This window comes from Pavona decussata, unplaced genomic scaffold, assembly GCF_977016875.1.
Source record: "Pavona decussata unplaced genomic scaffold, jaPavDecu1.1 SCAFFOLD_1383, whole genome shotgun sequence".
Classification (NCBI taxonomy): Eukaryota; Metazoa; Cnidaria; class Anthozoa; order Scleractinia; family Agariciidae; genus Pavona; species Pavona decussata.
Genome location: NW_028146029.1, coordinates 1 through 70,281, shown reverse-complemented (window position 1 = coordinate 70,281; position 70,281 = coordinate 1). Strand labels below are relative to the sequence as shown.

Below are 70,281 nucleotides of genomic sequence, written 5' to 3'. Positions count from 1 at the left end.
CTTCTTTTTGTGGTCTCTAAAGAACATGTCGGTTTCTTTTAGGGTGAAAGATCAATGTCAGGCAGCCTTTCACTGTCCAGTGTATTCTGGGGTAGCTCAAGCAGAAGTCCAGCCAGCGGTGGGTGTTAGGGGAGGGGTAACTGCTAGAAGTGGCCCTTTGAGTTTGTGGCCACCTTTTGGAAAATCAGCTCAGATAGCAAAGGGTAATATTTTTCCAGTAGCTACCCCTTGCTGCAGCTGACTGCTTTCCCTGTGAATTGACACCAGCCAGAGGCCATTTGCATCAAGCCGGCTAATTTGGGCTTGCAATCTGAGCTGATTTTCCAAAAGGTGGCTGTAGTTTTCAGCTCACAGGCAGACGAAGTCTGCCTGTGAGCTGAAAACAGCCAAGAAACTTCGACGCCTTGCGCTGGAATAAATTTGAGGGGGGGCCGCGTCACCTGCTATGCCATCAAACAGGCCAGGGTCTGGCCTTGAAAACCAATGGCATTAGAGGGGTCAGGAGTGCAAAGCTGGAGGGGGGGAGGGGTGGGTATGAATTGGCTTGCTGTGTTGACTTTACCGAATTTTGTTGATTTGCCATTCTCCAGTCAAGGAGACTTCTTTTTGTGGTCTCTAAAGAACATGTCGGTTTCTTTTAGGGTGAAAGATCAATGTCAGGCAGCCTTTCACTGTCCAGTGTATTCTGGGGTAGCTCAAGCAGAAGTCCAGCCAGCGGTGGGTGTTAGGGGAGGGGTAACTGCTAGAAGTGGCCCTTTGAGTTTGTGGCCACCTTTTGGAAAATCAGCTCAGATAGCAAAGGGTAATATTTTTCCAGTAGCTACCCCTTGCTGCAGCTGACTGCTTTCCCTGTGAATTGACACCAGCCAGAGGCCATTTGCATCAAGCCGGCTAATTTGGGCTTGCTATCTGAGCTGATTTTCCAAAAGGTGGCTGTAGTTTTCAGCTCACAGGCAGACGAAGTCTGCCTGTGAGCTGAAAACAGCCAAGAAACTTCGACGCCTTGCGCTGGAATAAATTTGAGGGGGGGCCGCGTCACCTGCTATGCCATCAAACAGGCCAGGGTCTGGCCTTGAAAACCAATGGCATTAGAGGGGTCAGGAGTGCAAAGCTGGAGGGGGGGAGGGGTGGGTATGAATTGGCTTGCTGTGTTGACTTTACCGAATTTTGTTGATTTGCCATTCTCCAGTCAAGGAGACTTCTTTTTGTGGTCTCTAAAGAACATGTCGGTTTCTTTTAGGGTGAAAGATCAATGTCAGGCAGCCTTTCACTGTCCAGTGTATTCTGGGGTAGCTCAAGCAGAAGTCCAGCCAGCGGTGGGTGTTAGGGGAGGGGTAACTGCTAGAAGTGGCCCTTTGAGTTTGTGGCCACCTTTTGGAAAATCAGCTCAGATAGCAAAGGGTAATATTTTTCCAGTAGCTACCCCTTGCTGCAGCTGACTGCTTTCCCTGTGAATTGACACCAGCCAGAGGCCATTTGCATCAAGCCGGCTAATTTGGGCTTGCAATCTGAGCTGATTTTCCAAAAGGTGGCTGTAGTTTTCAGCTCACAGGCAGACGAAGTCTGCCTGTGAGCTGAAAACAGCCAAGAAACTTCGACGCCTTGCGCTGGAATAAATTTGAGGGGGGGGCCGCGTCACCTGCTATGCCATCAAACAGGCCAGGGTCTGGCCTTGAAAACCAATGGCATTAGAGGGGTCAGGAGTGCAAAGCTGGAGGGGGGGAGGGGTGGGTATGAATTGGCTTGCTGTGTTGACTTTACCGAATTTTGTTGATTTGCCATTCTCCAGTCAAGGAGACTTCTTTTTGTGGTCTCTAAAGAACATGTCGGTTTCTTTTAGGGTGAAAGATCAATGTCAGGCAGCCTTTCACTGTCCAGTGTATTCTGGGGTAGCTCAAGCAGAAGTCCAGCCAGCGGTGGGTGTTAGGGGAGGGGTAACTGCTAGAAGTGGCCCTTTGAGTTTGTGGCCACCTTTTGGAAAATCAGCTCAGATAGCAAAGGGTAATATTTTTCCAGTAGCTACCCCTTGCTGCAGCTGACTGCTTTCCCTGTGAATTGACACCAGCCAGAGGCCATTTGCATCAAGCCGGCTAATTTGGGCTTGCTATCTGAGCTGATTTTCCAAAAGGTGGCTGTAGTTTTCAGCTCACAGGCAGACGAAGTCTGCCTGTGAGCTGAAAACAGCCAAGAAACTTCGACGCCTTGCGCTGGAATAAATTTGAGGGGGGGCCGCGTCACCTGCTATGCCATCAAACAGGCCAGGGTCTGGCCTTGAAAACCAATGGCATTAGAGGGGTCAGGAGTGCAAAGCTGGAGGGGGGGAGGGGTGGGTATGAATTGGCTTGCTGTGTTGACTTTACCGAATTTTGTTGATTTGCCATTCTCCAGTCAAGGAGACTTCTTTTTGTGGTCTCTAAAGAACATGTCGGTTTCTTTTAGGGTGAAAGATCAATGTCAGGCAGCCTTTCACTGTCCAGTGTATTCTGGGGTAGCTCAAGCAGAAGTCCAGCCAGCGGTGGGTGTTAGGGGAGGGGTAACTGCTAGAAGTGGCCCTTTGAGTTTGTGGCCACCTTTTGGAAAATCAGCTCAGATAGCAAAGGGTAATATTTTTCCAGTAGCTACCCCTTGCTGCAGCTGACTGCTTTCCCTGTGAATTGACACCAGCCAGAGGCCATTTGCATCAAGCCGGCTAATTTGGGCTTGCTATCTGAGCTGATTTTCCAAAAGGTGGCTGTAGTTTTCAGCTCACAGGCAGACGAAGTCTGCCTGTGAGCTGAAAACAGCCAAGAAACTTCGACGCCTTGCGCTGGAATAAATTTGAGGGGGGGCCGCGTCACCTGCTATGCCATCAAACAGGCCAGGGTCTGGCCTTGAAAACCAATGGCATTAGAGGGGTCAGGAGTGCAAAGCTGGAGGGGGGGAGGGGTGGGTATGAATTGGCTTGCTGTGTTGACTTTACCGAATTTTGTTGATTTGCCATTCTCCAGTCAAGGAGACTTCTTTTTGTGGTCTCTAAAGAACATGTCGGTTTCTTTTAGGGTGAAAGATCAATGTCAGGCAGCCTTTCACTTTCCAGTGTATTCTGGGGTAGCTCAAGCAGAAGTCCAGCCAGCGGTGGGTGTTAGGGGAGGGGTAACTGCTAGAAGTGGCCCTTTGAGTTTGTGGCCACCTTTTGGAAAATCAGCTCAGATAGCAAAGGGTAATATTTTTCCAGTAGCTACCCCTTGCTGCAGCTGACTGCTTTCCCTGTGAATTGACACCAGCCAGAGGCCATTTGCATCAAGCCGGCTAATTTGGGCTTGCAATCTGAGCTGATTTTCCAAAAGGTGGCTGTAGTTTTCAGCTCACAGGCAGACGAAGTCTGCCTGTGAGCTGAAAACAGCCAAGAAACTTCGACGCCTTGCGCTGGAATAAATTTGAGGGGGGGCCGCGTCACCTGCTATGCCATCAAACAGGCCAGGGTCTGGCCTTGAAAACCAATGGCATTAGAGGGGTCAGGAGTGCAAAGCTGGAGGGGGGGAGGGGTGGGTATGAATTGGCTTGCTGTGTTGACTTTACCGAATTTTGTTGATTTGCCATTCTCCAGTCAAGGAGACTTCTTTTTGTGGTCTCTAAAGAACATGTCGGTTTCTTTTAGGGTGAAAGATCAATGTCAGGCAGCCTTTCACTGTCCAGTGTATTCTGGGGTAGCTCAAGCAGAAGTCCAGCCAGCGGTGGGTGTTAGGGGAGGGGTAACTGCTAGAAGTGGCCCTTTGAGTTTGTGGCCACCTTTTGGAAAATCAGCTCAGATAGCAAAGGGTAATATTTTTCCAGTAGCTACCCCTTGCTGCAGCTGACTGCTTTCCCTGTGAATTGACACCAGCCAGAGGCCATTTGCATCAAGCCGGCTAATTTGGGCTTGCTATCTGAGCTGATTTTCCAAAAGGTGGCTGTAGTTTTCAGCTCACAGGCAGACGAAGTCTGCCTGTGAGCTGAAAACAGCCAAGAAACTTCGACGCCTTGCGCTGGAATAAATTTGAGGGGGGGCCGCGTCACCTGCTATGCCATCAAACAGGCCAGGGTCTGGCCTTGAAAACCAATGGCATTAGAGGGGTCAGGAGTGCAAAGCTGGAGGGGGGGAGGGGTGGGTATGAATTGGCTTGCTGTGTTGACTTTACCGAATTTTGTTGATTTGCCATTCTCCAGTCAAGGAGACTTCTTTTTGTGGTCTCTAAAGAACATGTCGGTTTCTTTTAGGGTGAAAGATCAATGTCAGGCAGCCTTTCACTGTCCAGTGTATTCTGGGGTAGCTCAAGCAGAAGTCCAGCCAGCGGTGGGTGTTAGGGGAGGGGTAACTGCTAGAAGTGGCCCTTTGAGTTTGTGGCCACCTTTTGGAAAATCAGCTCAGATAGCAAAGGGTAATATTTTTCCAGTAGCTACCCCTTGCTGCAGCTGACTGCTTTCCCTGTGAATTGACACCAGCCAGAGGCCATTTGCATCAAGCCGGCTAATTTGGGCTTGCTATCTGAGCTGATTTTCCAAAAGGTGGCTGTAGTTTTCAGCTCACAGGCAGACGAAGTCTGCCTGTGAGCTGAAAACAGCCAAGAAACTTCGACGCCTTGCGCTGGAATAAATTTGAGGGGGGGCCGCGTCACCTGCTATGCCATCAAACAGGCCAGGGTCTGGCCTTGAAAACCAATGGCATTAGAGGGGTCAGGAGTGCAAAGCTGGAGGGGGGGAGGGGTGGGTATGAATTGGCTTGCTGTGTTGACTTTACCGAATTTTGTTGATTTGCCATTCTCCAGTCAAGGAGACTTCTTTTTGTGGTCTCTAAAGAACATGTCGGTTTCTTTTAGGGTGAAAGATCAATGTCAGGCAGCCTTTCACTGTCCAGTGTATTCTGGGGTAGCTCAAGCAGAAGTCCAGCCAGCGGTGGGTGTTAGGGGAGGGGTAACTGCTAGAAGTGGCCCTTTGAGTTTGTGGCCACCTTTTGGAAAATCAGCTCAGATAGCAAAGGGTAATATTTTTCCAGTAGCTACCCCTTGCTGCAGCTGACTGCTTTCCCTGTGAATTGACACCAGCCAGAGGCCATTTGCATCAAGCCGGCTAATTTGGGCTTGCAATCTGAGCTGATTTTCCAAAAGGTGGCTGTAGTTTTCAGCTCACAGGCAGACGAAGTCTGCCTGTGAGCTGAAAACAGCCAAGAAACTTCGACGCCTTGCGCTGGAATAAATTTGAGGGGGGGCCGCGTCACCTGCTATGCCATCAAACAGGCCAGGGTCTGGCCTTGAAAACCAATGGCATTAGAGGGGTCAGGAGTGCAAAGCTGGAGGGGGGGAGGGGTGGGTATGAATTGGCTTGCTGTGTTGACTTTACCGAATTTTGTTGATTTGCCATTCTCCAGTCAAGGAGACTTCTTTTTGTGGTCTCTAAAGAACATGTCGGTTTCTTTTAGGGTGAAAGATCAATGTCAGGCAGCCTTTCACTGTCCAGTGTATTCTGGGGTAGCTCAAGCAGAAGTCCAGCCAGCGGTGGGTGTTAGGGGAGGGGTAACTGCTAGAAGTGGCCCTTTGAGTTTGTGGCCACCTTTTGGAAAATCAGCTCAGATAGCAAAGGGTAATATTTTTCCAGTAGCTACCCCTTGCTGCAGCTGACTGCTTTCCCTGTGAATTGACACCAGCCAGAGGCCATTTGCATCAAGCCGGCTAATTTGGGCTTGCAATCTGAGCTGATTTTCCAAAAGGTGGCTGTAGTTTTCAGCTCACAGGCAGACGAAGTCTGCCTGTGAGCTGAAAACAGCCAAGAAACTTCGACGCCTTGCGCTGGAATAAATTTGAGGGGGGGGCCGCGTCACCTGCTATGCCATCAAACAGGCCAGGGTCTGGCCTTGAAAACCAATGGCATTAGAGGGGTCAGGAGTGCAAAGCTGGAGGGGGGGAGGGGTGGGTATGAATTGGCTTGCTGTGTTGACTTTACCGAATTTTGTTGATTTGCCATTCTCCAGTCAAGGAGACTTCTTTTTGTGGTCTCTAAAGAACATGTCGGTTTCTTTTAGGGTGAAAGATCAATGTCAGGCAGCCTTTCACTGTCCAGTGTATTCTGGGGTAGCTCAAGCAGAAGTCCAGCCAGCGGTGGGTGTTAGGGGAGGGGTAACTGCTAGAAGTGGCCCTTTGAGTTTGTGGCCACCTTTTGGAAAATCAGCTCAGATAGCAAAGGGTAATATTTTTCCAGTAGCTACCCCTTGCTGCAGCTGACTGCTTTCCCTGTGAATTGACACCAGCCAGAGGCCATTTGCATCAAGCCGGCTAATTTGGGCTTGCTATCTGAGCTGATTTTCCAAAAGGTGGCTGTAGTTTTCAGCTCACAGGCAGACGAAGTCTGCCTGTGAGCTGAAAACAGCCAAGAAACTTCGACGCCTTGCGCTGGAATAAATTTGAGGGGGGGGCCGCGTCACCTGCTATGCCATCAAACAGGCCAGGGTCTGGCCTTGAAAACCAATGGCATTAGAGGGGTCAGGAGTGCAAAGCTGGAGGGGGGGAGGGGTGGGTATGAATTGGCTTGCTGTGTTGACTTTACCGAATTTTGTTGATTTGCCATTCTCCAGTCAAGGAGACTTCTTTTTGTGGTCTCTAAAGAACATGTCGGTTTCTTTTAGGGTGAAAGATCAATGTCAGGCAGCCTTTCACTGTCCAGTGTATTCTGGGGTAGCTCAAGCAGAAGTCCAGCCAGCGGTGGGTGTTAGGGGAGGGGTAACTGCTAGAAGTGGCCCTTTGAGTTTGTGGCCACCTTTTGGAAAATCAGCTCAGATAGCAAAGGGTAATATTTTTCCAGTAGCTACCCCTTGCTGCAGCTGACTGCTTTCCCTGTGAATTGACACCAGCCAGAGGCCATTTGCATCAAGCCGGCTAATTTGGGCTTGCTATCTGAGCTGATTTTCCAAAAGGTGGCTGTAGTTTTCAGCTCACAGGCAGACGAAGTCTGCCTGTGAGCTGAAAACAGCCAAGAAACTTCGACGCCTTGCGCTGGAATAAATTTGAGGGGGGGCCGCGTCACCTGCTATGCCATCAAACAGGCCAGGGTCTGGCCTTGAAAACCAATGGCATTAGAGGGGTCAGGAGTGCAAAGCTGGAGGGGGGGAGGGGTGGGTATGAATTGGCTTGCTGTGTTGACTTTACCGAATTTTGTTGATTTGCCATTCTCCAGTCAAGGAGACTTCTTTTTGTGGTCTCTAAAGAACATGTCGGTTTCTTTTAGGGTGAAAGATCAATGTCAGGCAGCCTTTCACTGTCCAGTGTATTCTGGGGTAGCTCAAGCAGAAGTCCAGCCAGCGGTGGGTGTTAGGGGAGGGGTAACTGCTAGAAGTGGCCCTTTGAGTTTGTGGCCACCTTTTGGAAAATCAGCTCAGATAGCAAAGGGTAATATTTTTCCAGTAGCTACCCCTTGCTGCAGCTGACTGCTTTCCCTGTGAATTGACACCAGCCAGAGGCCATTTGCATCAAGCCGGCTAATTTGGGCTTGCTATCTGAGCTGATTTTCCAAAAGGTGGCTGTAGTTTTCAGCTCACAGGCAGACGAAGTCTGCCTGTGAGCTGAAAACAGCCAAGAAACTTCGACGCCTTGCGCTGGAATAAATTTGAGGGGGGGCCGCGTCACCTGCTATGCCATCAAACAGGCCAGGGTCTGGCCTTGAAAACCAATGGCATTAGAGGGGTCAGGAGTGCAAAGCTGGAGGGGGGGAGGGGTGGGTATGAATTGGCTTGCTGTGTTGACTTTACCGAATTTTGTTGATTTGCCATTCTCCAGTCAAGGAGACTTCTTTTTGTGGTCTCTAAAGAACATGTCGGTTTCTTTTAGGGTGAAAGATCAATGTCAGGCAGCCTTTCACTGTCCAGTGTATTCTGGGGTAGCTCAAGCAGAAGTCCAGCCAGCGGTGGGTGTTAGGGGAGGGGTAACTGCTAGAAGTGGCCCTTTGAGTTTGTGGCCACCTTTTGGAAAATCAGCTCAGATAGCAAAGGGTAATATTTTTCCAGTAGCTACCCCTTGCTGCAGCTGACTGCTTTCCCTGTGAATTGACACCAGCCAGAGGCCATTTGCATCAAGCCGGCTAATTTGGGCTTGCTATCTGAGCTGATTTTCCAAAAGGTGGCTGTAGTTTTCAGCTCACAGGCAGACGAAGTCTGCCTGTGAGCTGAAAACAGCCAAGAAACTTCGACGCCTTGCGCTGGAATAAATTTGAGGGGGGGCCGCGTCACCTGCTATGCCATCAAACAGGCCAGGGTCTGGCCTTGAAAACCAATGGCATTAGAGGGGTCAGGAGTGCAAAGCTGGAGGGGGGGAGGGGTGGGTATGAATTGGCTTGCTGTGTTGACTTTACCGAATTTTGTTGATTTGCCATTCTCCAGTCAAGGAGACTTCTTTTTGTGGTCTCTAAAGAACATGTCGGTTTCTTTTAGGGTGAAAGATCAATGTCAGGCAGCCTTTCACTGTCCAGTGTATTCTGGGGTAGCTCAAGCAGAAGTCCAGCCAGCGGTGGGTGTTAGGGGAGGGGTAACTGCTAGAAGTGGCCCTTTGAGTTTGTGGCCACCTTTTGGAAAATCAGCTCAGATAGCAAAGGGTAATATTTTTCCAGTAGCTACCCCTTGCTGCAGCTGACTGCTTTCCCTGTGAATTGACACCAGCCAGAGGCCATTTGCATCAAGCCGGCTAATTTGGGCTTGCTATCTGAGCTGATTTTCCAAAAGGTGGCTGTAGTTTTCAGCTCACAGGCAGACGAAGTCTGCCTGTGAGCTGAAAACAGCCAAGAAACTTCGACGCCTTGCGCTGGAATAAATTTGAGGGGGGGCCGCGTCACCTGCTATGCCATCAAACAGGCCAGGGTCTGGCCTTGAAAACCAATGGCATTAGAGGGGTCAGGAGTGCAAAGCTGGAGGGGGGGAGGGGTGGGTATGAATTGGCTTGCTGTGTTGACTTTACCGAATTTTGTTGATTTGCCATTCTCCAGTCAAGGAGACTTCTTTTTGTGGTCTCTAAAGAACATGTCGGTTTCTTTTAGGGTGAAAGATCAATGTCAGGCAGCCTTTCACTGTCCAGTGTATTCTGGGGTAGCTCAAGCAGAAGTCCAGCCAGCGGTGGGTGTTAGGGGAGGGGTAACTGCTAGAAGTGGCCCTTTGAGTTTGTGGCCACCTTTTGGAAAATCAGCTCAGATAGCAAAGGGTAATATTTTTCCAGTAGCTACCCCTTGCTGCAGCTGACTGCTTTCCCTGTGAATTGACACCAGCCAGAGGCCATTTGCATCAAGCCGGCTAATTTGGGCTTGCTATCTGAGCTGATTTTCCAAAAGGTGGCTGTAGTTTTCAGCTCACAGGCAGACGAAGTCTGCCTGTGAGCTGAAAACAGCCAAGAAACTTCGACGCCTTGCGCTGGAATAAATTTGAGGGGGGGCCGCGTCACCTGCTATGCCATCAAACAGGCCAGGGTCTGGCCTTGAAAACCAATGGCATTAGAGGGGTCAGGAGTGCAAAGCTGGAGGGGGGGAGGGGTGGGTATGAATTGGCTTGCTGTGTTGACTTTACCGAATTTTGTTGATTTGCCATTCTCCAGTCAAGGAGACTTCTTTTTGTGGTCTCTAAAGAACATGTCGGTTTCTTTTAGGGTGAAAGATCAATGTCAGGCAGCCTTTCACTGTCCAGTGTATTCTGGGGTAGCTCAAGCAGAAGTCCAGCCAGCGGTGGGTGTTAGGGGAGGGGTAACTGCTAGAAGTGGCCCTTTGAGTTTGTGGCCACCTTTTGGAAAATCAGCTCAGATAGCAAAGGGTAATATTTTTCCAGTAGCTACCCCTTGCTGCAGCTGACTGCTTTCCCTGTGAATTGACACCAGCCAGAGGCCATTTGCATCAAGCCGGCTAATTTGGGCTTGCAATCTGAGCTGATTTTCCAAAAGGTGGCTGTAGTTTTCAGCTCACAGGCAGACGAAGTCTGCCTGTGAGCTGAAAACAGCCAAGAAACTTCGACGCCTTGCGCTGGAATAAATTTGAGGGGGGGCCGCGTCACCTGCTATGCCATCAAACAGGCCAGGGTCTGGCCTTGAAAACCAATGGCATTAGAGGGGTCAGGAGTGCAAAGCTGGAGGGGGGGAGGGGTGGGTATGAATTGGCTTGCTGTGTTGACTTTACCGAATTTTGTTGATTTGCCATTCTCCAGTCAAGGAGACTTCTTTTTGTGGTCTCTAAAGAACATGTCGGTTTCTTTTAGGGTGAAAGATCAATGTCAGGCAGCCTTTCACTGTCCAGTGTATTCTGGGGTAGCTCAAGCAGAAGTCCAGCCAGCGGTGGGTGTTAGGGGAGGGGTAACTGCTAGAAGTGGCCCTTTGAGTTTGTGGCCACCTTTTGGAAAATCAGCTCAGATAGCAAAGGGTAATATTTTTCCAGTAGCTACCCCTTGCTGCAGCTGACTGCTTTCCCTGTGAATTGACACCAGCCAGAGGCCATTTGCATCAAGCCGGCTAATTTGGGCTTGCTATCTGAGCTGATTTTCCAAAAGGTGGCTGTAGTTTTCAGCTCACAGGCAGACGAAGTCTGCCTGTGAGCTGAAAACAGCCAAGAAACTTCGACGCCTTGCGCTGGAATAAATTTGAGGGGGGGCCGCGTCACCTGCTATGCCATCAAACAGGCCAGGGTCTGGCCTTGAAAACCAATGGCATTAGAGGGGTCAGGAGTGCAAAGCTGGAGGGGGGGAGGGGTGGGTATGAATTGGCTTGCTGTGTTGACTTTACCGAATTTTGTTGATTTGCCATTCTCCAGTCAAGGAGACTTCTTTTTGTGGTCTCTAAAGAACATGTCGGTTTCTTTTAGGGTGAAAGATCAATGTCAGGCAGCCTTTCACTGTCCAGTGTATTCTGGGGTAGCTCAAGCAGAAGTCCAGCCAGCGGTGGGTGTTAGGGGAGGGGTAACTGCTAGAAGTGGCCCTTTGAGTTTGTGGCCACCTTTTGGAAAATCAGCTCAGATAGCAAAGGGTAATATTTTTCCAGTAGCTACCCCTTGCTGCAGCTGACTGCTTTCCCTGTGAATTGACACCAGCCAGAGGCCATTTGCATCAAGCCGGCTAATTTGGGCTTGCAATCTGAGCTGATTTTCCAAAAGGTGGCTGTAGTTTTCAGCTCACAGGCAGACGAAGTCTGCCTGTGAGCTGAAAACAGCCAAGAAACTTCGACGCCTTGCGCTGGAATAAATTTGAGGGGGGGCCGCGTCACCTGCTATGCCATCAAACAGGCCAGGGTCTGGCCTTGAAAACCAATGGCATTAGAGGGGTCAGGAGTGCAAAGCTGGAGGGGGGGAGGGGTGGGTATGAATTGGCTTGCTGTGTTGACTTTACCGAATTTTGTTGATTTGCCATTCTCCAGTCAAGGAGACTTCTTTTTGTGGTCTCTAAAGAACATGTCGGTTTCTTTTAGGGTGAAAGATCAATGTCAGGCAGCCTTTCACTGTCCAGTGTATTCTGGGGTAGCTCAAGCAGAAGTCCAGCCAGCGGTGGGTGTTAGGGGAGGGGTAACTGCTAGAAGTGGCCCTTTGAGTTTGTGGCCACCTTTTGGAAAATCAGCTCAGATAGCAAAGGGTAATATTTTTCCAGTAGCTACCCCTTGCTGCAGCTGACTGCTTTCCCTGTGAATTGACACCAGCCAGAGGCCATTTGCATCAAGCCGGCTAATTTGGGCTTGCTATCTGAGCTGATTTTCCAAAAGGTGGCTGTAGTTTTCAGCTCACAGGCAGACGAAGTCTGCCTGTGAGCTGAAAACAGCCAAGAAACTTCGACGCCTTGCGCTGGAATAAATTTGAGGGGGGGCCGCGTCACCTGCTATGCCATCAAACAGGCCAGGGTCTGGCCTTGAAAACCAATGGCATTAGAGGGGTCAGGAGTGCAAAGCTGGAGGGGGGGAGGGGTGGGTATGAATTGGCTTGCTGTGTTGACTTTACCGAATTTTGTTGATTTGCCATTCTCCAGTCAAGGAGACTTCTTTTTGTGGTCTCTAAAGAACATGTCGGTTTCTTTTAGGGTGAAAGATCAATGTCAGGCAGCCTTTCACTGTCCAGTGTATTCTGGGGTAGCTCAAGCAGAAGTCCAGCCAGCGGTGGGTGTTAGGGGAGGGGTAACTGCTAGAAGTGGCCCTTTGAGTTTGTGGCCACCTTTTGGAAAATCAGCTCAGATAGCAAAGGGTAATATTTTTCCAGTAGCTACCCCTTGCTGCAGCTGACTGCTTTCCCTGTGAATTGACACCAGCCAGAGGCCATTTGCATCAAGCCGGCTAATTTGGGCTTGCAATCTGAGCTGATTTTCCAAAAGGTGGCTGTAGTTTTCAGCTCACAGGCAGACGAAGTCTGCCTGTGAGCTGAAAACAGCCAAGAAACTTCGACGCCTTGCGCTGGAATAAATTTGAGGGGGGGCCGCGTCACCTGCTATGCCATCAAACAGGCCAGGGTCTGGCCTTGAAAACCAATGGCATTAGAGGGGTCAGGAGTGCAAAGCTGGAGGGGGGGAGGGGTGGGTATGAATTGGCTTGCTGTGTTGACTTTACCGAATTTTGTTGATTTGCCATTCTCCAGTCAAGGAGACTTCTTTTTGTGGTCTCTAAAGAACATGTCGGTTTCTTTTAGGGTGAAAGATCAATGTCAGGCAGCCTTTCACTGTCCAGTGTATTCTGGGGTAGCTCAAGCAGAAGTCCAGCCAGCGGTGGGTGTTAGGGGAGGGGTAACTGCTAGAAGTGGCCCTTTGAGTTTGTGGCCACCTTTTGGAAAATCAGCTCAGATAGCAAAGGGTAATATTTTTCCAGTAGCTACCCCTTGCTGCAGCTGACTGCTTTCCCTGTGAATTGACACCAGCCAGAGGCCATTTGCATCAAGCCGGCTAATTTGGGCTTGCAATCTGAGCTGATTTTCCAAAAGGTGGCTGTAGTTTTCAGCTCACAGGCAGACGAAGTCTGCCTGTGAGCTGAAAACAGCCAAGAAACTTCGACGCCTTGCGCTGGAATAAATTTGAGGGGGGGCCGCGTCACCTGCTATGCCATCAAACAGGCCAGGGTCTGGCCTTGAAAACCAATGGCATTAGAGGGGTCAGGAGTGCAAAGCTGGAGGGGGGGAGGGGTGGGTATGAATTGGCTTGCTGTGTTGACTTTACCGAATTTTGTTGATTTGCCATTCTCCAGTCAAGGAGACTTCTTTTTGTGGTCTCTAAAGAACATGTCGGTTTCTTTTAGGGTGAAAGATCAATGTCAGGCAGCCTTTCACTGTCCAGTGTATTCTGGGGTAGCTCAAGCAGAAGTCCAGCCAGCGGTGGGTGTTAGGGGAGGGGTAACTGCTAGAAGTGGCCCTTTGAGTTTGTGGCCACCTTTTGGAAAATCAGCTCAGATAGCAAAGGGTAATATTTTTCCAGTAGCTACCCCTTGCTGCAGCTGACTGCTTTCCCTGTGAATTGACACCAGCCAGAGGCCATTTGCATCAAGCCGGCTAATTTGGGCTTGCTATCTGAGCTGATTTTCCAAAAGGTGGCTGTAGTTTTCAGCTCACAGGCAGACGAAGTCTGCCTGTGAGCTGAAAACAGCCAAGAAACTTCGACGCCTTGCGCTGGAATAAATTTGAGGGGGGGCCGCGTCACCTGCTATGCCATCAAACAGGCCAGGGTCTGGCCTTGAAAACCAATGGCATTAGAGGGGTCAGGAGTGCAAATCTGGAGGGGGGGGAGGGGTGGGTATGAATTGGCTTGCTGTGTTGACTTTACCGAATTTTGTTGATTTGCCATTCTCCAGTCAAGGAGACTTCTTTTTGTGGTCTCTAAAGAACATGTCGGTTTCTTTTAGGGTGAAAGATCAATGTCAGGCAGCCTTTCACTGTCCAGTGTATTCTGGGGTAGCTCAAGCAGAAGTCCAGCCAGCGGTGGGTGTTAGGGGAGGGGTAACTGCTAGAAGTGGCCCTTTGAGTTTGTGGCCACCTTTTGGAAAATCAGCTCAGATAGCAAAGGGTAATATTTTTCCAGTAGCTACCCCTTGCTGCAGCTGACTGCTTTCCCTGTGAATTGACACCAGCCAGAGGCCATTTGCATCAAGCCGGCTAATTTGGGCTTGCTATCTGAGCTGATTTTCCAAAAGGTGGCTGTAGTTTTCAGCTCACAGGCAGACGAAGTCTGCCTGTGAGCTGAAAACAGCCAAGAAACTTCGACGCCTTGCGCTGGAATAAATTTGAGGGGGGGGCCGCGTCACCTGCTATGCCATCAAACAGGCCAGGGTCTGGCCTTGAAAACCAATGGCATTAGAGGGGTCAGGAGTGCAAAGCTGGAGGGGGGGAGGGGTGGGTATGAATTGGCTTGCTGTGTTGACTTTACCGAATTTTGTTGATTTGCCATTCTCCAGTCAAGGAGACTTCTTTTTGTGGTCTCTAAAGAACATGTCGGTTTCTTTTAGGGTGAAAGATCAATGTCAGGCAGCCTTTCACTGTCCAGTGTATTCTGGGGTAGCTCAAGCAGAAGTCCAGCCAGCGGTGGGTGTTAGGGGAGGGGTAACTGCTAGAAGTGGCCCTTTGAGTTTGTGGCCACCTTTTGGAAAATCAGCTCAGATAGCAAAGGGTAATATTTTTCCAGTAGCTACCCCTTGCTGCAGCTGACTGCTTTCCCTGTGAATTGACACCAGCCAGAGGCCATTTGCATCAAGCCGGCTAATTTGGGCTTGCTATCTGAGCTGATTTTCCAAAAGGTGGCTGTAGTTTTCAGCTCACAGGCAGACGAAGTCTGCCTGTGAGCTGAAAACAGCCAAGAAACTTCGACGCCTTGCGCTGGAATAAATTTGAGGGGGGGGCCGCGTCACCTGCTATGCCATCAAACAGGCCAGGGTCTGGCCTTGAAAACCAATGGCATTAGAGGGGTCAGGAGTGCAAAGCTGGAGGGGGGGAGGGGTGGGTATGAATTGGCTTGCTGTGTTGACTTTACCGAATTTTGTTGATTTGCCATTCTCCAGTCAAGGAGACTTCTTTTTGTGGTCTCTAAAGAACATGTCGGTTTCTTTTAGGGTGAAAGATCAATGTCAGGCAGCCTTTCACTGTCCAGTGTATTCTGGGGTAGCTCAAGCAGAAGTCCAGCCAGCGGTGGGTGTTAGGGGAGGGGTAACTGCTAGAAGTGGCCCTTTGAGTTTGTGGCCACCTTTTGGAAAATCAGCTCAGATAGCAAAGGGTAATATTTTTCCAGTAGCTACCCCTTGCTGCAGCTGACTGCTTTCCCTGTGAATTGACACCAGCCAGAGGCCATTTGCATCAAGCCGGCTAATTTGGGCTTGCTATCTGAGCTGATTTTCCAAAAGGTGGCTGTAGTTTTCAGCTCACAGGCAGACGAAGTCTGCCTGTGAGCTGAAAACAGCCAAGAAACTTCGACGCCTTGCGCTGGAATAAATTTGAGGGGGGGCCGCGTCACCTGCTATGCCATCAAACAGGCCAGGGTCTGGCCTTGAAAACCAATGGCATTAGAGGGGTCAGGAGTGCAAAGCTGGAGGGGGGGAGGGGTGGGTATGAATTGGCTTGCTGTGTTGACTTTACCGAATTTTGTTGATTTGCCATTCTCCAGTCAAGGAGACTTCTTTTTGTGGTCTCTAAAGAACATGTCGGTTTCTTTTAGGGTGAAAGATCAATGTCAGGCAGCCTTTCACTGTCCAGTGTATTCTGGGGTAGCTCAAGCAGAAGTCCAGCCAGCGGTGGGTGTTAGGGGAGGGGTAACTGCTAGAAGTGGCCCTTTGAGTTTGTGGCCACCTTTTGGAAAATCAGCTCAGATAGCAAAGGGTAATATTTTTCCAGTAGCTACCCCTTGCTGCAGCTGACTGCTTTCCCTGTGAATTGACACCAGCCAGAGGCCATTTGCATCAAGCCGGCTAATTTGGGCTTGCTATCTGAGCTGATTTTCCAAAAGGTGGCTGTAGTTTTCAGCTCACAGGCAGACGAAGTCTGCCTGTGAGCTGAAAACAGCCAAGAAACTTCGACGCCTTGCGCTGGAATAAATTTGAGGGGGGGCCGCGTCACCTGCTATGCCATCAAACAGGCCAGGGTCTGGCCTTGAAAACCAATGGCATTAGAGGGGTCAGGAGTGCAAAGCTGGAGGGGGGGAGGGGTGGGTATGAATTGGCTTGCTGTGTTGACTTTACCGAATTTTGTTGATTTGCCATTCTCCAGTCAAGGAGACTTCTTTTTGTGGTCTCTAAAGAACATGTCGGTTTCTTTTAGGGTGAAAGATCAATGTCAGGCAGCCTTTCACTGTCCAGTGTATTCTGGGGTAGCTCAAGCAGAAGTCCAGCCAGCGGTGGGTGTTAGGGGAGGGGTAACTGCTAGAAGTGGCCCTTTGAGTTTGTGGCCACCTTTTGGAAAATCAGCTCAGATAGCAAAGGGTAATATTTTTCCAGTAGCTACCCCTTGCTGCAGCTGACTGCTTTCCCTGTGAATTGACACCAGCCAGAGGCCATTTGCATCAAGCCGGCTAATTTGGGCTTGCTATCTGAGCTGATTTTCCAAAAGGTGGCTGTAGTTTTCAGCTCACAGGCAGACGAAGTCTGCCTGTGAGCTGAAAACAGCCAAGAAACTTCGACGCCTTGCGCTGGAATAAATTTGAGGGGGGGCCGCGTCACCTGCTATGCCATCAAACAGGCCAGGGTCTGGCCTTGAAAACCAATGGCATTAGAGGGGTCAGGAGTGCAAAGCTGGAGGGGGGGAGGGGTGGGTATGAATTGGCTTGCTGTGTTGACTTTACCGAATTTTGTTGATTTGCCATTCTCCAGTCAAGGAGACTTCTTTTTGTGGTCTCTAAAGAACATGTCGGTTTCTTTTAGGGTGAAAGATCAATGTCAGGCAGCCTTTCACTGTCCAGTGTATTCTGGGGTAGCTCAAGCAGAAGTCCAGCCAGCGGTGGGTGTTAGGGGAGGGGTAACTGCTAGAAGTGGCCCTTTGAGTTTGTGGCCACCTTTTGGAAAATCAGCTCAGATAGCAAAGGGTAATATTTTTCCAGTAGCTACCCCTTGCTGCAGCTGACTGCTTTCCCTGTGAATTGACACCAGCCAGAGGCCATTTGCATCAAGCCGGCTAATTTGGGCTTGCTATCTGAGCTGATTTTCCAAAAGGTGGCTGTAGTTTTCAGCTCACAGGCAGACGAAGTCTGCCTGTGAGCTGAAAACAGCCAAGAAACTTCGACGCCTTGCGCTGGAATAAATTTGAGGGGGGGCCGCGTCACCTGCTATGCCATCAAACAGGCCAGGGTCTGGCCTTGAAAACCAATGGCATTAGAGGGGTCAGGAGTGCAAAGCTGGAGGGGGGGAGGGGTGGGTATGAATTGGCTTGCTGTGTTGACTTTACCGAATTTTGTTGATTTGCCATTCTCCAGTCAAGGAGACTTCTTTTTGTGGTCTCTAAAGAACATGTCGGTTTCTTTTAGGGTGAAAGATCAATGTCAGGCAGCCTTTCACTGTCCAGTGTATTCTGGGGTAGCTCAAGCAGAAGTCCAGCCAGCGGTGGGTGTTAGGGGAGGGGTAACTGCTAGAAGTGGCCCTTTGAGTTTGTGGCCACCTTTTGGAAAATCAGCTCAGATAGCAAAGGGTAATATTTTTCCAGTAGCTACCCCTTGCTGCAGCTGACTGCTTTCCCTGTGAATTGACACCAGCCAGAGGCCATTTGCATCAAGCCGGCTAATTTGGGCTTGCTATCTGAGCTGATTTTCCAAAAGGTGGCTGTAGTTTTCAGCTCACAGGCAGACGAAGTCTGCCTGTGAGCTGAAAACAGCCAAGAAACTTCGACGCCTTGCGCTGGAATAAATTTGAGGGGGGGGCCGCGTCACCTGCTATGCCATCAAACAGGCCAGGGTCTGGCCTTGAAAACCAATGGCATTAGAGGGGTCAGGAGTGCAAAGCTGGAGGGGGGGAGGGGTGGGTATGAATTGGCTTGCTGTGTTGACTTTACCGAATTTTGTTGATTTGCCATTCTCCAGTCAAGGAGACTTCTTTTTGTGGTCTCTAAAGAACATGTCGGTTTCTTTTAGGGTGAAAGATCAATGTCAGGCAGCCTTTCACTGTCCAGTGTATTCTGGGGTAGCTCAAGCAGAAGTCCAGCCAGCGGTGGGTGTTAGGGGAGGGGTAACTGCTAGAAGTGGCCCTTTGAGTTTGTGGCCACCTTTTGGAAAATCAGCTCAGATAGCAAAGGGTAATATTTTTCCAGTAGCTACCCCTTGCTGCAGCTGACTGCTTTCCCTGTGAATTGACACCAGCCAGAGGCCATTTGCATCAAGCCGGCTAATTTGGGCTTGCTATCTGAGCTGATTTTCCAAAAGGTGGCTGTAGTTTTCAGCTCACAGGCAGACGAAGTCTGCCTGTGAGCTGAAAACAGCCAAGAAACTTCGACGCCTTGCGCTGGAATAAATTTGAGGGGGGGGCCGCGTCACCTGCTATGCCATCAAACAGGCCAGGGTCTGGCCTTGAAAACCAATGGCATTAGAGGGGTCAGGAGTGCAAAGCTGGAGGGGGGGAGGGGTGGGTATGAATTGGCTTGCTGTGTTGACTTTACCGAATTTTGTTGATTTGCCATTCTCCAGTCAAGGAGACTTCTTTTTGTGGTCTCTAAAGAACATGTCGGTTTCTTTTAGGGTGAAAGATCAATGTCAGGCAGCCTTTCACTGTCCAGTGTATTCTGGGGTAGCTCAAGCAGAAGTCCAGCCAGCGGTGGGTGTTAGGGGAGGGGTAACTGCTAGAAGTGGCCCTTTGAGTTTGTGGCCACCTTTTGGAAAATCAGCTCAGATAGCAAAGGGTAATATTTTTCCAGTAGCTACCCCTTGCTGCAGCTGACTGCTTTCCCTGTGAATTGACACCAGCCAGAGGCCATTTGCATCAAGCCGGCTAATTTGGGCTTGCTATCTGAGCTGATTTTCCAAAAGGTGGCTGTAGTTTTCAGCTCACAGGCAGACGAAGTCTGCCTGTGAGCTGAAAACAGCCAAGAAACTTCGACGCCTTGCGCTGGAATAAATTTGAGGGGGGGCCGCGTCACCTGCTATGCCATCAAACAGGCCAGGGTCTGGCCTTGAAAACCAATGGCATTAGAGGGGTCAGGAGTGCAAAGCTGGAGGGGGGGAGGGGTGGGTATGAATTGGCTTGCTGTGTTGACTTTACCGAATTTTGTTGATTTGCCATTCTCCAGTCAAGGAGACTTCTTTTTGTGGTCTCTAAAGAACATGTCGGTTTCTTTTAGGGTGAAAGATCAATGTCAGGCAGCCTTTCACTGTCCAGTGTATTCTGGGGTAGCTCAAGCAGAAGTCCAGCCAGCGGTGGGTGTTAGGGGAGGGGTAACTGCTAGAAGTGGCCCTTTGAGTTTGTGGCCACCTTTTGGAAAATCAGCTCAGATATATATATATATAATTTAGGCGTTGATCACCGGTGAAGCCAATAGAGTGCTCTACAAGAAAGGAGCGGTTAAAGAAGTAGCTGGACTACTCAATTTGAGCACATGTGGATCATAATACAAATTTGTTTCGTAGATCAACGCAAGGTTGATCCACTCCTCAGTTAATCTCCATACACACTGAAGTATCGTTAAAGGCTACATCAGCAATATGAACGCGTGACATTTGACCGTTAAAACGAATGCTTACAGAATTTTAAAAGATGCACGAGCGCGCGCGTTTACTTAACTATTGTATCTAAGAATGTATTTTCTTCGGTGCCTGCAGGTAGACAAGAGTTCATTACGCTTGTTTAAGGTTGCCATTTCGGGCCTACATATTATAAAGAATTTCTCTGCGATGCAGAGATTGCATCGCTTTGAAATGTTAGTGTAGGCTCTGGCTTTGTCAATAATTTTCCATGTGATGGTAAACTCCTTCTTCTTTTCTTTTAACTGCCACAGGTATTTACTGAGCTCGGTGTCGTTCTTTTTTTTCTCGCGATGAAAGCTTTCGAGCAAGGTATGATAACTATTACCCACAACATCAAATTCAAGGATATTAACTGCCAGTTCCAAAGAGACCTAGACGAAGACATTAGATCAGTTAAAAACGACAACCGCGTATTTGTCAAGGCCGATAAATCTACTAACTTTTACAAACTAGAAACCGCAAAGTACACTGAGCTGCTAGACGCAAACATAACTAAAACTTACAAGAAAGCCGACAAAGGACAACTACGCATAATTGACGCCGAAGCGAAAGTAATCACCAAGAAACTTAACATAGATGACAGGGTCGAGGCAACAGCTACGAAAGAAGCATTTGTTACACTAAAAGACCATAAGGATAATTTTGTCAACAAACCTACTTGCCGATTGATCAACCCATCGAAGCAGGAGATAGGTAGAATTAGCAAGCAAATCCTTGAGAAAATCAACAAGAAACTTGTAAATGCCACAAACGTAAACCAGTGGAAGAACACGTCCTCCGTGTTAGCATGGTACAAGAACTTACCGAATAAGCGTACCTCGGCATTTATCAGTTTCGATGTTGTTGAATTCTACCCCTCGATATCTGAATTACTGCTCAAGCGCGCACTAGACTTCGCATCCAATTACGTGTCCATCTCACCCGACGACCGCCATACAATTGTACAGGCAAAACAATCACTCCTTTTCAGCAAAGGAAACCCATGGCAAAAGAGAAATTCAAACACACTCTTCGACGTCACCATGGGAAGCTACGATGGAGCGGAGACGTGCGAATTAGTCGGTTGTTACCTCCTCTCCCAACTCAAGCAAATCCCTGGCACTGATATCGGCCTTTACCGCGACGATGGACTCGCTATACTCAAACAGACCCCACGGGAAATAGAGAATGTGAAGAAAGAAATATGCAAAATATTCGCCAAAAACGAACTAAGAATTACTATCGAAGCGAACAAGAAAATCGTCAACTTCCTCGACGTGACCCTCGATTTGAACACTGAAAAGTTTAAGCCATATTCAAAACCAGCAAACACCCCTCTCTATGTACACAGCAAGTCTAACCACCCGCCGAACATAATCAGAAATATCCCGGAATCAATAAATAGAAGGCTGTCCGAAATCTCGTATGATGAAGATGTATTCAAAGAAGCAGCACCCCCATATCAGGAAGCATTACTAAAGAGCGGTTATTCCTACAACCTTAAGTACCAACAGGCATCGGAAAGAACACCAGATCGAAGGAGTAGACGTCGAAATATCATATGGTTTAACCCACCGTACAACAAGAATGTGAAAACCAACATAGGAAGAGCGTTTATTAGCCTGATCGACAGGTGCTTTCCAGCCAATCACAAATTAAGGAAAATATTTAATAGAAACACCATCAAATTAAGCTACAGCTGCATGCCAAACTTAAAACAAATAATAGACGGACACAACAAAAATATCTTGAAGAAAGCCGACCAGCCTCAACAAACCCAAGTACCCAAATCGTGCAACTGTAGGGACAAAGCTAACTGCCCATTAAAAGGCGAATGCTTGGTAAAAGAAATCGTATATCAAGCAAAGGTTGCCACCAGTGACAACATCGAAACGTACGTAGGGCTAACTGCCACAGAATTTAAAACCCGATGGAGAAACCACCAGCAGTCTTTTACAAACGAGAAAAAAAAGAACGACACCGAGCTCAGTAAATACCTGTGGCAGTTAAAAGAAAAGAAGAAGGAGTTTACCATCACATGGAAAATTATTGACAAAGCCAGAGCCTACACTAACATTTCAAAGCGATGCAATCTCTGCATCGCAGAGAAATTCTTTATAATATGTAGGCCCGAAATGGCAACCTTAAACAAGCGTAATGAACTCTTGTCTACCTGCAGGCACCGAAGAAAATACATTCTTAGATACAATAGTTAAGTAAACGCGCGCGCTCGTGCATCTTTTAAAATTCTGTAAGCATTCGTTTTAACGGTCAAATGTCACGCGTTCATATTGCTGATGTAGCCTTTAACGATACTTCAGTGTGTATGGAGATTAACTGAGGAGTGGATCAACCTTGCGTTGATCTACGAAACAAATTTGTATTATGATCCACATGTGCTCAAATTGAGTAGTCCAGCTACTTCTTTATATATATATATATATATATATGCCTGGAGTTTTGAAAACGAGTGCAAAATTTAAGGCTGGGAGCCAGGCAGGAACACAGCCGCAGGCTGTGTTTCTGCCTTGAGTGGAGCTCTTATTTGTAGGGGGCTTGCCGTCAAGGATAGTCTGGCTAGACAGTACAGGAGCAGGGCTAACTGGCCACATGACTCGGGGGTGCCTTACTTAAATCCAGGGGGGGTAGGGTGGGTCAGAATTTGACACTTAATGCATTTTCTCGCTTGAGTGAGTATAGGTATGGCTGCATTAGTTTGCTCTGATTTCAATTGCAGACTACATGAAGCTGTCAGATTGCCTTGAAGACATGGAACATAAACACAAGACTCTAGTTGGCTGTTGGATGGCAACAGTTTGCGGTGTCACGGTAAGTTTCCAGCAAACAGGGGGATTCTAGTGGACAAGGCATTTTAAGTTGTGCGCCCGGTTTTCATAAAATCAGGTATATATCTCTGGTGAATGATGGGTTAGCTGGTAAATTAATTCTGCAGCTGACTGGAATGATGTCATGTAGTGCCAGAGGCCACCTTAAAGTGAACAAAAGTTGGATTTTCTAGAAATATATGCCTGGAGTTTTGAAAACGAGTGCAAAATTTAAGGCTGGGAGCCAGGCAGGAACACAGCCGCAGGCTGTGTTTCTGCCTTGAGTGGAGCTCTTATTTGTAGGGGGCTTGCCGTCTAGGATAGTCTGGCTAGACAGTACAGGAGCAGGGCTAACAGGCCACATGACTCGGGGGTGCCTTACTTAAATCCAGGGGGGGTAGGGTGGGTCAGAATTTGACACTTAATGCATTTTCTCGCTTGAGTGAGTATAGGTATGGCTGCATTAGTTTGCTCTGATTTCAATTGCAGACTACATGAAGCTGTCAGATTGCCTTGAAGACATGGAACATAAACACAAGACTCTAGTTGGCTGTTGGATGGCAACAGTTTGCGGTGTCACGGTAAGTTTCCAGCAAACAGGGGGATTCTAGTGGACAAGGCATTTTAAGTTGTGCGCCCGGTTTTCATAAAATCAGGTATATATCTCTGGTGAATGATGGGTTAGCTGGTAAATTAATTCTGCAGCTGACTGGAATGATGTCATGTAGTGCCAGAGGCCACCTTAAAGTGAACAAAAGTTGGATTTTCTTGAAATATATGCCTGGAGTTTTGAAAACGAGTGCAAAATTTAAGGCTGGGAGCCAGGCAGGAACACAGCCGCAGGCTGTGTTTCTGCCTTGAGTGGAGCTCTTATTTGTACGGGGCTTGCCGTCTAGGATAGTCTGGCTAGACAGTACAGGAGCAGGGCTAACTGGCCACATGACTCGGGGGTGCCTTACTTAAATCCAGGGGGGGTAGGGTGGGTCAGAATTTGACACTTAATGCATTTTCTCGCTTGAGTGAGTATAGGTATGGCTGCATTAGTTTGCTCTGATTTCAATTGCAGACTACATGAAGCTGTCAGATTGCCTTGAAGACATGGAACATAAACACAAGACTCTAGTTGGCTGTTGGATGGCAACAGTTTGCGGTGTCACGGTAAGTTTCCAGCAAACAGGGGGATTCTAGTGGACAAGGCATTTTAAGTTGTGCGCCCGGTTTTCATAAAATCAGGTATATATCTCTGGTGAATGATGGGTTAGCTGGTAAATTAATTCTGCAGCTGACTGGAATGATGTCATGTAGTGCCAGAGGCCACCTTAAAGTGAACAAAAGTTGGATTTTCTTGAAATATATGCCTGGAGTTTTGAAAACGAGTGCAAAATTTAAGGCTGGGAGCCAGGCAGGAACACAGCCGCAGGCTGTGTTTCTGCCTTGAGTGGAGCTCTTATTTGTAGGGGGCTTGCCGTCAAGGATAGTCTGGCTAGACAGTACAGGAGCAGGGCTAACTGGCCACATGACTCGGGGGTGCCTTACTTAAATCCAGGGGGGGTAGGGTGGGTCAGAATTTGACACTTAATGCATTTTCTCGCTTGAGTGAGTATAGGTATGGCTGCATTAGTTTGCTCTGATTTCAATTGCAGACTACATGAAGCTGTCAGATTGCCTTGAAGACATGGAACATAAACACAAGACTCTAGTTGGCTGTTGGATGGCAACAGTTTGCGGTGTCACGGTAAGTTTCCAGCAAACAGGGGGATTCTAGTGGACAAGGCATTTTAAGTTGTGCGCCCGGTTTTCATAAAATCAGGTATATATCTCTGGTGAATGATGGGTTAGCTGGTAAATTAATTCTGCAGCTGACTGGAATGATGTCATGTAGTGCCAGAGGCCACCTTAAAGTGAACAAAAGTTGGATTTTCTTGAAATATATGCCTGGAGTTTTGAAAACGAGTGCAAAATTTAAGGCTGGGAGCCAGGCAGGAACACAGCCGCAGGCTGTGTTTCTGCCTTGAGTGGAGCTCTTATTTGTAGGGGGCTTGCCGTCAAGGATAGTCTGGCTAGACAGTACAGGAGCAGGGCTAACTGGCCACATGACTCGGGGGTGCCTTACTTAAATCCAGGGGGGGTAGGGTGGGTCAGAATTTGACACTTAATGCATTTTCTCGCTTGAGTGAGTATAGGTATGGCTACATTAGTTTGCTCTGATTTCAATTGCAGACTACATGAAGCTGTCAGCTTGCCTTGAAGACATGGAACATAAACACAAGACTCAAGTTGGCTGTTGGATGGCAACAGTTTGCGGTGTCACGGTAAGTTTCCAGCAAACAGGGGGATTCTAGTGGACAAGGCATTTTAAGTTGTGCGCCCGGTTTTCATAAAATCAGGTATATATCTCTGGTGAATGATGGGTTAGCTGGTAAATTAATTCTGCAGCTGACTGGAATGATGTCATGTAGTGCCAGAGGCCACCTTAAAGTGAACAAAAGTTGGATTTTCTTGAAATATATGCCTGGAGTTTTGAAAACGAGTGCAAAATTTAAGGCTGGGAGCCAGGCAGGAACACAGCCGCAGGCTGTGTTTCTGCCTTGAGTGGAGCTCTTATTTGTAGGGGGCTTGCCGTCAAGGATAGTCTGGCTAGACAGTACAGGAGCAGGGCTAACAGGCCACATGACTCGGGGGTGCCTTACTTAAATCCAGGGGGGGTAGGGTGGGTCAGAATTTGACACTTAATGCATTTTCTCGCTTGAGTGAGTATAGGTATGGCTGCATTAGTTTGCTCTGATTTCAATTGCAGACTACATGAAGCTGTCAGATTGCCTTGAAGACATGGAACATAAACACAAGACTCTAGTTGGCTGTTGGATGGCAACAGTTTGCGGTGTCACGGTAAGTTTCCAGCAAACAGGGGGATTCTAGTGGACAAGGCATTTTAAGTTGTGCGCCCGGTTTTCATAAAATCAGGTATATATCTCTGGTGAATGATGGGTTAGCTGGTAAATTAATTCTGCAGCTGACTGGAATGATGTCATGTAGTGCCAGAGGCCACCTTAAAGGGAACAAAAGTTGGATTTTCTTGAAATATATGCCTGGAGTTTTGAAAACGAGTGCAAAATTTAAGGCTGGGAGCCAGGCAGGAACACAGCCGCAGGCTGTGTTTCTGCCTTGAGTGGAGCTCTTATTTGTAGGGGGCTTGCCGTCTAGGATAGTCTGGCTAGACAGTACAGGAGCAGGGCTAACAGGCCACATGACTCGGGGGTGCCTTACTTAAATCCAGGGGGGGTAGGGTGGGTCAGAATTTGACACTTAATGCATTTTCTCGCTTGAGTGAGTATAGGTATGGCTGCATTAGTTTGCTCTGATTTCAATTGCAGACTACATGAAGCTGTCAGATTGCCTTGAAGACATGGAACATAAACACAAGACTCTAGTTGGCTGTTGGATGGCAACAGTTTGCGGTGTCACGGTAAGTTTCCAGCAAACAGGGGGATTCTAGTGGACAAGGCATTTTAAGTTGTGCGCCCGGTTTTCATAAAATCAGGTATATATCTCTGGTGAATGATGGGTTAGCTGGTAAATTAATTCTGCAGCTGACTGGAATGATGTCATGTAGTGCCAGAGGCCACCTTAAAGTGAACAAAAGTTGGATTTTCTTGAAATATATGCCTGGAGTTTTGAAAACGAGTGCAAAATTTAAGGCTGGGAGCCAGGCAGGAACACAGCCGCAGGCTGTGTTTCTGCCTTGAGTGGAGCTCTTATTTGTACGGGGCTTGCCGTCTAGGATAGTCTGGCTAGACAGTACAGGAGCAGGGCTAACTGGCCACATGACTCGGGGGTGCCTTACTTAAATCCAGGGGGGGTAGGGTGGGTCAGAATTTGACACTTAATGCATTTTCTCGCTTGAGTGAGTATAGGTATGGCTGCATTAGTTTGCTCTGATTTCAATTGCAGACTACATGAAGCTGTCAGATTGCCTTGAAGACATGGAACATAAACACAAGACTCTAGTTGGCTGTTGGATGGCAACAGTTTGCGGTGTCACGGTAAGTTTCCAGCAAACAGGGGGATTCTAGTGGACAAGGCATTTTAAGTTGTGCGCCCGGTTTTCATAAAATCAGGTATATATCTCTGGTGAATGATGGGTTAGCTGGTAAATTAATTCTGCAGCTGACTGGAATGATGTCATGTAGTGCCAGAGGCCACCTTAAAGTGAACAAAAGTTGGATTTTCTAGAAATATATGCCTGGAGTTTTGAAAACGAGTGCAAAATTTAAGGCTGGGAGCCAGGCAGGAACACATCCGCAGGCTGTGTTTCTGCCTTGAGTGGAGCTCTTATTTGTAGGGGGCTTGTCGTCAAGGATAGTCTAGCTAGAAACTACAGGAGCAGGGCTAACAGGCCACTTGTACTCGGGGGTACCTGCCCTTAACTTCAGGGGGGAGGGGTGGGTCAGAATTTGACACTTAATGGATTTTCTTGGTTGAGTAAGTAGGTATTGTTGCATTAGTCATCTCTGATTTCAATTGCAGACTACAAGAAGCTTTCCGATGACCTTGAAGACATGGATTATAAACACAAGGCTCAAGTTTTGGGAGGAAGTAGCTTGCTCTGCTTGGATTACTAGTGGAATTGCCTCAACCGTGGTTTATGTTACGTTGTTAGGATAGTGAAAACTCGTTAACGGTTACCTTTACCTCATCTCATTGTTACTGTGTTTATTAGATGCTGTATTTACACATAGCGCTTGTTTTTAACTTAAAATAAGTAACTGTCATTACTGTTTTTGTTCTTAGAACGTTATTTGGTATAATTATGTTCAAAACTGTATAGCATTAGTTGGTTAGATAAACAAAGTCAATAAGGAAAACGTTCATTTAAAGTTTTAACAGTTTCCACTTTAAAGGAAGCTGGTTTGAATCCATTGTAATTCACCTTTGCTCTATGTCAGAGCGAAATTTTTCTTGGTTTTGGTAACCAAAGCAGAGTCTGTTCACTGTTACAACAGACAATCGTTAGGTAAAGTTTCTCAGAAGTTCCTTTTTAGGTACTATTGTTGAGCGTTTTTAAATCATGTGATCTTCCGTCATCTATTAGTAATATACCTCCTTATTTAAGCTAACCAGTTATTTCGTCAAGAAATGAGAGGGAATTTATGATTTAGGCGTACAAACCACGATACATTAAGCCACGTTATTAAAACGTTCGAGAAACAGGCCTCTGGTTTGGAGAATGTGGTTGAGCTGCATGGAAACTGTATTAACAAGTGTTTAGCGTTCTATCTCTACGTTCTTCATTTTTCCTCACAAAAACTTAACGAATTGCTGATCAGTAGCGATGTAAACTTGTTAGCGTCGCTATGAATGGCAAAAAACATGTTTTTTTTTTCAAGGGAATTGTTAGAATAATGGTTCAGTTTAGTTAACAATAATCCTACTAGAGCGCAGAAGCTACTATCAGTTATGTTTGCCTGCGGATGGCTAGGATGGGAGTGGATTGCAACTTTTTTCAAGCTGACCTTGTGTATCTTTGTGTATTTTAGATAAGTGGCTAAAAATTAATTGCGGCTTGTTCTTCCCAGGAGAAAACGCGTTAATGTTTTATTTCCGGTGTTATAAGAGCAATTTCATGTTATAAAACAGGTTCTTAGTCAAATATTTGAGCAAAATACAGCAAAATCGTGGTGGCAGTTGGGTACAAGTCAATCCACCATTGTAACGCCGGCAGTATTGACATCTCAAAATTAGAAATTAGCTCTTGAATTCTTTAATGGAATACTGGATTCACACGATTGAAATAAGTAGGAAGTTGAGTTGTTGAACAAAAACGTTTTATTACCTGTATGTCAATGATTTACTAACTTTACAATTAATATCAGCAAAAGCTCCCTTGACGATTGTGTTATTAGGTTTCGTCAAAACTTTGTGATTACTGTTCGTGATGAGCAAAGTGAAGAAGTAAGCGAGAAAGCTTGATTCTTCTTTTTACAAAATATGAATTAGGTAGACTGAGAATTCAGCTCTCGTTAGCTAGTATTTGTTTTCTTGTTTTATTCTTTTTGTTTTTCGTTTTTCGAGACATGTTTTCAGTATTATTAAATCTACTGAAGTTTAATATTATGTTAAGTCCTAACTAAAAACTATGAAATAAATGTGATGGTATATTTTCAGACTGGTGAATGAATAACAATGATGTATTATTCTAGAAAGTGACAAAGGCATACTCGGAAAAAAATCCGAGTGCTCCTATCAGGAGCCAAACCTAAGACCTTTCGTGTACTATTTTGGTCGTCTACCACTGAACTACAGTAGAGTCGTGGGAGCTAAGGCCATTAAACTAGGTTCGTGGGACAAATGTCTTGCATACTGCTAGGATTTGAATGTCGAACGTATGGTATATGAAATAAATGTGATTCCCGAATAGGAGCACTCGGATTTTTTTCCCGAGTATGCCTGTGTCACTTTCTAGGATAACACATCATTCTTAAAAACTAATGTTTTAGAAGGAACAATAACCCAGGCCCAGAAATCCCCCAAAGAGTTGGTTGTCGTTTTTGGGGTTTGCAATCTTTATAAAAGACAGGATCTTTAAGGTATTCGTAATAGAACAGAGGTAGATTAGAGGATTGTAGATACTTATAATTGAGCGTCAATTCTGGTTTGTTATAGGGCGTGTATATTTACTTGGCAGGAATTTCGTAAAAAAAATTGACTATGAATTCAGTGTGCCCCATCGCTTTTTTGGATGTGTAATTAAACCTGAAATGTTAAGCCTTAAGAGTTAACTTTTATTTTGGGGCGTACAAGCCTGATGCAAGGTAGAGAGAAGCGTAATTTGCACCGTAGTTAATCGAGGGACTGGTTAAGAAACCTCGCCATGAAAACAATGGTGCTGCAATTTACATTGGAAAGGCCGCGACTCTGCACAATCCTTTGTTTTAAGGTTCACACCACAGTTGAATAGGGACCTTAAGCAGAGACGACGACGACGCCAATGGAAACAGAACTTAAAAAATTACCTTAGCGTCTTCTGAATAAATTCGCGACGATTTATACTCTCTCAGTTTGTGCAATGTGGCCGAACTATCGAGGAGCTAACGTCGTAGGGGCGCCTTTAAAGTTCAGAAAGAGAAAGGAAAATTAATCATCATGCGTTCACGTTCTCCATAAAACCTTAAATTTGGTCATTCCACGTTGTTGTTTTGCAGAGGGCGGCAAGAAATGTACTAATGTGTATAATGCACGTGCAGAGCCAGTGTTTTGTTAATTAAAACTATTGTTTTCTGACGTTCTCGTTGACGCCGTCGTCGTCGCTGCTTAAGGTCCCTAATATCTTAACAAAAACGTGTCGATCGGTCGGTTGCTCGAACACATTCCAGATCCTATTGTTGTTCTCACAAGGCCAGGGCCAAAAAGGCAAACAAAATATATAACAAAGACGTTTTTCAGGTTTCATAACCATTCCTTTTAATTAACTATGTTTGCACGCACGTACATGTCTTGCTATGTTCAACAACACTGATAGAGTTCTTATGTAATTAATACAAATTCAATGCAACAGCCTTGAAGTGACCTCTTAAGTATAGTACCGTATTAAGTATTGAGTATATAAGTAAACTGAGGCACGCCAACAAAACGTCATTTTCATTTTATTCTTAGACTGGACTTTATTGTGGTAGACACAATGACAAGAACTTCATAAGGAAACCAATTTACTCTAGAGCCTCTAAAAGTATGCTGAATTTGATCGCAAAGCTCTGATCCGTCGACTGACGAGGAGCTAAGTCCGCCCTTGCGGGCCATACGCTCTCGAAGAAACCGTTTAGGCAGAGAGGAACTAGGCCTCTTTGCTAGCTTTTACTTCTCTGTTCTATGACACTATGGAGAAACACTTATACATAGCCCTTAGATATGGCAGCCCTTGTCGAGGTTACTAACGTTACGTCGCGCTAAACAGCAACCAACCTTTGGACACAAAATAATACGCCCAAAATGCGTACCCCCGAAAGCCAACAGTTAAAGACATCAACTGAAAGCAAGAGGACAAACTGGTCGTTTGAATATATTTCTAAGAGGCATTAGATTTCCAGCGCTCTAGCATACGTACCTTTTTGTCAAAACTGAAAACCCTCGATCTGTAGCATGAGAGGCAGCGCGATTCGAAAGCTATGGTCCTCGTATACAGAAGGATCCAACCCGGGAGAAGAAAAAAAGAGTCTCTCATAAGCACCAGACGGCATTCCTAAAGAGGTCTCCACTACAACATAAACCCCGACCATCCACTACACTTGAAAAATGGCAAGCTGTGAAGATCGAGTGCACAAGAACTTTTCCCGCTAACACTGAGTCACGTTATTTTGACTGACCCGAGGGTTAGGTCGAGCAATGGCCTTTTCCGACACTCCGACACGTGGGGAAAACTTTCTTAGAATACGTTTCAGAGGAAAGACAAGAGTATATTTGCAAGCAAATTTGTTATTTTTGTACGGTTTCTGACCATAGAGGTCTATTAGAATTCTGCAATAAATTGGGGGCATTTCTGAAACCGATTCAGTCAGGGAGAAAATTAGCACACAGCACTAGGGAATCCGAACCTTTCAGATACCTTTGAAGCAAGAACTACAGTCGGACCTCTATTAAGCGGCCACCCTGGGGACTTTGAAAACTGGCCGCTTAATAGAGGCTGGCCGTTGAATAGAGGTATCGAATACAGCACTTTACTGACAAAATAATAATTCGGGACTTTGGAAAGTGGCCGCTTAATGGAGGGTGACTACTTAATAGGTGGCCGCTTAATAGAGGTCCGACTGTACAATGTCGCATTTAAGAAAGTAAATCTGCTCAATTAAAATTAAAAATCTTAAAATGTTTTCCTTCATATTGTAAAGATTTTTTAAATCGAAAATTACGTTAACTAAATATCTGTTGATAGCCACATAATAGCCATATAGCCATATAACAGTAATTGGACCCAGATGGCTATTTGGCGGGATTTGTTCAAGTGTCAAACTACGCACCACCTTTTTTCCTCCCCATTTCTTGTGCAATTTCGTGCACTATCAATTAATCAAGGTTGTTCACAATTTCGTCTAATCAAGACTTGGTTTTCTATAGCAAAGTACAGCCTTCAATTTGTTATGAAATAAATTTTGAAAGGCAGATTAAACTTATTACAGGTCCCTTGTTTCTCTTTCTTCAGCTGGTTGTCCGCTCACGGACAAATTCAGATTGTCAAATAGAAATGTGTCAAATTAAAGTACTTATTACAGTGACGCTTTTAGATTTGCGATAATGTAATTCCGTAGCTTCCTATGAAAGTATGAGACCCTTAACTGCTTTCGTGTCTGTTGGTAGACTAGAGGAGACGTGACTGCTTAATTATCATTCTATCATATAATAGATTCCTAACATCATACCCTTGAAGCAAGAACAGTAATGTCATATTTTAAGGAAGCAAATCTCACCTCACTTTCTCTGAGGTGTGAGTTCTTGTAAGTGCTCAGATCACGCAATTCTTTTTCCTGATTAGTACTGCGATTTCTTAAAGATACCAGATAGTCCAGCCTGTTCTTAGTTTTGTCACATACTTGACAAGTATCAAGCCTTGGTTTTCTAAAACTAAGCACATCTTTCAATTCGTTATTAAAAAGATTTCGAAAGGCGGAAAAACTTATAACAGGTCCCTTATTCTTTTGTCTTAAGCTAGTTGTTTTTAAATGGGGGTGTTCTCGGACAAATTCTGACCACATCCGTCGCATAGAAATGTTAGAATTAAAATACTTCTTGCTACCAGTCCTTGATCTGTGATAGTGTGATTCCGTGGCGTCATATGAAAGTATAAAGTCAATGACTGCATTTCGTGCTGTGGGCAGAAGCTTCCTCGGAGTTTTTGCACCCCTTCTGTCTGGTTCAACAGATGGCCCCTCTAGATCAATCTTCTTTAGCAAAACTTGTATTTTGCTCTTTGAAATGCCGTAAACCTTTCTAAAGGCAGTTTTACATACCTTGCCCAGTGATGGTACACGATATGATACCTTCCGTATCCCTCGAAATGTCACTTTCACTTCCATAAGCTTTGAAAAAAGGTAGTTTTGCTCATTATATCCCTTCTGATATATCATGTTCCGTTGTTGCCTGATAATCCTTCTGGTACTGTTTATGGTTTCTCGTAGTAGACAACCACCGTCGCAACAAGTAAATTCCAACTGGCTCAAGTCCTTGAAAGGTGCATTTTTACGTCTAGTCAACTTTTTTCTCTTTGCTACGTAGACTTTTTTAAACTTGTGGTTAGTTTTCAGAGATCTCCTTCCTTTTTCCACCGAGCTTGCAAAAGGATGTCCTTGTCTGAAATATTGCCATGGCCTCGACACATCAAACTTGTACACCAGTTGACTAAGATTAGTGCCAATAGAAGTCATCTCGAAACTGACCAAACACTTGTGCTCCGTTTCAACGTTGTGCTTCTTTTATTTACTCTCTATGGTTACCGAATTTTCTAGCAACGCGTTTGGTGACAGCTGGTCACAATTTCACAGCAGCTATTACTTAATGCTTTGTAGCAGTAATAAAGAACCTCAATCTCTGAGTGCCCATTAATATGAAGACCTGCGGGCAAAATGAGCAACATCTTATATATCGCTAAGAAAAAAAGTGGTAATGAGAAAATTAAGAGAGTAACTAAATTCTATAAACACTTCGGTGTGTGACTTTAACACCGCGTCGTTGCAACCAACGTGCTGAGTGATTTCCAGAAGAACATATCGTTTATCAGGTCATTGGATGCCGATGTTCAAATTACGTAAAAGAAAAACAATTAAACGTGACGACCTTGATGGTGAACAAATCTCTGAAAAATCTAGACACTTTGCTTCTCTTTGGCTGTAAATGTGGTGCAGGAAAATGACTTAACTATGCGCGCACTTATGCTACGCGTGAATGTTGAAATCTGACAGCGTTTTGGGTACAAATTTGCAAGTACACTTTGCAACGTGACCTTAACAGTTGGGCGGTGCCACGCAGTGCAACGAGCATGTTGCGTTATTTCTAGAAGAACATGCTGTTGACGTACTTAGATGGTAAAATCACGTAAAAAAAAGAAAACAGCTAAACGTGACAGCTTTCCTTGTGTACAAATTTTAGAAAAATCCAGTTATTTCGCGTCTTGTTTGCTTGTAAATGCAATGTGAATAAATAACTTAAATATGCGCGCACACGTTTATCTTAAAACTGGGAGACCCGACTTTCAGTTCAGTTGCGTGAATCAAGCTGTGCGAAGTATGTTTCCCAGGGTTCTAACACTGCAAATGGATTATCATAAGACTTTGCCATCGCCAAAAATTTCTTCGCAGGATTTTCATTACGCAAGAAAACTCAGGACTAACCTTTTCGGAATTTACTGTTCCAATGAAGATATCATACACTGGTACTTTTATGACGAATCCATTGGAGGAAGCGGCCCAAACGAAGTTATATCTTTACTGAACTATCTATTGAAAATACTTCAGGAAAAATACGGAAGATTCCATCACCTTATTCTTTGGGCTGATAACTCCCCCGGTCAATTTAAAGAATGTTACCTTTTCTTCTACCTTGACCATCTCGTGAAAATGGGAGAATTTCTACGAGTCGACCTTAAATTTCTTTTGGAGGGCCACTCATATTCAATCTGTGACAGGCGGTTTGGCTGTATTCAACAGTTTTTTAATTCCCAAGAAAAAATTGAGAGCCCCCAACAATGGGCATCGACGTTGAGAAATAGCCACCTGAAAAACGTGCAAGCCTACTGGGTAGATCTGGATTGGATAATGGACTACAAATCCTTTCTGAGGATGAAATATATTGCCAGAAGTGAGGACATTGAGAAACAAAAATTTGAGGTAAGGAAGATTGCATTTATAAACTTTGGTTGTGGCGAAATTTCCGATGAGCAGGGAAATTTGCAACTAAGGAATCACACCGAGACAGCGTTTGTCAGGTTTACAATGGACACGAGAGAAAAGCCGAGAATTGTTTCGTTCGTGAAGAGAAAGCAAGGCGTTCATGAACTGAATCCTGAACATTTAGTTCCAGTGCGGCATGAACAGAAACCTATTCGCAATGATGTCAAACAAAACTGTATAAGGCTTGCAGAAAAGTATTTGTCTGAAACTGCAAGACAGTTCTACTCCTCTTTAACAGCTACCAGTGAAGACGTCGATGATGAAGAGGATCAGTAAAACTTTAGTGTAACAGTCTTAGACGGCTTTTTTAATACCGTAAACACTTTATGAGGACACAGGGAATAACAAACTAGTAATTAAAATGAATTACGATTTTTAATTATCGCTATCAACAATTTCTAATCGGTCTACGAAAAGTAGTACTTAATTATTCGTTTACCAAAACTGAGTAGCTTTAATTTCAAGGTTTTTATGTTAGCTTACAGTACACTAGTAAATTAAGGGTCTTTATCAGGGGGTGACGAAAATAGAGTACTTCACACTCAGATCAGTCATCAAGAGTGTAGCGCAAACCTAAACACTCTTTTGAAACCATAGTAGTTACATCAGAGGATCATTATAATTTTCAGCAAGTAGAATTTAACCTCAAAATCCACGGTTTTATCTTTATTTAGTAACTCAAAAGCCTTTAATACGCAAACAATATAGTTAAGGATGGCTAATTGGCAGCCATTGAAAAAAGATTATTTTACCACACAACGAGGTGAAAGCGACACGGTCACGACCTTTGATCATTCCTGTGTATTCTTAGCTGTCAAAATTTTATTGTTTTCTTTCAAATTAAGCACGCGTGCAATCGCCGCATGAACTGCTAAGTGTAACAGTGGCGAAGTGAAACTACAGTATATTTTCTAGGTTGTATCACTGTTAGTAAGTAATTTCAAGTTTCTTTTGTGAGAACAAACATTAAAATTAAATTGGTATCATGTAATTGTCGTAATCCGCGTAATATTGTTAGGGAAAACCAAGCAGGCATGCTCAGCGTGATCCCATAGAAAATTCCTAACGCTCGACGACGGACTAAACCCATTTCGACAGCTAGATACACTCTAAAATAAAAAAAAGCAAATTGAAATGTTCAAAGGTCTCATTTTCTCCAAATATATTCTGAGATAAATCCTAAGAGAAGGCTTGCACAAAGATGACCTGCGTCTCTTCTCGGGATCAAACGTGTTACATGACGACCAAACATAATGAAGGGGAGTTTACAAAATACAATTTCATTTGAAGCGAGCTGCCCCAGTTTTCCGGCTGTAAAAGTACCCCACTACTCCTTGAAGTCAACGAAGAAAAATATAATTATTTTAACGTAAACTCTTCTTTTATTTATTTATTTATTTTTATTTATTTGATTAATTAATTTATTTATTATTGTTTTGACGATTTTTATTAACCTTAAATGACACATAATACAATCACAAAGCTCTACTTACAATTCTTGCAATACAAACAGTACACACGCTTACCTACAATACTAATAATTCTTTAAATGCTCACAATACTTACAATACCTACACTGCGTACAATTTGTTTTAATACTGATAATATTTACAGTGCTTACAGTACTCAAGTTTTGCATCGAGTTTTACATCTCTTAAAATGCCAGGGAAGGGGGGGGGGGGGGGGGTGGGGGGGGTTAGGAAAAACCAACAGTGATTAGTGATTAGATGTTCACATAAAAAAAAAATTAAATATATTCAAGGCAAATCCGTCGACTTTCACATTTCCAGACACACTTATATTTTCTGAATCCTGTTTTTAATCCTGGCCATTCCTACATCCACCAAATTGCGCATGAAAAAGCTTCCACGAAGTAAAATGTTGTAACAAAATCAGATAAGGATTCACAGAGTTATGCAATAATGGAGGAGACCGAGAACGATAAACACCTTAGGCCGATCTTCGAAACAACTTGGAAAAATTGGAAACAGCTTGGAAAAAAACTTTTTTTTTCAAAATTATACTAATTTTAGTCGTTCTGCAAATTAGTTCTAATAGCCCCTTTCGGCTAAACTGATCGAAGGGGCCCGTATACTGAGAAAGAACTCGTACATTGTTTGCCTCTATTTCAACTACGGCAATCATTATGAGAATGATGTATTATTCAAAGTGACACAGGCATACTCGGAAAAAGGAAATCCGAGTGCTCCTATCAAGTCGAATCTACCTTATTATTAGGAAATTAACAACGCACGTTGACAACGCGAAGAAAATTTACGTTACACTAAAAACACGCTAGTTAGGCTTACATGCATTAAATTATCGCGAATTTTTCGATTAGCATCTTGCTTTATTTACTGCGATTTTCATGATTCTGCAAACTCGCACTTTATATTTCTGAATGCCAAGCTGCGTTTTGGCTTTCGTCAATAAAACCTTCCAAGACAAGTGCACGGATGTTTTTAATTTTCTTAAAGCCGAAAATTTGGTTTTGAAGCCTAACTACATCCTATCAATTCAAAAGATAGTGACTGTGAAGAGCAAATAGAGGAGTCATGAACTAATAAGGTTTTGTAACGAAATAAAGGTGCTTTAAAATAACTACGTTGTAAAAAAGTGTGCATTAATTTACATCGACATTAATTAAGATACATTAAATTAACGCGAATTTTGCCGTAAAATCGCGTTAATACAGTGCACTGTTAATTTCCAATAATGAGGTAAAACCTTCTGATTACTAGTTTGGATCACTGCGCTACACGTGACTCGTAGGAGCTAAAGCCATTAAACTAGGTTCATGGGACAAACATCCTGTATACTGCTAGGATTGGAATATGAGGTATTACACTGATGTTATGCTTAGCAAAGGCCACAGGGTTACCGGCGTAAGCTGTCACGTGTTACCCTCTTTAAATAAAGTCTCTTACTTACTTACTTACTGACTGACTGACTGACTGACTGACTGACTGACTTACTGACTGAGTGACTGACTGACTGACTTACTGACTGACTGACTGACTGACTGACTGACTGACTGACTTACTTACTTACTTACTAACGTACTTACTTACTAATGTGTGACACAGGCGCAATGAAATAAATGTTTATAACATTTATTCCATTCCGTATATGCCACACATTGACATTCAAATCCTAGAAGTATACAGGATGTTTGTCTAATGAACCTTATTAATTGGCCTTAGCTCCCACGGGACGTCGGAATCCTGATAGTAGCACTCGGATCCGAGGTTGCCTGTGTTACTTTGAATAAAACATCATTCTCATTCATTTACGAGGATTAAAGTTTACTACCACATTAATTCCATTAAGACAATTATGTTTGCTCAAGGAAATTAAGGCATTGATTGAGCCAGAAATACTCATAACTGAGGAATAGTCATTGAAATAGCTCTTGCGTGTTGTGCGTTAATTTTCCGCGTCACCAGACAATATTTAACCATTACCACATTCGGCGAATAAATTAATGAAACTTCCCACGCTTGGCTAGTCAACTGCTTAACTAGATTAATGCCCTAATTTCCCGAATTTGGAAGCGTTTGGCTGTTTGCATGACATTCCCAGTCCGTATCGTTGTAGTTCCAAAGGAACTCAACGGTTTCGGGAATGTCATGCAAAGCTACCAGAAAAACGCGGGGGTTCTCGGAGTTTCTCCCTGTTACGAAAGGTTTCAGGTTTGGAAAATTTAAGGAGTGATTAATTGTTGCACCCCACTCTTCACATTGTCCTCCTCGGAAGGGATCGATGCTAAAAATAAAAGCAAAGAATAAAAAAGTGTTAGTTTGATACGCATTGACCAAATGAAGAAATTCTAGTTGTAACTACAGTGGAACCTCGATTTAACGAAGTGCCAAAATTAAATCGTCAGTATCGAGGTTGCGTTCCATGCATACATTGTAAAAGGGCCTGCCGATGAAGGTTGTTCGTTATCCTTAGGACTTCGTTATATGGAGAGAGGTTGTTTAATTCAAAGCTCCACTGTACAGAAATCATTAAAACGTTGTTATTTGTATTCTGAATTTGTTTTTTTTTTTCTCAGAGAAAGAGATGTTAATTTTTTTGGTTTCTATTCGTGATTGGTTCAATCGGCTTTGGTCGAAATTCATTGTTCTTGTCCTATACGCTGATTGGCCAGTTTTGTTTAAGTGACCCCGGTAACGGTAATCGCACTGTAATTTTTATTTTTTTTTTATGAACACAAATTTTATTTGAAACACGACAATATACATAATCAACAAAGTCAACTAATAACGATACAGCATATCATGCAAGAGGCACGAACTACCAGAAGAAAGCACACAAATATAACAATGATTTAAAAGGGGAGGGTTGCTATCAAACAAAAGAGCAGTTTTCAATTTTTCATTGGCATTAAATTTTCCTCTGTAATTTTACTGAGTAAGGCATCTTAAAAAGCGTTTTACAGTAGTCGCACTGTAATATTAAACGATATTTTCATAGAGTTGTATCACGTTATTCATAATTAGCTATTATTAGTAGAATTTATAATTAGCACCTCCATCCCTTGTTTAATATCAGCCTTTTATACAGTCAAAAATTTTGTAAACGTATTAACAGCTTTGACCTGAGCTGACGATCGACGTTTAAGTTCAACCTGTCTTCCTCTTGTGTGATTGTCTGGTTGGGTGCAGAATAATTCTATTTTTCTCCAGTTATCGAAACGCAATGACAACCCTTTGAGTGCGCGATGATCTCCTCCGAAGTCAGTTTAATTCTCTGTCAGGACATCTTGGGCATGCTCTGATAACCTTGTAGCGAAGTAAATAGCCATCGCCAAGGCATGCCAATCGCTCGACTATACTTTCAACTCAAATTGAACTGCACGGTCGTCCCTGGAACTTTTCTATCGAACTTTACCGGTGTATTCACTTAGTTAAACGTCGATCTCTTTTGACTATTCAGAGACTTCCGGTTCTCAAGCACTCATCGTCCAGGTCCCGCGCGGTCCTAAAGCTGTCAGTGGGAACACTACCCTTCTCGTCGATATGGATTTGCATCAAAAATTTGCATTTGCATGTTATTTACCACTAGCTTTCCCCGCTATTGCTCAAAAGTCTCTAATGTAATCCTTATATGATTGACGCAAACGAAGTTGGCTATTAATGGACGATGGAAGACGATAATTGCCCTTCAGGAGTTACTGAGTTGTGTCAACAAATATTTATCACACGCAGGATAGGTCCAGTTCAACAGGACAACAGTGTATATTCTCTACGACAGAAGTCAATTACACTTGGAACAGCTTCGAATGGAAACAGGTGTACTTCTCTATGTCTCCAATACAATTCGCTTAACTCTTATTATTACAATCGCCTGGTTCACGCAAGCTACTGCAAGTATGCAATCACAAAAACGAACAAAGAACACCCGCTACAACCAAAAGTTACGATAAACAACTCAACAAGTACTACTACCATTTCGTCGTGCAGCTGGCAAACGAGAGACCCATTAGTCGCTCAAAGAGCATGACACCTCAATTGTAAACGGCCAAAACTGAATTCCTCGTTACATCAGTACTAGTTCATATCCTGCAACTGATTTAACCACTAAACAACGCCGGATCTGATCACCGAGCGTTAAACTTAAAGAGGACAGCTGACCTTGCATCGCTCGTTTATCCTCCATCAAAAACGTGTGAGCCTAACCTTTATATCTTGGGGCCGCCGTAACGCAACACAGTGCGCGAGGAAAATTTTTTACCCCAATGATTTGTTGCGGGAATAGGCCTTATCACGGTTTTCGACGCCATTTTGACCAGCAGGCAAACACGTCTTGAAATAACAGTGTTTGTATGGAAATCCGCGATGTCAAATAATTTTCATAAAACATTGCTTCTGAAAAGTTCATGAATTGGAAACTTTTAGTACTAGGAAAAGGATTTTAAGAAATAAAATTGGAGGGATGTAGCTGTGCCAGAAAGCGTATTTGTTCGCGCGAACTATTTTTAGTCGCAGTTCACGGCTGGTTCCCTATACAGACAAATTTATGAAAATATCAAAACGCAACTAGATGCTTTCTAGCACAGCCACATTCCTCAGTTTTTTTCTGTAAAAACCTTTGCAGAGTGCTTTAAGTTTACAATTCATGAGTTTTTCAGAAGCCATGTTTAATGAAAATTATTTGACACCGGATTTCCATACAAACACTGTTCTTTCAAGACGTGATTGCCTTCTCATCAAAATAGCGTCGATAACCGTGATGAAACCGAATTGCGTTGCAAGGTTTTTAGGAAGGCGACTAAGAAACTTACACTGTGTTGTCTAAACTAATTGCTACATTGTTAGAATTGTCCTCGCCCTGTTACCTATACAACTTTTAACACTACGCTAACACTAAGCAGCTTCTATTTGCCATATTAAAACTGTACGTCCTGCATTTTAACTTACTCATAGGCAACGAAATTTAATTTTGGTGTTGCTTGCATTTGGATTTCTTATAATGATTATTACTATTATTATCAATGTTGTTATTATTATTGTTATTAATGTTATTATTATTATTATTATTATTATTATTATTATTATTTAATGGTGATGATGATGATAATAACAACATCAATAATAATAATAATAATAATAATAATAATAATATTAATAATAATAATGACAATAAGTATAATAATAATTTTTATTTTTTTATTTTGCCACTTCAGTCAGATGCACAAACAAACTTGCTTAAGAAAATGGACGAGTACTCTATTTATTTAACTGATGTTTAGAGAAAGGACTTACGCAATTTGGCGACCCCTATTCTCTATGATCATAAGGGAACATGGTTTGCCCTCCGCTTGATACTGAATTTCTCTCTGGGCCGCCTCATCAACTGCCACCACCTCTCCTTTGTACTCCACAACAACTTCCCCCCTTAAAATGTCTCGACTGGCAAAGGCACAGACCCCCGCTCCTCTGGGGTCACTTGGGACCCTATGAATCTGCGAAATGCAAGGATGGATAAATTTTTATTGGAATACATAAGGGCCGGTGACATTACAGCAAATACAGGAGCAACAACTCAATAGCCCTTAAGAGGCGTGAATACTCACCTCTATCGGAGGAACTGGCGGAGGGTACATCTCCATATAATTTGCAACAGATTGCATCATTAGTTGCCCACCAAACTCATACCCTGGTGGGCAACGGCGAGGCCGTTTCAGCCCTATTCCACAATAGCCCCTGTGGCCGCCTTGGATGTCTGCCCGGACGCTCCATTTACGTGTTTGACTGTGCTGCAAGATTTTTTTTTTCAATTGCTGTCGACAAAATAAGAAATGTAGGAATAAAGTGGCTGTTTTGTTGTATCAGCAATTCTTTGAAGAAAGATTTCGCTTACTGCAAGATAAAATGCGTGTTTGTAGTAGCATAACTACTGTAATACAAACGCTGAGATTGTCAGCATATAGACTTACCTTGTTGAAGCCGCTTTTTTTCATTAAAAATTTGCTCTGCCCGTGGACGCTGTCTCCATCGGTCCAAACTCTAACCGCACTTGCATAGGCTTCAAAGATTTCGAATGTGGCAACAAACTGATTAACATCCTTTTCGACACATTCTGCCAGAAACTTATCTAATAAGGGGCATTTCGCCCTGCGTTTATGTTTCAACATGACTCGACGTACGTTTGCGAAAGCCATGTTGACTACAGCAACAACACTGCACACAAAAACGTTTATTGCAAGTAAAAAGGTGGAGTTGACGAAACAAATTCTGTGGGAACAAGAGCCGCGATTGGATGATTTATCTTCCTAATAGAAGCAAGAGAATTTGTGGGCCTAATCCGAGGTGACTTCAAGGCATGCAGAAAACGTAACAATTATGACAAGGGAAAGAGGAATAATCACGCCGGCATTTTATTGAGGCGTTAAGTTCTAGGTTTTTTCGGTGAGAAAAAATTGAAGTTTGTCACGTGTTATTTTTGAGCCTGTTTAGTTTATTAAAGTTCAGTTTCCAAACAGCTCCAATTGAGGATTTTTAAGCCTTCGTTATGTCTCGCCAGCTTCCGCGAGCATATATTGGAAGGTGATAGTTCTTTTACATATTATGGTAATGCTATACGACGATATCCGAGCTAATGGCAACAGTCAATTTCTCGAACATTCGAGTTACTGTTTGCCGGTTTATGAAATTGATCGGTTGTCTTTTTTGCTCCTACGACAGCAGGAGGGATTCACAGTTTTTCAGCGTTAGGGAAGTTTGAGGCCGCCTTTCAGTTTAGTCTGTCTTCATAACTAAATCTTAATTTCTGAGAAGGGTAACGGCTTTTAGTTTACCACAAATAGAAAAAAAACAAGGACGTTTTCCATTTTCGCTGTTGTAACGTACTAAAAATCGTCGGTTGTACTATATTTTGGTTCAACCTTTCGTCTGAGAATCACTATTAACATTTCTTTAAATTAGCGATTCAGAAATTAATTGACACAATGTTCAAAGTTTAAAGTTAGTGAATTTTGGCCAAAAATCACGATATCTCCCATCGATCTCCCATGATACTTCCCCTTTAAAGCCAACACGGCGCTACACCTTTCTAGTAAATAGAGAGGTTTACGACAAACGGCAAACATGAGATATGACCACGTGGCCATGTTTATTGCCATATTGCCGCTTGCTATTTTCAGTTTTGCGTTAGCATCAAAGGCCAGAATAAGTTTGCACTATTCTCATTTTTGTACTCCTTGTTTCAAGAAAAATAAACGCGAATCTCACGTTTGCCGTTTGCCGTCACGCCCGCCGGGTAGATTTCAAAATTGTTAAAAATCGATTTCCTGTCAACGTACACTGTGTAAATTGTTGCTGCTAAACCTACGGAAGAATATGAAATAGTCTGAAGAGTCCATTTTTTGTCTGAGGCTTTTGGCCGTCTACGTACGCTGATGCGAGCTTGCTTAAAAACTTTGCGCCAGACATCGCGCCAATTCGGCGTTTCGTAGACAAACCCGCGAACAGGCCGCAGTTCGGTGAGCATGCTTATTACCGCGATGTTTCGTAAAATGGCGACAGAAAGCGAACTCTCGTTTGTGGAGTGCCAAAAAAAAGGGATTCGAGTAAGATTTCCGTTCAAGGGTAAGCTAGAATCGTAACTTCTCTTATTTAGTTTAATTTTTTGAATCTAGTAATTGAATTGCCCGGTCAGAAAAGAAGAAACGCGAGTATTAAATGCAGAGTGAGTTAAGCTTGTATACGAGCAGTAAACGCTTTGAAAGAGTTTAAAATTGTCGCCAGTACCCGTAAGATTAGCAGAGGTATTATACGTTTCTCCTAAAACATCCAAACGTAAGGCGGCATTCAGCCTTTTCTGTACAAATCTCTCAAAGTTAAGCTTAAACAAGCCCGTCAAATTCGCGAAGTCGAAGTCGTTGCGAATGTCAGGGTTAACTATAAAGACTTGAATAAACTAAACACTCGGAGAAATCACACACTCTGCTAAAAATTATACTCTAGCGAAATTCCAGAGCAATGTTCATAGTTTCCCTGAACTTTATTCATATCAGATTGGTTTCGCCGGTTTATTAGTTTAGGCACGGGTGTTAAGTATATATTTTTAGTCTACGGACACGTAACGAGTGTAGGGAAAACTTATTAAATCTCGGTTTATTTTGTTGAATTAAATTCAAATGTCTTTGTTAAATTTATTCGATAACTTGTTTTTGCTGTATTTATAGCTCAAATTCTGCTAGCAAAAACGTTGTTGTGACGCCAAATCAGGCGATGAATTATGCTCAAAGTAATGGCCTTTATTTATCCTCACAGGTTTGCAGGCGCCGAATATTTTAATAATGTAATCAATTTCCCATCACTTTTTGTTATTATTTGACTTGTCACCATGTAAATTTCACTGTGGAAACAATAACGATTCAACGTTTGGCCGAGGTTTTGATATGAAGGCTAAAATGCGATTAAGTGAAACAATTATGAGCCGGATAAGATGTTTATTCATTGCGCCAAAAGTTACGTGGACTCAGTCCCAACCGCAATAATGGCGCCTGTACCTCAAATTAGCAAGCAAGGTTTAACTTCAGGTGAATATTATCAGTTAGACCTAGCCGTGATAAACTAATTGTGTGAGTTTATTATTTTGTTGACTCTTTCATTTTTCTCTAGCCAGTCAGGAGAGAGGAAACGACCACTTGATCGTAGCAACGTTTGACAGAACCTCAAACTTAAAGTCTGACTGGCCTGATGTGCATGCAGATTCCAGGCCTCAGATCAGCAAAATAATGTATTTAAACACGTAACTTCTCCCGAAACCTGCAAAGGTACGTAAGCCAACATAAGTACTTCAATTAATATCAAATCTACGCTTATTTGCTTGAAGAAAAACAATTCGCCGAAACGTGTAAGGCTTTATAGGAATGATATTAAGCATTTACTTGGATCGGTAGACAATATAACACTAAGGAAAGGGGAAGTATCGATCATGAGGTTTTTGATATCTTTTGTTAAAAATGATGAAATAAGACCTTCAATCACCTGTCAAATAATTCCAGAATGAAGAGAGGAACGAAATCAACTCAATTTTTGAAAGAAACAACTTGTAATCTGTTCTCGCGCATTTTGGAAACAAAAATGCGTGGACTTGAAAAACATTAGCCTAATATTTTTCAAGTTTTAATCGAAACCGCGGCCTATTCTGTCTCTGGCCAGAGACACTAATCGACAGTTTTATTGTACTGGGGTGATAATTTTTAACAAACTTGACAATTATTTTGTTTCTGCTAACAGTCAAACATTTTTAAGTTTTGAAATGACAGCAAATTTTCGTGATAGTCTTCCCCTAATAAAGAAATAAACAAAATTAAGCTTGATCTAATATTAATGGTTTGTATAGCGTAAACTATTTATAAACAATAGCCTCCATCTGGCGTGAAAATATCCTCAGATATTTGTCCGTGGACATTATCTGTTCTGAGAAGCAAACAGTTTTCCGAGATCGAAGCTCGAGGAAAACTGTGAGCTTCAAGGAGCAGATAATGTCCAAGGACAAATATCTGAGCATATTTTTAAAGCCAAATAAAGGCTATATTTATGGTTATTATCCTTTAAATATTTTTCACAACATGTAGCAACAAGCTTGAGTATTTGAACATTTCGTTGAAGAACAGTTTACCGTCAAAAACATTTACAGCGTATGTTGTTTTCTGATAATGCTTTATCGACCAGAAGGTTTATCTTTCCTTCTGTCACAAAAGCAAACCGTTCCCCTATCATGACATTAATTTTAATTAAAAACAAGATGCACCTTGAAGTTTTTGAAACTGGGGAATAATTCACTTAGGGAATATCATCGGATATTCTCGAGTTTTAGCTGGGGTATATACGGTCACGTAAGACCAATCGCGTGCAAGGGAAAATATTTGATGGCCTATAACAATTTATATTATACAAGTTCAACAGTCACAATTTTATTCCCGACCACACAGATCTTGACATAAGAATGACAACACTCGAATGAAAATATCGTGCAATAGCAAAGTTTGTGCAAGCCAGTTAATATCTCTGAAAGCAATCTGTAGAGGAGGGGGTGGGAAGGATTACTAACTAAAAGTGCTCAGTATTAACTTAGTTGTGAGAAGGTATTGTTGCATTAGTCTGCTTTGATTTCAATTGCAGACTACCAGAAGCTTTCAGATGACCTAGAAGACATGGAATATATTAAGACAAGACTCAAGTTGGCTGTTGGATAGCAACAGTTTGCAATGTCGTGGTAAGTCCCTAGCAAACAGGGGAGTTTTAGTGGACAGGGTATTTTGAGTTGGGCGCCCCATTTTCAAAAAATCAGGTATAATTATCTTGGCTAAATGATGGGATAGCTGGTAAACTATTTGTGAAGCTGACTGGCATGATGTCATGTGGTGAAAGAGTCCACCTTAAAGTGAACAAAAGTTAGATTTTCTTGAAATAATTATCTTGACGGAATGATGGGATAGCTGGTAAATTATTTGTGAAGCTGACTGGCATAATGTCATGTGGTGAAAGAGTCCACCGTAAAGTGAACAAAAGTTGGATTTTCTTGAAATGAATTATCTTGGCTGAATGATGGGATAGCTGGTAAATTATTTGTGAAGCTGACTGGCATGATGTCATGTGGTAAAAGAGTCCACCTTAAAGTGAACAAAAGTTGGATTTTCTTGAAATATTATCTCTGGTAAATGATGGGTTAGCTGGTAAATTAATTCTGCAGCTGACTAGAATGATGTCATGTAGTGCCACAGGAGACCATAAAGTGAACAAAAGTTGGATTTTCTTGAAATAATTATCTCTGGTGAATGATGGGTTAGCTGGTAAATTAATTCTGCAGCTGACTGGAATGATGTCATGTAGTGCCAGAGGCCACCTTAAAGTGAACAAAAGTTGGATTTTCTTGAAATATATGCCTGGAGTTTTGAAAACGAGTGCAAAATTTAAGGCTGGGAGCCAGGCAGGAACACAGCCGCAGGCTGTGTTTCTGCCTTGAGTGGAGCTCTTATTTGTAGGGGGCTTGCCGTCTAGGATAGTCTGGCTAGACAGTACAGGAGCAGGGCTAACTGGCCACATGACTCGGGGGTGCCTTACTTAAATCCAGGGGGGGTAGGGTGGGTCAGAATTTGACACTTAATGCATTTTCTCGCTTGAGTGAGTATAGGTATGGCTGCATTAGTTTGCTCTGATTTCAATTGCAGACTACATGAAGCTGTCAGATTGCCTTGAAGACATGGAACATAAACACAAGACTCTAGTTGGCTGTTGGATGGCAACAGTTTGCGGTGTCACGGTAAGTTTCCAGCAAACAGGGGGATTCTAGTGGACAAGGCATTTTAAGTTGTGCGCCTGGTTTTCATAAAATCAGGTATTTATTATCTCTGGTGAATGATGGGTTAGCTGGTAAATCAATTCTGCAGCTGACTGGAATGATGTCATGTAGTGCCAGAGGCCACCTTAAAGTGAACAAAAGTTGGATTTTCTTGAAATATATGCCTGGAGTTTTGAAAACGAGTGCAAAATTTAAGGCTGGGAGCCAGGCAGGAACACAGCCGCAGGCTGTGTTTCTGCCTTGAGTGGAGCTCTTATTTGTAGGGGGCTTGCCGTCAAGGATAGTCTGGCTAGACAGTACAGGAGCAGGGCTAACAGGCCACATGACTCGGGGGTGCCTTACTTAAATCCAGGGGGGGTAGGGTGGGTCAGAATTTGACACTTAATGCATTTTCTCGCTTGAGTGAGTATAGGTATGGCTGCATTAGTTTGCTCTGATTTCAATTGCAGACTACATGAAGCTGTCAGATTGCCTTGAAGACATGGAACATAAACACAAGACTCTAGTTGGCTGTTGGATGGCAACAGTTTGCGGTGTCACGGTAAGTTTCCAGCAAACAGGGGGATTCTAGTGGACAAGGCATTTTAAGTTGTGCGCCCGGTTTTCATAAAATCAGGTATATATCTCTGGTGAATGATGGGTTAGCTGGTAAATTAATTCTGCAGCTGACTGGAATGATGTCATGTAGTGCCAGAGGCCACCTTAAAGTGAACAAAAGTTGGATTTTCTTGAAATATATGCCTGGAGTTTTGAAAACGAGTGCAAAATTTAAGGCTGGGAGCCAGGCAGGAACACAGCCGCAGGCTGTGTTTCTGCCTTGAGTGGAGCTCTTATTTGTAGGGGGCTTGCCGTCAAGGATAGTCTGGCTAGACAGTACAGGAGCAGGGCTAACTGGCCACATGACTCGGGGGTGCCTTACTTAAATCCAGGGGGGGTAGGGTGGGTCAGAATTTGACACTTAATGCATTTTCTCGCTTGAGTGAGTATAGGTATGGCTACATTAGTTTGCTCTGATTTCAATTGCAGACTACATGAAGCTGTCAGCTTGCCTTGAAGACATGGAACATAAACACAAGACTCTAGTTGGCTGTTGGATGGCAACAGTTTGCGGTGTCACGGTAAGTTTCCAGCAAACAGGGGGATTCTAGTGGACAAGGCATTTTAAGTTGTGCGCCCGGTTTTCATAAAATCAGGTATATATCTCTGGTGAATGATGGGTTAGCTGGTAAATTAATTCTGCAGCTGACTGGAATGATGTCATGTAGTGCCAGAGGCCACCTTAAAGTGAACAAAAGTTGGATTTTCTTGAAATATATGCCTGGAGTTTTGAAAACGAGTGCAAAATTTAAGGCTGGGAGCCAGGCAGGAACACAGCCGCAGGCTGTGTTTCTGCCTTGAGTGGAGCTCTTATTTGTAGGGGGCTTGCCGTCAAGGATAGTCTGGCTAGACAGTACAGGAGCAGGGCTAACAGGCCACATGACTCGGGGGTGCCTTACTTAAATCCAGGGGGGGTAGGGTGGGTCAGAATTTGACACTTAATGCATTTTCTCGCTTGAGTGAGTATAGGTATGGCTGCATTAGTTTGCTCTGATTTCAATTGCAGACTACATGAAGCTGTCAGATTGCCTTGAAGACATGGAACATAAACACAAGACTCTAGTTGGCTGTTGGATGGCAACAGTTTGCGGTGTCACGGTAAGTTTCCAGCAAACAGGGGGATTCTAGTGGACAAGGCATTTTAAGTTGTGCGCCCGGTTTTCATAAAATCAGGTATATATCTCTGGTGAATGATGGGTTAGCTGGTAAATTAATTCTGCAGCTGACTGGAATGATGTCATGTAGTGCCAGAGGCCACCTTAAAGTGAACAAAAGTTGGATTTTCTTGAAATATATGCCTGGAGTTTTGAAAACGAGTGCAAAATTTAAGGCTGGGAGCCAGGCAGGAACACAGCCGCAGGCTGTGTTTCTGCCTTGAGTGGAGCTCTTATTTGTAGGGGGCTTGCCGTCAAGGATAGTCTGGCTAGACAGTACAGGAGCAGGGCTAACTGGCCACATGACTCGGGGGTGCCTTACTTAAATCCAGGGGGGGTAGGGTGGGTCAGAATTTGACACTTAATGCATTTTCTCGCTTGAGTGAGTATAGGTATGGCTACATTAGTTTGCTCTGATTTCAATTGCAGACTACATGAAGCTGTCAGCTTGCCTTGAAGACATGGAACATAAACACAAGACTCAAGTTGGCTGTTGGATGGCAACAGTTTGCGGTGTCACGGTAAGTTTCCAGCAAACAGGGGGATTCTAGTGGACAAGGCATTTTAAGTTGTGCGCCCGGTTTTCATAAAATCAGGTATATATCTCTGGTGAATGATGGGTTAGCTGGTAAATTAATTCTGCAGCTGACTGGAATGATGTCATGTAGTGCCAGAAGCCACCTTAAAGTGAACAAAAGTTGGATTTTCTTGAAATATATGCCTGGAGTTTTGAAAACGAGTGCAAAATTTAAGGCTGGGAGCCAGGCAGGAACACAGCCGCAGGCTGTGTTTCTGCCTTGAGTGGAGCTCTTATTTGTAGGGGGCTTGCCGTCAAGGATAGTCTGGCTAGACAGTACAGGAGCAGGGCTAACTGGCCACATGACTCGGGGGTGCCTTACTTAAATCCAGGGGGGGTAGGGTGGGTCAGAATTTGACACTTAATGCATTTTCTCGCTTGAGTGAGTATAGGTATGGCTGCATTAGTTTGCTCTGATTTCAATTGCAGACTACATGAAGCTGTCAGATTGCCTTGAAGACATGGAACATAAACACAAGACTCTAGTTGGCTGTTGGATGGCAACAGTTTGCGGTGTCACGGTAAGTTTCCAGCAAACAGGGGGATTCTAGTGGACAAGGCATTTTAAGTTGTGCGCCCGGTTTTCATAAAATCAGGTATATATCTCTGGTGAATGATGGGTTAGCTGGTAAATTAATTCTGCAGCTGACTGGAATGATGTCATGTAGTGCCAGAGGCCACCTTAAAGTGAACAAAAGTTGGATTTTCTTGAAATATATGCCTGGAGTTTTGAAAACGAGTGCAAAATTTAAGGCTGGGAGCCAGGCAGGAACACAGCCGCAGGCTGTGTTTCTGCCTTGAGTGGAGCTCTTATTTGTAGGGGGCTTGCCGTCAAGGATAGTCTGGCTAGACAGTACAGGAGCAGGGCTAACTGGCCACATGACTCGGGGGTGCCTTACTTAAATCCAGGGGGGGTAGGGTGGGTCAGAATTTGACACTTAATGCATTTTCTCGCTTGAGTGAGTATAGGTATGGCTGCATTAGTTTGCTCTGATTTCAATTGCAGACTACATGAAGCTGTCAGATTGCCTTGAAGACATGGAACATAAACACAAGACTCTAGTTGGCTGTTGGATGGCAACAGTTTGCGGTGTCACGGTAAGTTTCCAGCAAACAGGGGGATTCTAGTGGACAAGGCATTTTAAGTTGTGCGCCCGGTTTTCATAAAATCAGGTATATATCTCTGGTGAATGATGGGTTAGCTGGTAAATTAATTCTGCAGCTGACTGGAATGATGTCATGTAGTGCCAGAGGCCACCTTAAAGTGAACAAAAGTTGGATTTTCTTGAAATATATGCCTGGAGTTTTGAAAACGAGTGCAAAATTTAAGGCTGGGAGCCAGGCAGGAACACAGCCGCAGGCTGTGTTTCTGCCTTGAGTGGAGCTCTTATTTGTAGGGGGCTTGCCGTCAAGGATAGTCTGGCTAGACAGTACAGGAGCAGGGCTAACTGGCCACATGACTCGGGGGTGCCTTACTTAAATCCAGGGGGGGTAGGGTGGGTCAGAATTTGACACTTAATGCATTTTCTCGCTTGAGTGAGTATAGGTATGGCTGCATTAGTTTGCTCTGATTTCAATTGCAGACTACATGAAGCTGTCAGATTGCCTTGAAGACATGGAACATAAACACAAGACTCTAGTTGGCTGTTGGATGGCAACAGTTTGCGGTGTCACGGTAAGTTTCCAGCAAACAGGGGGATTCTAGTGGACAAGGCATTTTAAGTTGTGCGCCCGGTTTTCATAAAATCAGGTATATATCTCTGGTGAATGATGGGTTAGCTGGTAAATTAATTCTGCAGCTGACTGGAATGATGTCATGTAGTGCCAGAGGCCACCTTAAAGTGAACAAAAGTTGGATTTTCTTGAAATATATGCCTGGAGTTTTGAAAACGAGTGCAAAATTTAAGGCTGGGAGCCAGGCAGGAACACAGCCGCAGGCTGTGTTTCTGCCTTGAGTGGAGCTCTTATTTGTAGGGGGCTTGCCGTCAAGGATAGTCTGGCTAGACAGTACAGGAGCAGGGCTAACTGGCCACATGACTCGGGGGTGCCTTACTTAAATCCAGGGGGGGTAGGGTGGGTCAGAATTTGACACTTAATGCATTTTCTCGCTTGAGTGAGTATAGGTATGGCTGCATTAGTTTGCTCTGATTTCAATTGCAGACTACATGAAGCTGTCAGATTGCCTTGAAGACATGGAACATAAACACAAGACTCTAGTTGGCTGTTGGATGGCAACAGTTTGCGGTGTCACGGTAAGTTTCCAGCAAACAGGGGGATTCTAGTGGACAAGGCATTTTAAGTTGTGCGCCCGGTTTTCATAAAATCAGGTATATATCTCTGGTGAATGATGGGTTAGCTGGTAAATTAATTCTGCAGCTGACTGGAATGATGTCATGTAGTGCCAGAGGCCACCTTAAAGTGAACAAAAGTTGGATTTTCTTGAAATATATGCCTGGAGTTTTGAAAACGAGCGCAAAATTTAAGGCTGGGAGCCAGGCAGGAACACAGCCGCAGGCTGTGTTTCTGCCTTGAGTGGAGCTCTTATTTGTAGGGGGCTTGCCGTCAAGGATAGTCTGGCTAGACAGTACAGGAGCAGGGCTAACTGGCCACATGACTCGGGGGTGCCTTACTTAAATCCAGGGGGGGTAGGGTGGGTCAGAATTTGACACTTAATGCATTTTCTCGCTTGAGTGAGTATAGGTATGGCTGCATTAGTTTGCTCTGATTTCAATTGCAGACTACATGAAGCTGTCAGATTGCCTTGAAGACATGGAACATAAACACAAGACTCTAGTTGGCTGTTGGATGGCAACAGTTTGCGGTGTCACGGTAAGTTTCCAGCAAACAGGGGGATTCTAGTGGACAAGGCATTTTAAGTTGTGCGCCCGGTTTTCATAAAATCAGGTATATATCTCTGGTGAATGATGGGTTAGCTGGTAAATTAATTCTGCAGCTGACTGGAATGATGTCATGTAGTGCCAGAGGCCACCTTAAAGTGAACAAAAGTTGGATTTTCTTGAAATATATGCCTGGAGTTTTGAAAACGAGTGCAAAATTTAAGGCTGGGAGCCAGGCAGGAACACAGCCGCAGGCTGTGTTTCTGCCTTGAGTGGAGCTCTTATTTGTAGGGGGCTTGCCGTCAAGGATAGTCTGGCTAGACAGTACAGGAGCAGGGCTAACTGGCCACATGACTCGGGGGTGCCTTACTTAAATCCAGGGGGGGTAGGGTGGGTCAGAATTTGACACTTAATGCATTTTCTCGCTTGAGTGAGTATAGGTATGGCTGCATTAGTTTGCTCTGATTTCAATTGCAGACTACATGAAGCTGTCAGATTGCCTTGAAGACATGGAACATAAACACAAGACTCTAGTTGGCTGTTGGATGGCAACAGTTTGCGGTGTCACGGTAAGTTTCCAGCAAACAGGGGGATTCTAGTGGACAAGGCATTTTAAGTTGTGCGCCCGGTTTTCATAAAATCAGGTATATATCTCTGGTGAATGATGGGTTAGCTGGTAAATTAATTCTGCAGCTGACTGGAATGATGTCATGTAGTGCCAGAGGCCACCTTAAAGTGAACAAAAGTTGGATTTTCTAGAAATATATGCCTGGAGTTTTGAAAACGAGTGCAAAATTTAAGGCTGGGAGCCAGGCAGGAACACAGCCGCAGGCTGTGTTTCTGCCTTGAGTGGAGCTCTTATTTGTAGGGGGCTTGCCGTCTAGGATAGTCTGGCTAGACAGTACAGGAGCAGGGCTAACAGGCCACATGACTCGGGGGTGCCTTACTTAAATCCAGGGGGGGTAGGGTGGGTCAGAATTTGACACTTAATGCATTTTCTCGCTTGAGTGAGTATAGGTATGGCTGCATTAGTTTGCTCTGATTTCAATTGCAGACTACATGAAGCTGTCAGATTGCCTTGAAGACATGGAACATAAACACAAGACTCTAGTTGGCTGTTGGATGGCAACAGTTTGCGGTGTCACGGTAAGTTTCCAGCAAACAGGGGGATTCTAGTGGACAAGGCATTTTAAGTTGTGCGCCCGGTTTTCATAAAATCAGGTATATATCTCTGGTGAATGATGGGTTAGCTGGTAAATTAATTCTGCAGCTGACTGGAATGATGTCATGTAGTGCCAGAGGCCACCTTAAAGTGAACAAAAGTTGGATTTTCTTGAAATATATGCCTGGAGTTTTGAAAACGAGTGCAAAATTTAAGGCTGGGAGCCAGGCAGGAACACAGCCGCAGGCTGTGTTTCTGCCTTGAGTGGAGCTCTTATTTGTAGGGGGCTTGCCGTCAAGGATAGTCTGGCTAGACAGTACAGGAGCAGGGCTAACTGGCCACATGACTCGGGGGTGCCTTACTTAAATCCAGGGGGGGTAGGGTGGGTCAGAATTTGACACTTAATGCATTTTCTCGCTTGAGTGAGTATAGGTATGGCTGCATTAGTTTGCTCTGATTTCAATTGCAGACTACATGAAGCTGTCAGATTGCCTTGAAGACATGGAACATAAACACAAGACTCTAGTTGGCTGTTGGATGGCAACAGTTTGCGGTGTCACGGTAAGTTTCCAGCAAACAGGGGGATTCTAGTGGACAAGGCATTTTAAGTTGTGCGCCCGGTTTTCATAAAATCAGGTATATATCTCTGGTGAATGATGGGTTAGCTGGTAAATTAATTCTGCAGCTGACTGGAATGATGTCATGTAGTGCCAGAGGCCACCTTAAAGTGAACAAAAGTTGGATTTTCTTGAAATATATGCCTGGAGTTTTGAAAACGAGTGCAAAATTTAAGGCTGGGAGCCAGGCAGGAACACAGCCGCAGGCTGTGTTTCTGCCTTGAGTGGAGCTCTTATTTGTAGGGGGCTTGCCGTCAAGGATAGTCTGGCTAGACAGTACAGGAGCAGGGCTAACTGGCCACATGACTCGGGGGTGCCTTACTTAAATCCAGGGGGGGTAGGGTGGGTCAGAATTTGACACTTAATGCATTTTCTCGCTTGAGTGAGTATAGGTATGGCTGCATTAGTTTGCTCTGATTTCAATTGCAGACTACATGAAGCTGTCAGATTGCCTTGAAGACATGGAACATAAACACAAGACTCTAGTTGGCTGTTGGATGGCAACAGTTTGCGGTGTCACGGTAAGTTTCCAGCAAACAGGGGGATTCTAGTGGACAAGGCATTTTAAGTTGTGCGCCCGGTTTTCATAAAATCAGGTATATATCTCTGGTGAATGATGGGTTAGCTGGTAAATTAATTCTGCAGCTGACTGGAATGATGTCATGTAGTGCCAGAGGCCACCTTAAAGTGAACAAAAGTTGGATTTTCTTGAAATATATGCCTGGAGTTTTGAAAACGAGTGCAAAATTTAAGGCTGGGAGCCAGGCAGGAACACAGCCGCAGGCTGTGTTTCTGCCTTGAGTGGAGCTCTTATTTGTAGGGGGCTTGCCGTCAAGGATAGTCTGGCTAGACAGTACAGGAGCAGGGCTAACTGGCCACATGACTCGGGGGTGCCTTACTTAAATCCAGGGGGGGTAGGGTGGGTCAGAATTTGACACTTAATGCATTTTCTCGCTTGAGTGAGTATAGGTATGGCTGCATTAGTTTGCTCTGATTTCAATTGCAGACTACATGAAGCTGTCAGATTGCCTTGAAGACATGGAACATAAACACAAGACTCTAGTTGGCTGTTGGATGGCAACAGTTTGCGGTGTCACGGTAAGTTTCCAGCAAACAGGGGGATTCTAGTGGACAAGGCATTTTAAGTTGTGCGCCCGGTTTTCATAAAATCAGGTATATATCTCTGGTGAATGATGGGTTAGCTGGTAAATTAATTCTGCAGCTGACTGGAATGATGTCATGTAGTGCCAGAGGCCACCTTAAAGTGAACAAAAGTTGGATTTTCTTGAAATATATGCCTGGAGTTTTGAAAACGAGTGCAAAATTTAAGGCTGGGAGCCAGGCAGGAACACAGCCGCAGGCTGTGTTTCTGCCTTGAGTGGAGCTCTTATTTGTAGGGGGCTTGCCGTCAAGGATAGTCTGGCTAGACAGTACAGGAGCAGGGCTAACTGGCCACATGACTCGGGGGTGCCTTACTTAAATCCAGGGGGGGTAGGGTGGGTCAGAATTTGACACTTAATGCATTTTCTCGCTTGAGTGAGTATAGGTATGGCTGCATTAGTTTGCTCTGATTTCAATTGCAGACTACATGAAGCTGTCAGATTGCCTTGAAGACATGGAACATAAACACAAGACTCTAGTTGGCTGTTGGATGGCAACAGTTTGCGGTGTCACGGTAAGTTTCCAGCAAACAGGGGGATTCTAGTGGACAAGGCATTTTAAGTTGTGCGCCCGGTTTTCATAAAATCAGGTATATATATATATATATATATATATATATATATATATATATATATATATATATATATATCTGTGCGAATTTGCAAAAACGTGCCTGCTAGAACTGGGCCTGAAGCTGGGCACCGCCCAGCTTCAGGCCTCTGTGGTTCTCCAAACTTGAGGGGGCTTGCCGTCAAGGACCAGTCTGTGAGCTAGCCCAGGGTGAGGGCTTACTGCTGGGGGGTAGTTCTCGGTTGTGTGTCAAAAGCTCCGGGGTGGGGAGGGGAGGGTATTGTAGCCTTGAGCTTGGTCCAATTTGCTGTTTTTCTTAAACCAGGGTGACTTAATTCTAATGCCCTTTGACCTCCCCCATAGAGACACAGGCTGTTGACAATCAATTGCATCAAGCTGACACAAAGCCTGGAGTGTGGCCTAAATGCAGGTGAGTGACTTGCAAGTTTGTGTGAAAAGCAGAGGGGTGGGGAGGGAAGTGTTGTGAGACTCAGTTAGGGTGAACTTTCTGTCTCTGCGTAGGTTAAGTGCAGGTATGTTTTTGAAAATCCAGGTAGATATTAGCAGTCAATTTAAGTGGGCTTGTCCCAAGTTGAGCTGCTACATGCGAGACTTAGTACATTTTGCCTGCAAACTCAATTTTTGCCTTCCAGAGAGCTATTTGCCTGTGATATCTGTGCGAATTTGCAAAAACGTGCCTGCTAGAACTGGGCCTGAAGCTGGGCACCGCCCAGCTTCAGGCCTCTGTGGTTCTCCAAACTTGAGGGGGCTTGCCGTCAAGGACCAGTCTGTGAGCTAGCCCAGGGTGAGGGCTTACTGCTGGGGGGTAGCTCTCGGTTGTGTGTCAAAAGCTCCGGGGTGGGGAGGGGAGGGTATTGTAGCCTTGAGCTTGGTCCAATTTGCTGTTTTTCTTAAACCAGGGTGACTTAATTCTAATGCCCTTTGACCTCCCCCATAGAGACACAGGCTGTTGACAATCAATTGCATCAAGCTGACACAAAGCCTGGAGTGTGGCCTAAATGCAGGTGAGTGACTTGCAAGTTTGTGTGAAAAGCAGAGGGGTGGGGAGGGAAGTGTTGTGAGACTCAGTTAGGGTGAACTTTCTGTCTCTGCGTAGGTTAAGTGCAGGTATGTTTTTGAAAATCCAGGTAGATATTAGCAGTCAATTTAAGTGGGCTTGTCCCAAGTTGAGCTGCTACATGCGAGACTTAGTACATTTTGCCTGCAAACTCAATTTTTGCCTTCCAGAGAGCTATTTGCCTGTGATATCTGTGCGAATTTGCAAAAACGTGCCTGCTAGAACTGGGCCTGAAGCTGGGCACCGCCCAGCTTCAGGCCTCTGTGGTTCTCCAAACTTGAGGGGGCTTGCCGTCAAGGACCAGTCTGTGAGCTAGCCCAGGGTGAGGGCTTACTGCTGGGGGGTAGCTCTCGGTTGTGTGTCAAAAGCTCCGGGGTGGGGAGGGGAGGGTATTGTAGCCTTGAGCTTGGTCCAATTTGCTGTTTTTCTTAAACCAGGGTGACTTAATTCTAATGCCCTTTGACCTCCCCCATAGAGACACAGGCTGTTGACAATCAATTGCATCAAGCTGACACAAAGCCTGGAGTGTGGCCTAAATGCAGGTGAGTGACTTGCAAGTTTGTGTGAAAAGCAGAGGGGTGGGGAGGGAAGTGTTGTGAGACTCAGTTAGGGTGAACTTTCTGTCTCTGCGTAGGTTAAGTGCAGGTATGTTTTTGAAAATCCAGGTAGATATTAGCAGTCAATTTAAGTGGGCTTGTCCCAAGTTGAGCTGCTACATGCGAGACTTAGTACATTTTGCCTGCAAACTCAATTTTTGCCTTCCAGAGAGCTATTTGCCTGTGATATCTGTGCGAATTTGCAAAAACGTGCCTGCTAAAACTGGGCCTGAAGCTGGGCACCGCCCAGCTTCAGGCCTCTCTGGTTCTCCAAACTTGAGGGGGCTTGCCGTCAAGGACCAGTCTGTGAGCTAGCCCAGGGTGAGGGCTTACTGCTGGGGGGTAGCTCTCGGTTGTGTGTCAAAAGCTCCGGGGTGGGGAGGGGAGGGTATTGTAGCCTTGAGCTTGGTCCAATTTGCTGTTTTTCTTAAACCAGGGTGACTTAATTCTAATGCCCTTTGACCTCCCCCATAGAGACACAGGCTGTTGACAATCAATTGCATCAAGCTGACACAAAGCCTGGAGTGTGGCCTAAATGCAGGTGAGTGACTTGCAAGTTTGTGTGAAAAGCAGAGGGGTGGGGAGGGAAGTGTTGTGAGACTCAGTTAGGGTGAACTTTCTGTCTCTGCGTAGGTTAAGTGCAGGTATGTTTTTGAAAATCCAGGTAGATATTAGCAGTCAATTTAAGTGGGCTTGTCCCAAGTTGAGCTGCTACATGCGAGACTTAGTACATTTTGCCTGCAAACTCAATTTTTGCCTTCCAGAGAGCTATTTGCCTGTGATATCTGTGCGAATTTGCAAAAACGTGCCTGCTAGAACTGGGCCTGAAGCTGGGCACCGCCCAGCTTCAGGCCTCTGTGGTTCTCCAAACTTGAGGGGGCTTGCCGTCAAGGACCAGTCTGTGAGCTAGCCCAGGGTGAGGGCTTACTGCTGGGGGGTAGTTCTCGGTTGTGTGTCAAAAGCTCCGGGGTGGGGAGGGGAGGGTATTGTAGCCTTGAGCTTGGTCCAATTTGCTGTTTTTCTTAAACCAGGGTGACTTAATTCTAATGCCCTTTGACCTCCCCCATAGAGACACAGGCTGTTGACAATCAATTGCATCAAGCTGACACAAAGCCTGGAGTGTGGCCTAAATGCAGGTGAGTGACTTGCAAGTTTGTGTGAAAAGCAGAGGGGTGGGGAGGGAAGTGTTGTGAGACTCAGTTAGGGTGAACTTTCTGTCTCTGCGTAGGTTAAGTGCAGGTATGTTTTTGAAAATCCAGGTAGATATTAGCAGTCAATTTAAGTGGGCTTGTCCCAAGTTGAGCTGCTACATGCGAGACTTAGTACATTTTGCCTGCAAACTCAATTTTTGCCTTCCAGAGAGCTATTTGCCTGTGATATCTGTGCGAATTTGCAAAAACGTGCCTGCTAGAACTGGGCCTGAAGCTGGGCACCGCCCAGCTTCAGGCCTCTGTGGTTCTCCAAACTTGAGGGGGCTTGCCGTCAAGGACCAGTCTGTGAGCTAGCCCAGGGTGAGGGCTTACTGCTGGGGGGTAGCTCTCGGTTGTGTGTCAAAAGCTCCGGGGTGGGGAGGGGAGGGTATTGTAGCCTTGAGCTTGGTCCAATTTGCTGTTTTTCTTAAACCAGGGTGACTTAATTCTAATGCCCTTTGACCTCCCCCATAGAGACACAGGCTGTTGACAATCAATTGCATCAAGCTGACACAAAGCCTGGAGTGTGGCCTAAATGCAGGTGAGTGACTTGCAAGTTTGTGTGAAAAGCAGAGGGGTGGGGAGGGAAGTGTTGTGAGACTCAGTTAGGGTGAACTTTCTGTCTCTGCGTAGGTTAAGTGCAGGTATGTTTTTGAAAATCCAGGTAGATATTAGCAGTCAATTTAAGTGGGCTTGTCCCAAGTTGAGCTGCTACATGCGAGACTTAGTACATTTTGCCTGCAAACTCAATTTTTGCCTTCCAGAGAGCTATTTGCCTGTGATATCTGTGCGAATTTGCAAAAACGTGCCTGCTAGAACTGGGCCTGAAGCTGGGCACCGCCCAGCTTCAGGCCTCTGTGGTTCTCCAAACTTGAGGGGGCTTGCCGTCAAGGACCAGTCTGTGAGCTAGCCCAGGGTGAGGGCTTACTGCTGGGGGGTAGTTCTCGGTTGTGTGTCAAAAGCTCCGGGGTGGGGAGGGGAGGGTATTGTAGCCTTGAGCTTGGTCCAATTTGCTGTTTTTCTTAAACCAGGGTGACTTAATTCTAATGCCCTTTGACCTCCCCCATAGAGACACAGGCTGTTGACAATCAATTGCATCAAGCTGACACAAAGCCTGGAGTGTGGCCTAAATGCAGGTGAGTGACTTGCAAGTTTGTGTGAAAAGCAGAGGGGTGGGGAGGGAAGTGTTGTGAGACTCAGTTAGGGTGAACTTTCTGTCTCTGCGTAGGTTAAGTGCAGGTATGTTTTTGAAAATCCAGGTAGATATTAGCAGTCAATTTAAGTGGGCTTGTCCCAAGTTGAGCTGCTACATGCGAGACTTAGTACATTTTGCCTGCAAACTCAATTTTTGCCTTCCAGAGAGCTATTTGCCTGTGATATCTGTGCGAATTTGCAAAAACGTGCCTGCTAAAACTGGGCCTGAAGCTGGGCACCGCCCAGCTTCAGGCCTCTGTGGTTCTCCAAACTTGAGGGGGCTTGCCGTCAAGGACCAGTCTGTGAGCTAGCCCAGGGTGAGGGCTTACTGCTGGGGGGTAGCTCTCGGTTGTGTGTCAAAAGCTCCGGGGTGGGGAGGGGAGGGTATTGTAGCCTTGAGCTTGGTCCAATTTGCTGTTTTTCTTAAACCAGGGTGACTTAATTCTAATGCCCTTTGACCTCCCCCATAGAGACACAGGCTGTTGACAATCAATTGCATCAAGCTGACACAAAGCCTGGAGTGTGGCCTAAATGCAGGTGAGTGACTTGCAAGTTTGTGTGAAAAGCAGAGGGGTGGGGAGGGAAGTGTTGTGAGACTCAGTTAGGGTGAACTTTCTGTCTCTGCGTAGGTTAAGTGCAGGTATGTTTTTGAAAATCCAGGTAGATATTAGCAGTCAATTTAAGTGGGCTTGTCCCAAGTTGAGCTGCTACATGCGAGACTTAGTACATTTTGCCTGCAAACTCAATTTTTGCCTTCCAGAGAGCTATTTGCCTGTGATATCTGTGCGAATTTGCAAAAACGTGCCTGCTAGAACTGGGCCTGAAGCTGGGCACCGCCCAGCTTCAGGCCTCTGTGGTTCTCCAAACTTGAGGGGGCTTGCCGTCAAGGACCAGTCTGTGAGCTAGCCCAGGGTGAGGGCTTACTGCTGGGGGGTAGCTCTCGGTTGTGTGTCAAAAGCTCCGGGGTGGGGAGGGGAGGGTATTGTAGCCTTGAGCTTGGTCCAATTTGCTGTTTTTCTTAAACCAGGGTGACTTAATTCTAATGCCCTTTGACCTCCCCCATAGAGACACAGGCTGTTGACAATCAATTGCATCAAGCTGACACAAAGCCTGGAGTGTGGCCTAAATGCAGGTGAGTGACTTGCAAGTTTGTGTGAAAAGCAGAGGGGTGGGGAGGGAAGTGTTGTGAGACTCAGTTAGGGTGAACTTTCTGTCTCTGCGTAGGTTAAGTGCAGGTATGTTTTTGAAAATCCAGGTAGATATTAGCAGTCAATTTAAGTGGGCTTGTCCCAAGTTGAGCTGCTACATGCGAGACTTAGTACATTTTGCCTGCAAACTCAATTTTTGCCTTCCAGAGAGCTATTTGCCTGTGATATCTGTGCGAATTTGCAAAAACGTGCCTGCTAGAACTGGGCCTGAAGCTGGGCACCGCCCAGCTTCAGGCCTCTGTGGTTCTCCAAACTTGAGGGGGCTTGCCGTCAAGGACCAGTCTGTGAGCTAGCCCAGGGTGAGGGCTTACTGCTGGGGGGTAGTTCTCGGTTGTGTGTCAAAAGCTCCGGGGTGGGGAGGGGAGGGTATTGTAGCCTTGAGCTTGGTCCAATTTGCTGTTTTTCTTAAACCAGGGTGACTTAATTCTAATGCCCTTTGACCTCCCCCATAGAGACACAGGCTGTTGACAATCAATTGCATCAAGCTGACACAAAGCCTGGAGTGTGGCCTAAATGCAGGTGAGTGACTTGCAAGTTTGTGTGAAAAGCAGAGGGGTGGGGAGGGAAGTGTTGTGAGACTCAGTTAGGGTGAACTTTCTGTCTCTGCGTAGGTTAAGTGCAGGTATGTTTTTGAAAATCCAGGTAGATATTAGCAGTCAATTTAAGTGGGCTTGTCCCAAGTTGAGCTGCTACATGCGAGACTTAGTACATTTTGCCTGCAAACTCAATTTTTGCCTTCCAGAGAGCTATTTGCCTGTGATATCTGTGCGAATTTGCAAAAACGTGCCTGCTAGAACTGGGCCTGAAGCTGGGCACCGCCCAGCTTCAGGCCTCTGTGGTTCTCCAAACTTGAGGGGGCTTGCCGTCAAGGACCAGTCTGTGAGCTAGCCCAGGGTGAGGGCTTACTGCTGGGGGGTAGCTCTCGGTTGTGTGTCAAAAGCTCCGGGGTGGGGAGGGGAGGGTATTGTAGCCTTGAGCTTGGTCCAATTTGCTGTTTTTCTTAAACCAGGGTGACTTAATTCTAATGCCCTTTGACCTCCCCCATAGAGACACAGGCTGTTGACAATCAATTGCATCATGCTGACACAAAGCCTGGAGTGTGGCCTAAATGCAGGTGAGTGACTTGCAAGTTTGTGTGAAAAGCAGAGGGGTGGGGAGGGAAGTGTTGTGAGACTCAGTTAGGGTGAACTTTCTGTCTCTGCGTAGGTTAAGTGCAGGTATGTTTTTGAAAATCCAGGTAGATATTAGCAGTCAATTTAAGTGGGCTTGTCCCAAGTTGAGCTGCTACATGCGAGACTTAGTACATTTTGCCTGCAAACTCAATTTTTGCCTTCCAGAGAGCTATTTGCCTGTGATATCTGTGCGAATTTGCAAAAACGTGCCTGCTAGAACTGGGCCTGAAGCTGGGCACCGCCCAGCTTCAGGCCTCTGTGGTTCTCCAAACTTGAGGGGGCTTGCCGTCAAGGACCAGTCTGTGAGCTAGCCCAGGGTGAGGGCTTACTGCTGGGGGGTAGCTCTCGGTTGTGTGTCAAAAGCTCCGGGGTGGGGAGGGGAGGGTATTGTAGCCTTGAGCTTGGTCCAATTTGCTGTTTTTCTTAAACCAGGGTGACTTAATTCTAATGCCCTTTGACCTCCCCCATAGAGACACAGGCTGTTGACAATCAATTGCATCAAGCTGACACAAAGCCTGGAGTGTGGCCTAAATGCAGGTGAGTGACTTGCAAGTTTGTGTGAAAAGCAGAGGGGTGGGGAGGGAAGTGTTGTGAGACTCAGTTAGGGTGAACTTTCTGTCTCTGCGTAGGTTAAGTGCAGGTATGTTTTTGAAAATCCAGGTAGATATTAGCAGTCAATTTAAGTGGGCTTGTCCCAAGTTGAGCTGCTACATGCGAGACTTAGTACATTTTGCCTGCAAACTCAATTTTTGCCTTCCAGAGAGCTATTTGCCTGTGATATCTGTGCGAATTTGCAAAAACGTGCCTGCTAGAACTGGGCCTGAAGCTGGGCACCGCCCAGCTTCAGGCCTCTGTGGTTCTCCAAACTTGAGGGGGCTTGCCGTCAAGGACCAGTCTGTGAGCTAGCCCAGGGTGAGGGCTTACTGCTGGGGGGTAGTTCTCGGTTGTGTGTCAAAAGCTCCGGGGTGGGGAGGGGAGGGTATTGTAGCCTTGAGCTTGGTCCAATTTGCTGTTTTTCTTAAACCAGGGTGACTTAATTCTAATGCCCTTTGACCTCCCCCATAGAGACACAGGCTGTTGACAATCAATTGCATCAAGCTGACACAAAGCCTGGAGTGTGGCCTAAATGCAGGTGAGTGACTTGCAAGTTTGTGTGAAAAGCAGAGGGGTGGGGAGGGAAGTGTTGTGAGACTCAGTTAGGGTGAACTTTCTGTCTCTGCGTAGGTTAAGTGCAGGTATGTTTTTGAAAATCCAGGTAGATATTAGCAGTCAATTTAAGTGGGCTTGTCCCAAGTTGAGCTGCTACATGCGAGACTTAGTACATTTTGCCTGCAAACTCAATTTTTGCCTTCCAGAGAGCTATTTGCCTGTGATATCTGTGCGAATTTGCAAAAACGTGCCTGCTAGAACTGGGCCTGAAGCTGGGCACCGCCCAGCTTCAGGCCTCTGTGGTTCTCCAAACTTGAGGGGGCTTGCCGTCAAGGACCAGTCTGTGAGCTAGCCCAGGGTGAGGGCTTACTGCTGGGGGGTAGCTCTCGGTTGTGTGTCAAAAGCTCCGGGGTGGGGAGGGGAGGGTATTGTAGCCTTGAGCTTGGTCCAATTTGCTGTTTTTCTTAAACCAGGGTGACTTAATTCTAATGCCCTTTGACCTCCCCCATAGAGACACAGGCTGTTGACAATCAATTGCATCAAGCTGACACAAAGCCTGGAGTGTGGCCTAAATGCAGGTGAGTGACTTGCAAGTTTGTGTGAAAAGCAGAGGGGTGGGGAGGGAAGTGTTGTGAGACTCAGTTAGGGTGAACTTTCTGTCTCTGCGTAGGTTAAGTGCAGGTATGTTTTTGAAAATCCAGGTAGATATTAGCAGTCAATTTAAGTGGGCTTGTCCCAAGTTGAGCTGCTACATGCGAGACTTAGTACATTTTGCCTGCAAACTCAATTTTTGCCTTCCAGAGAGCTATTTGCCTGTGATATCTGTGCGAATTTGCAAAAACGTGCCTGCTAGAACTGGGCCTGAAGCTGGGCACCGCCCAGCTTCAGGCCTCTGTGGTTCTCCAAACTTGAGGGGGCTTGCCGTCAAGGACCAGTCTGTGAGCTAGCCCAGGGTGAGGGCTTACTGCTGGGGGGTAGTTCTCGGTTGTGTGTCAAAAGCTCCGGGGTGGGGAGGGGAGGGTATTGTAGCCTTGAGCTTGGTCCAATTTGCTGTTTTTCTTAAACCAGGGTGACTTAATTCTAATGCCCTTTGACCTCCCCCATAGAGACACAGGCTGTTGACAATCAATTGCATCAAGCTGACACAAAGCCTGGAGTGTGGCCTAAATGCAGGTGAGTGACTTGCAAGTTTGTGTGAAAAGCAGAGGGGTGGGGAGGGAAGTGTTGTGAGACTCAGTTAGGGTGAACTTTCTGTCTCTGCGTAGGTTAAGTGCAGGTATGTTTTTGAAAATCCAGGTAGATATTAGCAGTCAATTTAAGTGGGCTTGTCCCAAGTTGAGCTGCTACATGCGAGACTTAGTACATTTTGCCTGCAAACTCAATTTTTGCCTTCCAGAGAGCTATTTGCCTGTGATATCTGTGCGAATTTGCAAAAACGTGCCTGCTAGAACTGGGCCTGAAGCTGGGCACCGCCCAGCTTCAGGCCTCTGTGGTTCTCCAAACTTGAGGGGGCTTGCCGTCAAGGACCAGTCTGTGAGCTAGCCCAGGGTGAGGGCTTACTGCTGGGGGGTAGCTCTCGGTTGTGTGTCAAAAGCTCCGGGGTGGGGAGGGGAGGGTATTGTAGCCTTGAGCTTGGTCCAATTTGCTGTTTTTCTTAAACCAGGGTGACTTAATTCTAATGCCCTTTGACCTCCCCCATAGAGACACAGGCTGTTGACAATCAATTGCATCAAGCTGACACAAAGCCTGGAGTGTGGCCTAAATGCAGGTGAGTGACTTGCAAGTTTGTGTGAAAAGCAGAGGGGTGGGGAGGGAAGTGTTGTGAGACTCAGTTAGGGTGAACTTTCTGTCTCTGCGTAGGTTAAGTGCAGGTATGTTTTTGAAAATCCAGGTAGATATTAGCAGTCAATTTAAGTGGGCTTGTCCCAAGTTGAGCTGCTACATGCGAGACTTAGTACATTTTGCCTGCAAACTCAATTTTTGCCTTCCAGAGAGCTATTTGCCTGTGATATCTGTGCGAATTTGCAAAAACGTGCCTGCTAGAACTGGGCCTGAAGCTGGGCACCGCCCAGCTTCAGGCCTCTGTGGTTCTCCAAACTTGAGGGGGCTTGCCGTCAAGGACCAGTCTGTGAGCTAGCCCAGGGTGAGGGCTTACTGCTGGGGGGTAGCTCTCGGTTGTGTGTCAAAAGCTCCGGGGTGGGGAGGGGAGGGTATTGTAGCCTTGAGCTTGGTCCAATTTGCTGTTTTTCTTAAACCAGGGTGACTTAATTCTAATGCCCTTTGACCTCCCCCATAGAGACACAGGCTGTTGACAATCAATTGCATCAAGCTGACACAAAGCCTGGAGTGTGGCCTAAATGCAGGTGAGTGACTTGCAAGTTTGTGTGAAAAGCAGAGGGGTGGGGAGGGAAGTGTTGTGAGACTCAGTTAGGGTGAACTTTCTGTCTCTGCGTAGGTTAAGTGCAGGTATGTTTTTGAAAATCCAGGTAGATATTAGCAGTCAATTTAAGTGGGCTTGTCCCAAGTTGAGCTGCTACATGCGAGACTTAGTACATTTTGCCTGCAAACTCAATTTTTGCCTTCCAGAGAGCTATTTGCCTGTGATATCTGTGCGAATTTGCAAAAACGTGCCTGCTAGAACTGGGCCTGAAGCTGGGCACCGCCCAGCTTCAGGCCTCTGTGGTTCTCCAAACTTGAGGGGGCTTGCCGTCAAGGACCAGTCTGTGAGCTAGCCCAGGGTGAGGGCTTACTGCTGGGGGGTAGTTCTCGGTTGTGTGTCAAAAGCTCCGGGGTGGGGAGGGGAGGGTATTGTAGCCTTGAGCTTGGTCCAATTTGCTGTTTTTCTTAAACCAGGGTGACTTAATTCTAATGCCCTTTGACCTCCCCCATAGAGACACAGGCTGTTGACAATCAATTGCATCAAGCTGACACAAAGCCTGGAGTGTGGCCTAAATGCAGGTGAGTGACTTGCAAGTTTGTGTGAAAAGCAGAGGGGTGGGGAGGGAAGTGTTGTGAGACTCAGTTAGGGTGAACTTTCTGTCTCTGCGTAGGTTAAGTGCAGGTATGTTTTTGAAAATCCAGGTAGATATTAGCAGTCAATTTAAGTGGGCTTGTCCCAAGTTGAGCTGCTACATGCGAGACTTAGTACATTTTGCCTGCAAACTCAATTTTTGCCTTCCAGAGAGCTATTTGCCTGTGATATCTGTGCGAATTTGCAAAAACGTGCCTGCTAGAACTGGGCCTGAAGCTGGGCACCGCCCAGCTTCAGGCCTCTGTGGTTCTCCAAACTTGAGGGGGCTTGCCGTCAAGGACCAGTCTGTGAGCTAGCCCAGGGTGAGGGCTTACTGCTGGGGGGTAGCTCTCGGTTGTGTGTCAAAAGCTCCGGGGTGGGGAGGGGAGGGTATTGTAGCCTTGAGCTTGGTCCAATTTGCTGTTTTTCTTAAACCAGGGTGACTTAATTCTAATGCCCTTTGACCTCCCCCATAGAGACACAGGCTGTTGACAATCAATTGCATCAAGCTGACACAAAGCCTGGAGTGTGGCCTAAATGCAGGTGAGTGACTTGCAAGTTTGTGTGAAAAGCAGAGGGGTGGGGAGGGAAGTGTTGTGAGACTCAGTTAGGGTGAACTTTCTGTCTCTGCGTAGGTTAAGTGCAGGTATGTTTTTGAAAATCCAGGTAGATATTAGCAGTCAATTTAAGTGGGCTTGTCCCAAGTTGAGCTGCTACATGCGAGACTTAGTACATTTTGCCTGCAAACTCAATTTTTGCCTTCCAGAGAGCTATTTGCCTGTGATATCTGTGCGAATTTGCAAAAACGTGCCTGCTAGAACTGGGCCTGAAGCTGGGCACCGCCCAGCTTCAGGCCTCTGTGGTTCTCCAAACTTGAGGGGGCTTGCCGTCAAGGACCAGTCTGTGAGCTAGCCCAGGGTGAGGGCTTACTGCTGGGGGGTAGCTCTCGGTTGTGTGTCAAAAGCTCCGGGGTGGGGAGGGGAGGGTATTGTAGCCTTGAGCTTGGTCCAATTTGCTGTTTTTCTTAAACCAGGGTGACTTAATTCTAATGCCCTTTGACCTCCCCCATAGAGACACAGGCTGTTGACAATCAATTGCATCAAGCTGACACAAAGCCTGGAGTGTGGCCTAAATGCAGGTGAGTGACTTGCAAGTTTGTGTGAAAAGCAGAGGGGTGGGGAGGGAAGTGTTGTGAGACTCAGTTAGGGTGAACTTTCTGTCTCTGCGTAGGTTAAGTGCAGGTATGTTTTTGAAAATCCAGGTAGATATTAGCAGTCAATTTAAGTGGGCTTGTCCCAAGTTGAGCTGCTACATGCGAGACTTAGTACATTTTGCCTGCAAACTCAATTTTTGCCTTCCAGAGAGCTATTTGCCTGTGATATCTGTGCGAATTTGCAAAAACGTGCCTGCTAGAACTGGGCCTGAAGCTGGGCACCGCCCAGCTTCAGGCCTCTGTGGTTCTCCAAACTTGAGGGGGCTTGCCGTCAAGGACCAGTCTGTGAGCTAGCCCAGGGTGAGGGCTTACTGCTGGGGGGTAGTTCTCGGTTGTGTGTCAAAAGCTCCGGGGTGGGGAGGGGAGGGTATTGTAGCCTTGAGCTTGGTCCAATTTGCTGTTTTTCTTAAACCAGGGTGACTTAATTCTAATGCCCTTTGACCTCCCCCATAGAGACACAGGCTGTTGACAATCAATTGCATCAAGCTGACACAAAGCCTGGAGTGTGGCCTAAATGCAGGTGAGTGACTTGCAAGTTTGTGTGAAAAGCAGAGGGGTGGGGAGGGAAGTGTTGTGAGACTCAGTTAGGGTGAACTTTCTGTCTCTGCGTAGGTTAAGTGCAGGTATGTTTTTGAAAATCCAGGTAGATATTAGCAGTCAATTTAAGTGGGCTTGTCCCAAGTTGAGCTGCTACATGCGAGACTTAGTACATTTTGCCTGCAAACTCAATTTTTGCCTTCCAGAGAGCTATTTGCCTGTGATATCTGTGCGAATTTGCAAAAACGTGCCTGCTAGAACTGGGCCTGAAGCTGGGCACCGCCCAGCTTCAGGCCTCTGTGGTTCTCCAAACTTGAGGGGGCTTGCCGTCAAGGACCAGTCTGTGAGCTAGCCCAGGGTGAGGGCTTACTGCTGGGGGGTAGCTCTCGGTTGTGTGTCAAAAGCTCCGGGGTGGGGAGGGGAGGGTATTGTAGCCTTGAGCTTGGTCCAATTTGCTGTTTTTCTTAAACCAGGGTGACTTAATTCTAATGCCCTTTGACCTCCCCCATAGAGACACAGGCTGTTGACAATCAATTGCATCAAGCTGACACAAAGCCTGGAGTGTGGCCTAAATGCAGGTGAGTGACTTGCAAGTTTGTGTGAAAAGCAGAGGGGTGGGGAGGGAAGTGTTGTGAGACTCAGTTAGGGTGAACTTTCTGTCTCTGCGTAGGTTAAGTGCAGGTATGTTTTTGAAAATCCAGGTAGATATTAGCAGTCAATTTAAGTGGGCTTGTCCCAAGTTGAGCTGCTACATGCGAGACTTAGTACATTTTGCCTGCAAACTCAATTTTTGCCTTCCAGAGAGCTATTTGCCTGTGATATCTGTGCGAATTTGCAAAAACGTGCCTGCTAGAACTGGGCCTGAAGCTGGGCACCGCCCAGCTTCAGGCCTCTGTGGTTCTCCAAACTTGAGGGGGCTTGCCGTCAAGGACCAGTCTGTGAGCTAGCCCAGGGTGAGGGCTTACTGCTGGGGGGTAGTTCTCGGTTGTGTGTCAAAAGCTCCGGGGTGGGGAGGGGAGGGTATTGTAGCCTTGAGCTTGGTCCAATTTGCTGTTTTTCTTAAACCAGGGTGACTTAATTCTAATGCCCTTTGACCTCCCCCATAGAGACACAGGCTGTTGACAATCAATTGCATCAAGCTGACACAAAGCCTGGAGTGTGGCCTAAATGCAGGTGAGTGACTTGCAAGTTTGTGTGAAAAGCAGAGGGGTGGGGAGGGAAGTGTTGTGAGACTCAGTTAGGGTGAACTTTCTGTCTCTGCGTAGGTTAAGTGCAGGTATGTTTTTGAAAATCCAGGTAGATATTAGCAGTCAATTTAAGTGGGCTTGTCCCAAGTTGAGCTGCTACATGCGAGACTTAGTACATTTTGCCTGCAAACTCAATTTTTGCCTTCCAGAGAGCTATTTGCCTGTGATATCTGTGCGAATTTGCAAAAACGTGCCTGCTAGAACTGGGCCTGAAGCTGGGCACCGCCCAGCTTCAGGCCTCTGTGGTTCTCCAAACTTGAGGGGGCTTGCCGTCAAGGACCAGTCTGTGAGCTAGCCCAGGGTGAGGGCTTACTGCTGGGGGGTAGCTCTCGGTTGTGTGTCAAAAGCTCCGGGGTGGGGAGGGGAGGGTATTGTAGCCTTGAGCTTGGTCCAATTTGCTGTTTTTCTTAAACCAGGGTGACTTAATTCTAATGCCCTTTGACCTCCCCCATAGAGACACAGGCTGTTGACAATCAATTGCATCAAGCTGACACAAAGCCTGGAGTGTGGCCTAAATGCAGGTGAGTGACTTGCAAGTTTGTGTGAAAAGCAGAGGGGTGGGGAGGGAAGTGTTGTGAGACTCAGTTAGGGTGAACTTTCTGTCTCTGCGTAGGTTAAGTGCAGGTATGTTTTTGAAAATCCAGGTAGATATTAGCAGTCAATTTAAGTGGGCTTGTCCCAAGTTGAGCTGCTACATGCGAGACTTAGTACATTTTGCCTGCAAACTCAATTTTTGCCTTCCAGAGAGCTATTTGCCTGTGATATCTGTGCGAATTTGCAAAAACGTGCCTGCTAGAACTGGGCCTGAAGCTGGGCACCGCCCAGCTTCAGG

The 70,281-nt window shown here is 45.3% G+C and overlaps 2 protein-coding genes and 2 long non-coding RNA genes across 5 annotated transcripts; 2 read left to right on the top strand and 2 right to left on the bottom strand.

The window, feature by feature from the left end:
* The first annotated feature begins 24,617 nt into the window (after positions 1-24,617).
* On the top strand, positions 24,618-50,123 carry LOC146448112 (uncharacterized). Of its 2 annotated transcripts, XR_014861298.1 has the most exons (4): positions 24,618-24,737; positions 46,001-46,094; positions 49,361-49,452; positions 49,938-50,123. It is a non-coding gene; the product is annotated as an uncharacterized LOC146448112 (long non-coding RNA). The 2 variants fall into 2 exon arrangements; XR_014861299.1 differs by lacking the exons at positions 49,361-49,452; positions 49,938-50,123 and adding an exon at positions 47,050-47,141.
* Positions 25,799-28,663, top strand: LOC146448115 (uncharacterized). The gene is made up of 3 exons (XR_014861297.1): positions 25,799-25,891; positions 26,377-26,468; positions 26,953-28,663. It is a non-coding gene; the product is annotated as an uncharacterized LOC146448115 (long non-coding RNA).
* On the bottom strand, positions 31,298-33,029 carry LOC146448114 (uncharacterized). The gene has a single exon (XM_085102705.1). The coding sequence runs from the start codon at positions 32,835-32,837 to the stop codon at positions 31,830-31,832; it is 1,008 nt and encodes a 335-aa protein (XP_084958831.1). The 5' UTR covers positions 32,838-33,029; the 3' UTR covers positions 31,298-31,829.
* Positions 34,632-42,890, bottom strand: LOC146448113 (N-lysine methyltransferase KMT5A-A-like). The gene is made up of 3 exons (XM_085102706.1): positions 41,440-42,890; positions 41,129-41,328; positions 34,632-38,123 (listed from the first exon to the last, which is right to left on the bottom strand). Exons 1-3 carry the CDS (start codon positions 41,497-41,499, stop codon positions 37,892-37,894), a joined length of 492 nt encoding a protein of 163 aa, XP_084958832.1. The 5' UTR covers positions 41,500-42,890; the 3' UTR covers positions 34,632-37,891.
* Positions 50,124-70,281: the final 20,158 nt, after the last annotated feature.

Coding starts and splice junctions, on each gene's coding strand:
- LOC146448114 (XM_085102705.1), bottom strand. CDS start 32,837: ATGACTTCTATTGGCACTAATCTTAGTCAACTGGTGTACAAGTTTGAT.
- LOC146448113 (XM_085102706.1), bottom strand. CDS start 41,499: ATGATGCAATCTGTTGCAAATTATATGGAGATGTACCCTCCGCCAGTT. Junction 41,329..41,439: donor CGCCAGTTCCTCCGATAGAG/GTGAGTATTCAC, acceptor TGCATTTCGCAG/ATTCATAGGGTCCCAAGTGA. Junction 38,124..41,128: donor AATAGGGGTCGCCAAATTGC/GTAAGTCCTTTC, acceptor TTTTATTTTTAG/CATCGATCCCTTCCGAGGAG.